The 72,089-nt window shown below is 30.9% G+C and overlaps 5 protein-coding genes and 1 non-coding gene across 7 annotated transcripts in view; 1 reads left to right on the top strand and 5 right to left on the bottom strand.

The window, feature by feature from the left end:
• Window positions 1–1,677, bottom strand: part of LOC137837670 (homeobox-leucine zipper protein ANTHOCYANINLESS 2-like) — a 4,780-nt gene extending 3,103 nt beyond the window's left edge. The window contains exons 1-3 of one of the 2 annotated variants that reach the window (XM_068646765.1): window positions 1,532–1,677; window positions 1,208–1,301; window positions 1–207 (exon numbers count right to left, since the gene is read on the bottom strand). The exon at window positions 1–207 is cut by the window's left edge and continues 17 nt beyond it. In XM_068646765.1, the coding sequence (XP_068502866.1) occupies window positions 1–198 (198 nt within the window). In that variant the 5' untranslated portion in view covers window positions 199–207; window positions 1,208–1,301; window positions 1,532–1,677. Of the gene's footprint in view, window positions 208–494; window positions 611–1,207; window positions 1,302–1,531 lie in introns of those variants that run through there. The other variant, XM_068646766.1, reaches the window with a different exon arrangement.
• A 25,868-nt stretch (window positions 1,678–27,545) lies between these two features.
• Window positions 27,546–30,510, top strand: LOC137837668 (RHOMBOID-like protein 2). The gene is made up of 5 exons (XM_068646762.1): window positions 27,546–28,129; window positions 28,865–29,028; window positions 29,198–29,361; window positions 29,648–29,898; window positions 30,233–30,510. The coding sequence occupies exons 1-5, from the start codon at window positions 27,840–27,842 to the stop codon at window positions 30,345–30,347; spliced, it is 984 nt and encodes a 327-aa protein (XP_068502863.1). The 5' UTR covers window positions 27,546–27,839; the 3' UTR covers window positions 30,348–30,510.
• Window positions 30,511–40,521: 10,011 nt separating this feature from the next.
• On the bottom strand, window positions 40,522–42,769 carry LOC137838828 (uncharacterized). Its single transcript, XM_068648050.1, has 5 exons — window positions 42,200–42,769; window positions 41,885–42,110; window positions 41,365–41,546; window positions 40,933–41,283; window positions 40,522–40,848 (listed from the first exon to the last, which is right to left on the bottom strand). The coding sequence occupies exons 1-5, from the start codon at window positions 42,767–42,769 to the stop codon at window positions 40,522–40,524; spliced, it is 1,656 nt and encodes a 551-aa protein (XP_068504151.1).
• Window positions 42,770–47,306: 4,537 nt separating this feature from the next.
• Window positions 47,307–51,243, bottom strand: LOC137837669 (ubiquitin-conjugating enzyme E2 2). The gene is made up of 6 exons (XM_068646764.1): window positions 51,039–51,243; window positions 50,377–50,510; window positions 50,210–50,235; window positions 49,618–49,707; window positions 49,450–49,538; window positions 47,307–47,743 (listed from the first exon to the last, which is right to left on the bottom strand). The coding sequence occupies exons 2-6, from the start codon at window positions 50,499–50,501 to the stop codon at window positions 47,615–47,617; spliced, it is 459 nt and encodes a 152-aa protein (XP_068502865.1). The 5' UTR covers window positions 50,502–50,510; window positions 51,039–51,243; the 3' UTR covers window positions 47,307–47,614.
• A 10,101-nt stretch (window positions 51,244–61,344) lies between these two features.
• On the bottom strand, window positions 61,345–61,418 carry TRNAV-AAC (transfer RNA valine (anticodon AAC)). Its single transcript has one exon. It is a non-coding gene; the product is annotated as a tRNA-Val (tRNA).
• Window positions 61,419–65,635: 4,217 nt separating this feature from the next.
• Window positions 65,636–70,244, bottom strand: LOC137837667 (protein IQ-DOMAIN 23-like). Its single transcript, XM_068646761.1, has 4 exons — window positions 69,740–70,244; window positions 67,186–67,383; window positions 66,719–66,784; window positions 65,636–66,618 (listed from the first exon to the last, which is right to left on the bottom strand). Exons 1-4 carry the CDS (start codon window positions 70,151–70,153, stop codon window positions 65,881–65,883), a joined length of 1,416 nt encoding a protein of 471 aa, XP_068502862.1. The 5' UTR covers window positions 70,154–70,244; the 3' UTR covers window positions 65,636–65,880.
• Window positions 70,245–72,089: the final 1,845 nt, after the last annotated feature.

Genomic DNA, 72,089 nt, shown 5'->3' with positions numbered 1-72,089 from the left:
TTGTTGAGGAGTGTGTCTATGGTATTTCTTCTTCTTTCTTTGTGGTTGATCATCGCCAACATCTTGATCATCACCAGATCCACCATCAAAATTATCACTTTCTGACCGACTTTCATAGTCATCATCCCTAAGCCTCCCCAGCAAATTACTCGTATCAAAACTCTCTCCAATTAGCCCCATTTCACTACGACCTTCCATTTTCCCTCACTGCAGTGGTAACAACAACAATGAGTTATAAAATGTACAAATCAAAATCATAATCCATACAGCATAAATAACAAAACAAGATGCATAGAGGGTTTCTAAACCAAATGGGAGATGAATCATAGTAGATAAATACAAGATTAAGGAGTTTTTCTTTAAAATGTTAATACATGAAGAAAGAAAGAAGTGAATCGACAACAAAAAACTGTTCATCAACTAACTCTATCAAAAACTATCACTCTTACCAACCATCAACCACAATTCACATTGTAGTTTGTTTCTAAACAAACCTTCAATCTCAAACCCTGTAAAAGGTCATGGATCATTTACTCTTTGCAAGTACTCTCTATATATTCTTCATTTCATCCTTCAACCATCGAGTTCTCTAGGCTCTATTCTAGAATTGTGTCTATCAGTTTTATCAAAACATCTTTTCACTTCTGGATTTTCAATCTATTTTTGACATAAACTAAAAGTGAGACAAATGTTCACAACAACATTAAATTTGTTTGGGTTAAAAATTGCAGACATGCAGAAAAGTAAAAAGTAAAAAGGTGTTCCCTTCTAATGCTTCATGCATGACTTTTAATCCATTCCTCTCTATAGAATTAACTTATGCCAGTAGCAAAATAACAATTCAATTTTCATAACCCACCAAAATAGAAAAATAAAAAGTCACGAGCACAAATAAATGCTCTTAATTGTTTTTCTTTGATGTGCCTCAGAAGTGACATGCCAAAATCCCTTGTTAATACTATTTCTTTTCCAAAACCCAAAAGGGTCTAAACACCAAAGTCGATGCAAACACAACAAAGTGATAAACTTTCTACCGAAAAGACAAAAACAAATTCAAGATTCACAAAGTGATTACTTTTCAAATGCATGGTGTCAAATCAAAGCAAAACAACCCCGTTCACTAATAAAAGTTTGGAAGAACCAAAGAAAAGCAAAAAAAAACATCAACTATAAAGAAATAAACATGGGTACAAAGTCAAAATTATACCTTTTAACTGAGCAGTCTCAAACAAAATGATAGTAAATTTTATTTTTCTTTTGTAATAACCTTCAGAACCTTCAACTCTTTTTCTCACTAGGATCTGTGGAAAAGAATAGAGAAAACATATTAGATGATATGTTATTATTACAATGACATTAACACATATGTAAAAATGAATAAATGAAAGAAAATATTTTTTATTCAACACTAACAACAAGTGAATAGACAGTGACAGAGTTGACATACATGGACTCAGGAAGAAGAAAAGTTAGTAATTTGTGTTTCTCAAACATATGTAATTCTCTTAAAGAAATTAATTAAAAAAATAACCTTTTGGATCAAAACTCAAAACCCAATTCCCATTTTGAAATCCAATGTTTTGATCCTCTCTTTCTTCACTGAATTGCATGCAGAGTTTTTCTCTGAAAAAAATCTTCTTAAATCTGACACTCTTTTTCTCTGTTCTCTCTCTCTATAAACTCTTCAGACATTTGACAAAATATATAACATCTAAGAGCCGTGTGGGCCCCACTGACACACAAAACAACAGTTTCTTATGTTTGTTTTGCTCTTTCTTTAGCGTGTGAAACCAAGGACACGTGGAAGTCTGTGATTCGACACTACTGATTTCTGTATTACCTTGTCTTTCCACAGCAACAGTGTAATGCATGCAATACCGCAACAGCCCCATGGGGCAATATGGTCATTCAAAACAGTGGGTTCGTGTTGAAAAACATGTGTGCCACGAGTCTATAATTGATAAAATCAAAATATTCAATTATAAAAAAATAACTTTATAAAAAGAAAATAAGAAAATAAAAAATAATTCCTTATTTTCATGCAAGTGCAAATTTGAATATTGTTTTATACTATATTTGAGGGCTAGATGGATAAAGAAAGAAAATCACAAAATCCCCTCTTTTATGTTTCAAATATTTTTTGCACTCTTTTCTAAGGTAAAAAATGAAAACTTTCTTAAACGGTCTACCACCTCTTAACATAATGGAATATTTATGATAAGACTACCCCTCCTACTTTTTTAATTTCTTTTCATTCAATTTTCTCTTAATACTAGCATAATACTTTTATGTAATACCATTTACTATTATGTTTATAAATCATTAAAAAATTACTTATTAAATGTTTACACATTTAAGACTTTTTAACAATATATTTAATATAATATAGTTAAATAATAATATAAAATGTTTAGCATTTAATATTGTCAAGAAATAAAATTAATTATTAAATGAAGGATTGTGTTTGATGTTGGCTTAGAATTCATGCCTCTTATGGTTTTACAAGAGGATTAGGCAATCTCTTTTCTAATAATTCAAAAAGTTTCAATTAAATCTGTATTGTTCTCTTACTTCCATTGTTAATGATTTATTCACAAAAAAAAAGTTTTCATGTTTTCTTTTCTTGATTATGAGTAAGAATATTTCTTAAAAGAAACTTAAAAATAAAATCCCCATCTTTCTCCAATTTTTCCTATTAAGAATTGACAAAGAAAGTTTCAAGGATTGATAAAATGTATACTTCCTAAATATTAAATAAAATAACAAAAAAAAAAGTCTGAATTTTGACAAAAATTTCAAACTAATATTACATCACTAATAAATTGTTCTACCATGCATTTCAAAACACTTCATTATTTTATTTTATTTTTTAGAATGAAATTTTCAATTATCTTTTAGTACTCTTTTATATTTACATATATGTATCATTATTTTCAATAATAATAAACAAAAGTAACACATTTTCATTTCAAATATCAAACAATAAAAAGAATACACAAAAAAATATATGTATTACCTTTTGTACTCTACCAAATTTGAATAATGTCTTCCTCTTCTAAAAAAATTCTATGAATCCCAATGTATGATTAAATTGAGTAATGAGAGTTGTTTTACCTTCAAAGGTATTAAGATGAAAATATGTGTTTGAGTGCTATCACGAGTACTTTATTTATATTATAAAAATGAAATCAATAAAATAGGGAAAAACGATTTGATATCTCTGAATAAAGATATGATATTAAAATGAATAATAACTTTTCTATTAACATATATACAATTTTGATATTCTAAGATTTGATATAATGTTATTATTCTTGATTACAATTATCTGCTCTTTATTTTTATAAAGAAAGATTGTAATTATAATTAATTAAGTAATTAAATCAAATAAACTAAAAATATATATAATTTTTTTTAAAGTATAAAAAAAATTTAGACCCTTTTAACTGAATCCTAAGTCATTGCACCTAATAACTTAGTTCAGAATGAGCATGCATATTGAATATGACCTTTACATACCTTACTGTTACTTTTTTTTTCATTTTTTGGTTATTTTCTTTCTCATTCCTCCACTACCTTCATATGTATATTTGTTTTATTCTCCTTTAAATATAATTAATACTTTGTATATTTATAATAGCTTATTAGCAACTAAATTTGAAAATAATTATTGAGGAACTATAATTAACTATTGGAAAGTCGTATATTTTTTCTTTATAGAGATATATTTTTAAGAAATTTAATTAACCAAATATACTAGAAGAAAACAAGAGGGGATAGGAAATATAAATAAATATTTTTTTATTAACAAAAATAATTAAATAAATATAGATCATTTAAGGAGTGATTCCTTTTACAAAATAAAAAATAAAAAAAAATTAAAATCACACATTTATATATGTTCCAAGCACCCAATAAAAGCAATTTGTTATAATTCGAGAATATTATACCAAAAACTCAAGACAACCTAATAAACCCACACATGACATAAGCTAAGAAAATATACATATCTCACATAAAAAAAACATAAACAATCATCATAATAACAAAACTTTTAAGAAATTCTTTACAAATAACTCCACATTTCACCACAAATTCACCACGTAAAAAAAACATAAACAAATATAGTATACTATAGTATAAATTACTTTACATATTTACAACCTATTACGAAGTTGACTTTAAGCCTAACTCAATCCCATAAAACCGGCTCATAAGGTCGAGGTTTGCACTCACTTATATACAATGAAAGACTCTAATCTCTAGTCGATGTAGAATCTCCAACACAACCATCCAAGTTGCATTAAGGGGAATTAACTGGTTTATTAGTTGCTACTAAGTTTTTAATTCTATATGATACATGTGTCTTAACTTTTTTTTTTAATTCAAAACTTTACTGTCCAATAACTTAAACTTAAATTGGGATAGCCATTCCCTACACCTTTATAAATCTAAAATTTGTTTTTAGTAGTTTTTAGTAAACATGTTCCTATGGATACATCTAATCCTGTGATTGCATGTTTTAGGTTGGCTTATATAGTTATTGTTGTTCGCTAGTTTAAAAGGATTAAATTAGGTCATAGATTTTATGTAGATTAAGAAAATATGCAATGACATTTTTATAATTATTTTTATATCGGATCCTAAGTATCTGATATAAATGTCTATATTTATGATGTACACTTATGTTAATAGACCTAAATATGGATATTTTATATTAGGGTTCAACGTAGAATTGTTTAAATTTTGTACCATGACTTTTCTTCTCGTATTGTTGGCATTGTGCAATTTATTCTCTCTTCTTTTTCGGGGGCTGGAGTGCCAAGGTGATTGTGAACCTGTTTGAAGCCATCTTAGGGTTTTGCTTTTTTATTTGTGACTCATTTGGATGGTGGAGGTTTCGATCCGATTGAATTTGAACATTTGTGGTGAAAATTCGTCATTGAGGTTAGTGTTCTAGATCTTTATTTTCTTCTTAAAATTGAAAGTATGATTGTTTTTGGGGATTTCAATCACCTTAAATTTTTAAATGTGTTATTTAAATGTTTAATTGAAATTAATTTAATACAAATTATTAATGTCATTAGATGTTTAAAATTGTAATTTATAATTTAGGAATATTAAATTATAAGACTAATTAATTATTCTAGTATTTAGGAGTGACTTAATTATTTAGTCATTAGTTTGTTTAAAATTTTAGAAGTTAAAATATAAGAAATTTATAAAATGTATTGTATGAAAATTAAAGGAAAAATGTAGTTATATATGTTTATAGGTGATATATTTTAATTTTGTTGTACTAATTTTATTTAAAACAATTATTGTATTCAAACCACATTAACCAACCCTATTTCTCGTTTAAGATTTAGTACAAGAGGTTTAACATTAGTCCTATATATTAAATCTCGAATGATTCGATTAGATAATTTCAGAATTTGTATTAAGTTATTAATACATACACATTGTAAGTTGAACTTTAAATTTTGTGAAATTTCGGTTGAAACAATTTTGTTTTGTTCTCCACTGTATATTTGATTGTGATGCTTTGTTACCACTTTTATTTTGTGTATTTCGGAGACCGATACAATGCTGCCGAAATTTTATCAAATTTAAGATAATAGACTTGTTTCATGTTAACAAATGATGAAAAATGTTTTCCTAAATGGGTAGGGTCTCACCTTCAATATAAAAAAAGTGAGAATCACATATTGCATGATTAATGATTACGGATTTTGTAACCTACATAATGATTGATCAAAGTTGGATTAGTGAATGTCGAGTTAGTGAAGAGTATGGAAAGAGAGTTAATAAGTTCTTGTAATTTGTTCGAAAAATGGTAAACCTATCAATGTGATATATTATTGTCCTTATGTTCATTGTCTTTGTCCGAATCAAATACTTCAAGATCTTGGGGAGATGAGTGATCACCAATTTATATTTGTTATAGTCAAGAGATATACAATATGGACATGATACAAAGAAATATTAAACATTCTTATTATGCCTACTATGTTAGGAACAACAGAAGATTTGAATAAGAGATGAAATATCATTTAGAGTTCATGATATATGTGTTGTTAATGAAGAAAAGTTTGGAATAGTTCATGTGTATGATTATTTGAAGTCTGATTTGAAACAACGATTGTACCTAGGATGTTGTAACTTTATATGATGGTCAACAATTTTTTAAAGATTGTTTAGTTTAAAAGAAAAAAATGGATAGACTGATAGAAATTTCACTAAATTGTTGAAGTTGTTGAACGAGATATTTCTAGAATTTAACATATTACCTAATCGTAACTATGAGGCGAGGAAGATACTATTTTTGATGGGTTTAAAGTACAAGAAGATACATGCATGTCTAATGATTGTATATTGTACAAAGAGAATTTGTTCATTGAGGGTGTGTCCAACATGTAGGTTATCACAATTTTAGAAGAAACCTGATGGAAGTAGTGGTGAGGAAGAACTAGAGGGTCCCCTTGCTAAGGTGTTCTGGTACTTGCCAATAATACATAGATTTAAATGATTGTTTGCCATCAAAGAGGATTTAAAGAATCTGATATGGCGTGTTATGTTGCGTATGTTTTTTATGTTATAATTTTACATCTAACTTATAATTCATTATACTATGTACATGGAAAAATTGAGTGTGGAGCAAGGCAAATAAAAAATATATGAATTTGTTGAGTTTCAATCTATCCAGAGATTTTGGAAGACAAAGTCCAGATCCAATCTATCCAGAAATTTAGGAAGACATGAGTCACATTAGTTTTCTAACTTGTATATTTTAAATTAACCTAATTATATGACTAATTGTTTGTCATTTATTTGTAGGTCCCATTGAAAGTTAATTATGATTGTGCTTATACTGTGAATTACAAAGTAATGTGATCTTGCTCTCCCTTCAAATGAAACCCAACTAATAAATGAAAAACTTATTAAAAGATAAATTTAATTTAACATTTTATATTGGTATAAGTGTATTCTGAGGAACATATGTCTTTATTGTAAGTTGTGGTTGACACAAATATTTTAGGTGAGTGAGGGAGCATAACAAGGTTCACTTCAATTCATGTACCTAAGGTTAGACAACTTTTAATACATACAATAATTATTTTATTTAAATTTTGTATGAAAATAAATTGTGTTATTTGTTTCTCATTCTAGTGCAATAGACAAGTAAATTTGTTCTAATGTGACTATTACATTATGTACTGGATTAGAATAATCACGAGATAATACATTTCAACATTTGCTAAAGTATATTTCATTCTAGGACTATTACATAATAACATGAGTCAAATGCTTCAAATCTTTCTCAATGATCCATCTTCATTGTCCCATGATGACATCCAATCAATAAGAGAATAATTAACAATTTTTTTTCTCCAATATACATAGTGTAATTAACTTCTTCTTTTTTATATTTTTTAGGTAATAGATTAGATATTTTTATTAAAGTTTTGGCTGAAATAATTTGTTTATATGTGAATTAATAATTTTTAACATTTTAGGTTTTGATTTTAAGTCAAAATCAATTAAATCTTTTATCTTAAATTTACGTGAATATTCATGTTGAACTCTTATGCTATGTAATTAGTTTAAGATATTAATGTATCAGTGGTTGTTAATAGTTAATAATAATCTTTCTTTTGGTTATCATGTTCTTAGCCATTGTAAATGATGGTTGAATATAATTATTTGTTTCTTGAATTTTTGGGTTCTTTAGACAATTTTTAATCTTTTTTTTTCAATTTTTTTTATATTTTTTGTTTTTTAGTTCTTATCATTAATTATAAATATTTTGACACTTAAAATATTTTTTTATAAATTTTGATTTTAGTCTTAATAATATATTTATTTATTTATTTTTATCTACATAAAATATAATTACTATTTTTAGTTATCATCATAAGATGTGTCAATTATCTACATAAAAAAATTATTATTATATTATTAGTATAAAAAAGTGGATACTTCAAAATATTTTTTTAATTTTCTTCCTCTCAAATTTATGGAATAATATAAATAATTTACAGAACCCAAAATACAAAATATTTATTTTACAAAAATTAAAAATATATATTTTAATTAAATGTTAAAATAAATAAAAAATATTACTTAAGATAATTAAGATATAGAAATATATTTAAAATTAAGATAATTAAATTATTTTTACATAATTCAATTTGTAAGTAATGTTGTGAACATGATCAAACAGAGACTATTAAAAAGCTAAATTATCCTAAATTATCTGTTTGTTAATTACTACTTCAGGTTGCATCGAAAATATAATATAACAATATGTGTAATCAATTATGAACTAGTTTTAGGCACAAAATGGATTATGAGAAAGGGTGAATGTGAAAGTCTAACAACCTTATTTATTGAACCCCATTCACTCACACAGTTGTTGATATGCTCAGTATTCAATGGTCAAGATGCCCTCTTCTCCTATGCATGCTGAATATTCAATGGTCAAGATGTCCTCTGCTCCTCTGCATGACACACTGTTTTTTTAGACAAAAATGAAAACCTAAAGTGAATTTGTTTCTGCAGCTGCTGTTGCTGATTTTGGCCTTGTGGTTGCATTTCCTTTTTCCTCTTCATTGCTTCTTCCACTTTAGAGACCATAATTTTTTCTTCAGTGATGTTAAAGCAAATTGAAATAGAAAATTAGGAGGCAAGAGAGAAAATATTGTGCATGAAGACAACCCTACATGCACCTCCCCTTTTATAGACTTTTCTGGAACCAAAACGCCCTTGGTAATAATACAATGTATATTTTCCATTTTTGACTTAGTTACTTCAAGTAGCAGCAACACCTCCACCAATGAGGGCAGTGAAGGTTACCGTTTGACCATTTTAAGTTAGATGACACATACTATCTTCTTTTTCACTAATATTTTTAATGAGTTCTACTAAAAGAATTTATAGAGATTTTTTTTTTCAGCGTTTGGAAAGAGTTCTAGATATCTTTATTTTTAGGAAGCTAAATGCAAAAAAAATAAAAATGTTTTGGGTTTGTTAGATTCCATAGAATGGAGGATGCACTCGCCTTAGAAAGACAGTTGGACTCCATTTGGATAGGAATCTGAAAATTGCAGGCAAACAAACCTAAGTATGTAGGCAAGTGATTGCAAAGAAAGATTGGACTTCCACGCAACGACATGTACAATTTCGGAAAGTCTAGAGTCAGAAGAATCAACAATGTTTGCTTAGGTTGTTAAGAGACGGGTAATGCCTTGAAGGAGACTGATAACATTACGTCCCATTTCAGGGTCGAGGTGGAGTCGTCCAAGTGACTGGAGAAGTGCTTCGTTGGAAGGTTGTCGAAGGCAGCGGATGTGAAGTCCGTCAATGAGAGCTTTTTTCTACGAGGATTTAATTTTGTGAGAAAAATATACCTTGGGGAGAAGTATGTGCTTCTATCTTACAAGGAAGAGGGCATAATTGAAGAGGCAATTGTTGAGAACAAAGTTTGGTTTGACGGTATTTTTGGATCAATAATTCCTGAAACGACTCTTTTTTGGTACCTAAGAAGTTTGTTCAGGTTCGCTGTAGAGGCATTTCATTGTCTTCAGTGCTTTGAACGAATCAGGGCTTTAGTCAGCACACTTGTATAGGTCAACGAGGCAACCGCTGCAAGAGAGGTGTTAGGGTTGCAAGGTTGCGCATCAAAATCTCGGTGAGAGTGGATCCAAAATTGGCAGAATCAGTAAGAACAAATGATATTCTATGTCAGGTGTCCCTTGAAGAAGAGATTTGTATTCCAAATAACTTGTTAAGGCCTTTCATTAATAAGTGGGGTGTGGTCAACGAGGATGGATCAAGCTTATTTGGATGCTAGTGTTGGTGGAAAAGATTTTTTTGAATCAGAGTGTTCCGATTACGAGGTAGGACTGGAGAGAAGGGAGATGAGGAGCAAATTGTTCAATTTTTGGCAGAGGAGGGAGAATCTCCAAAAGGTGGCGAATGCTTTAGTGATGGAGTTATTTCAATTGCAAAAAGTCAAAAAATTGTTTTGGAAATGAGGAAAGATGGTAAAGTTTTTATAGGAAACATGGTGGGGTATAAGTCGAACGGTCTCTTGGCTACGAATTATTGTTGAGCATTTCTGAAAGAGGCATGGTGTGATGATCTAATTTGTAGTGGACCTTTTCAAGCCCAATTGAGGGTTGAAAGCAGGATGGGGGAATCCATAGGGTTTGGGCCATTTGTTGACGTGGCTGAGTACTCAGGGCTTGCTACTCTTGGAGGAGACGGTGGAAGGGGATATGCTTGCGACGTTGCAAGTGGTTTGTGACGTGGAGAAGGAGCTCGACGGTGGCTCTGTTTCTTGCGCTTCCAAGGAGATATCGAAGGGTGGCAGCGCGGTGGGCGACAACGTTGTTGCAGGGCCTGACTCGAACGAGGGTGGGAATGAAAGTGTGGCTGCGTCTGATGCGGAGAATTTGAGCGACGAGGGGATTGCCCAGTGCAGAGATGACGTTGTCTTCTTTGTCGTTGCGGTGTCCCCTCTAAGGGTCAAAGCTTGCGGGTCAAAGCTCCTTTCTATCAGTTGCCCAGTTGTGAGGAAGTTGGCCAGTACTAGTGGAGGGGAAGGTTTTTTGTCTCTTCCAAAGAGAAGGAAACTCTACAGTGGTTGGAAGGGCATCTAAGTTTGTGTCTTCAAGGGAGTTGAGGTCAAAAAATTTCATCTCGGACAGTGCTATTAGAAATTGTAACAAACTGTTTTGGTTGAAAAATGACAATGGCAATGTTAGGAGAATGTGGAATATTGGCAAGGAGATGGATTTTTCTCTTTTAGGGGAAGAAGAAATCATTATAAACAGGTTGTGTTCTTTGGAAACCCGAGACAACAAAAGTAATCAGTTATAGTGCAGTGTTTCTGATGATGAATCTGATTAGTATGAATATAAGAGGGCTAGGAGGAAGAACTAAAAGAAAATACTTAAGAGACTTGATCCGCAATGAAGAGGTAGGAATGGTTTGCTTACAAGAGGCAAAATGTTATGGGTTTGGCAAGGATAGTTGTTTTCACTTGTGGGGCTCTAATGACATTGAGTGGGTTGAAAATAGTGTTATTAATAATGCACGAGGGATTATTACTATGCGCAGAAGAAATTGTTTCCATATGACAAGCTCTTTTAATGGGAGGAATTACTTTGTTATCAAATTGGTTAATCTTACAAAGATAGTATGGAAGGAAGATCATTTCATCATGTCTTACCAAGCAAAACAAGTTTTTTTATATGAAAGATCCTTCTAATGAAAGGTGGTTAGTTATCGTACTAGGGAGAATTGAACATGATGTTCATCCACATGATATGACTCTAGGGTCCAATTTGTAGACAAATTTTTATTCTCAAGACAAATACCTCATTTGAAAGACGAAAATGATTTAGATGAAGTACATGCTACACGACATAACCACAATGAAGGAATATGGGAGAATATTTTAACACTTCCACAATAGAAGTCAAGTTATGTTTTTATTTAATTTAAATATATATCTTAAATATGTTTTTATTTTTTTGTAGGTCGATCACATGGATATCTTAGCAAAGAAGACTAAGGAGCCTACATGACTAAGAAATCTTGTCATTAGGCATATGGGTAATAATAAAGTTCCAGTTCAAATAGATCATCAGACTAGCAGGGCATCAATCCCTAATCATGCTCAATTTGTAAGTTATTTGGGAGTCCTAACTCGATCTAAGGTGTCCATCTTGGTACCTGACTGGGACCACGTAACAGAAGCATAAAAGAATCTCATTTGGGAGGATATTTTATTATAATTTGTAGACAAATTTTGATTTAGAGACTTCGAATTTGGTTCAGAGCAAGATATTCTCTTCAGTAGCTACAAAATGGAGGCAATTCAAGACAAATTTGGCAGGTCATTATATCTTTGGGAAATACAAGGACAAGTGATATGATTCCAATAGCACAATATGAATGATTCTTGACATTCTTAGGAATCATTTTGAGTTGGATATGAGATAGGCACTTTAAGATAGAATTGGATCAAGGTTCTATGTTCAAGAACTCACCAAGACTAGTACCAAAACCCAAACTCATATGGAAGTTCCATGTATTGTCAAATTGAACCGAACAAATTGAGTGAAAAGGCAAAAGCACTGAACAAAATGCATAAAAACATAATTGCACCGAACAAATAAGCTAGAAAATGAATAAGAAACAAAGATGAATCGGCAGAAAGTAAAGGACCGAAGCAAATAGCAATAGAAGCTAGAAAACCGAACTGAAAAAGCAAAGGAAGCAAGCTAAGACATGAACATAAAAAGAGAAGGAAGGAAGGAGAAGAGAAAGTTCATGAAGATGGAGGAATGGTTGGATGATCACGCCACTTAGAGGATGGAGACTCCAAGATGAGTGTGCAAAGCCGCCACTTGAGGTAACCAAAGAACTCTCAAGATAAGACTTAGTGAGGAAGGCACGAAGCTCTCCAATTCTCTCTCAAATTGAGTAGAGTTTCACTAATACAAATTTCCAATCTGAATTTGAAGGACCTAAGCCCTCTTTATATAGGAGCAAGGGCTGGTCATGAAGCTTACAACATAAGCTAACCAAAAGACTCTTCATATGCTACTTACTAATAAAGCCTAAATGAAGCATGAAGAGTATTCTTCTAGAAAATTCTAAACTAATGCCTAAAGATGCTTTTACAAAAGAGGTATCTAAGGTTTCCCTCCAAGCACCTTTCCTAAAAACTATGTATTTAAACATTCTATATTATTTACAAATTTATAAAAGAAACTATAAAGAGAGATATTTAAATGAAGTCTATTCTTGAAAGCTTGTAGACTTCTTTGGCTTTAGGCTTTAATCCTCTCTTTATTTTATGTCTTCTTTTAATTTTGAGAAGATGATGTGAATGCAACAATAAGAATACATGATTCTTTGACATTCTTAGGAGCAACTTGAGTTGGTCTTGAAATGGCACTTTACTTAGAATTGGATCAATGTTCTAATTCAAGAACTCGCCAAGACTTTGCACCAAACCAAAGCTCATATGAAGGTCCATTAATTGTCAAATGGAATCAACAACAAAGAATGAAGAACAGAATTAAACAACCGAACAGAAATGAAAAGGAAAGGTACTGCACCGAACAAAAAAATGGAAACAAAGCTAGAAACACAATTGTAATCGGTACACATGAAAGGAAACACTAGAAACTAAGAAACTACCGAATGAAAATTGAAGAAATGAAAGAAGAACACTTATAGAAAGGAGCTTGCTGGATTTTGAGACTTGGAGAAGCAATTCACACCACTTGGAGCCTTGTTCCAAGATAAGTGAAGGAGTGCCGCCACTTGAAGCTCACCATTGCTCACAAGATAAGGCAAAGGAAGAAGAAGACTCAAGACTCACAATTTCTCTCTAAATTTGAGTATAGTCTCTCTACTTTAAATTCCAAATATGATTTGTACAAGGGCAGCACCTTTATTTATAGCCTATAAGGTGCTGAAATGCAAAGCCAAATGTGCCTCAAATGAGATTCAAATTCGGCGCCAACTAGTGCATGAAGGAAGTGTGACTTTCCTTCCTAGTTTGGCACCTCCTAACTCCTATCTACACTCCCCCCTAGCCTTCCTTACTACTTACACCTATTTATTACCTCCGCACCCCTATTCTATAAAAGAAATAAGAAGGGTCATCTTATTATACTCTTGTCCCAAAGCTCTTGCCATGCTCCTAGTGATTCGTTGGGCTTGGGCCCCTTGTTGGGCTTGGGCCCCTTGTTGGGCTTGGGCTTCATGGGCTTGAGCATCTTCTACTTGGTTTCCATCAGAAGACTAGAAGGAAGAACTTCAAATGTGAAGGTGAATGACCTCTTTCTTCATTAATAAAAGCCTCCTTTATTTGATTCTCATCAACAAGTCTCCTCGTGGGAAATATAGTATAGATGAAGAGACATGGTCTCAATTTGGTCATAGTTGAATGGATCCCTCATGGCAGTTTGTGAACATTTTTATTATATATGTTATTAAACCTTATCATGAAATTCATAATTTAAGTGTATGATGTACTTACAGGAAAAGAGGAAGAAAGTTCAAATCATTTCACGAAAGAATGTTACCACCCATAGACTATCTCGGGGAGGTTATGATTTGTTAGGAAAAAAATAATGAAAGAAAAGTTAAAGAGGCAACAAACAGAATCTGGTTCTGGTGAACTTATTGTTGATCAAGAGTGATCAAGAGCTTTGAAGAATCCAAATCCAAGGTGTTTGATGAAAGGTTGGTGTTGCTGTTGTGTGTGGGTGGGATCTGGGTAGAATAAAGTGTGATCCACTCTTTTGTTGAATCTAAAACTGATGTGAATTGAAACCTTTTTGAAATTAAACGTTTTTCCAACTAAGTGAAAAACAACATGTTGTTTTGTCGAATCAACCGGTTGTTTTGCTCTTAGAGGTTTTGAAAAAGGTTGAAAGTTGTTTGACTTGGTTGACTTAACTGTCAAACCAAATCAATCGGTTGTTTCGTGATTTCAACCGATTGTTTCTTTGAAAATCCTAACAAAATTCATTTTTGAATAGTGAATCTGTCTTAAATGATTTCTAACTGAATACGCTCCTTCATTAAATGTTTTAACCAATCTTTGGAGTATATAAATAGTTTGTTATATGTTTCTAAAAAAAAAAGAAACAGTTTTGAGAAATTCAATTTGACATATTTGATCTCAAGTTTTCAAGATTCACATCAAGCTTTGGATTTTCAAGTGAGGGTGGAATAGGATTGCAATTGTATTCTTTTCAGATTGTACTTTGATCAGGTGTAATCCTTTTCTCAATCTTCTGTATTTCTGTTGTTGTATTTTCAAGGAGTGTTGTGTGTTCTTGAGGTGTTCAAGATCAATACTCTTGGTGTGGTTTGCCAAAGGTAGTGTGTTTCTTGAGGGGTTCAAGGTCATTACTTTGGTGTGTGGTGTTTTGTAATCTGGTTTGATTGCTTAGTTACGCAGTGGTTTCTGGGAATTGGATGTAGCTCTTGTTGTAAGAGTGAACCAGTATAAACTGTTTGTGTGCATTTCTCTTTCTCTGAACTCCTTTAAATTCTGTTTTTCAGTTGTTTAAGTTTTAACTGGTATAAACAACCAATTGATTCGAAGAAACAACCGATTTTTTTTCTGTGTTTTACTTTAAAACAGTTTGTGTTCTTGGCTAACTTGATTCCCCTTCTGGATTTCTTCACAGAGTTTCATTAAACCTTTAAAAGTTTTCGAAAATATCTTATAAACAATTCACCCCCTCTTGTTTAAGGTCATATATGTCATATATTTTTAGTGTTACACCCTTATCATTACATATTATATTAACATATTGTATTATTCTTTATAGGAATCGCTAGTGGAGCAAAACTCACAGGGAAGTTTTGTTCCTAAAGGTCGAGATGACATCTTGACTATGGCCATTGGGACTGAAGAACACCCTGGTCGTCTACATACGACTGATTTTGGTGTTGGGGTCAGGCAATACTTTGGATCAGCTTCTTGACAAGACTTTTCTACTGCAAATGTCAATCAGAAGATGTTGAAGCAATTAGCTGCACAATTGATAGAGAGACTACTTCCACAACTATCTCAGAACATAAAAGAAAATGTTACTAAAGAATTAAGAGTTGAATTCGAACAACGATATAATCCAGTTAAACTAGTAAATGTAATTCTTCCTCGTGGTCAAGTTAGAACCAAAGGTAGCTTTGATGTGGAGGACTTAGAAGATGATGATACTTAATCCTCCTATCAGTGCATGTTGTTTGTTGAAGGAATACCTCCTCTGTCATGGCCATTGGGAGAGTGTATCCAAGAGGTTCAATCATGCACACCATGTCCATGCAGAGTGATTTCTCTAGAGTGGTGGTTGAAAAAGTTAGAGATGTGTTTGTTGTAGTTCTAGTTCCCACAACAGATGTTAATACAGAGGTTAATACAATGGGAGAGGCACTTGGAACACTTATTGCATGGCCTACACATTTGATTAAGGTCATTTCAAAAATTTATCAGGTATATTTCATTTAGGGCTATTAATGATTTTTTAGATTTATGATTTATATTTGTTATTATGTTTTACAAGACTCTGGTACGAGACAAAATGCCCCAATTGGTGGTGATTTAAGCCTCAACTGCAACAACAAATCCAACCATATGTGAATTCAATATAGGAGTTGGTTAGGGTTTCACATTAAATGTTTAAGGATTCTTGTGTGATTCCTTGGGATGCCACATTATTTGGTGTTGACAATGGTAGTATACCATTGTACATAATCATGCAAGATGTCTTTAAAATCATCCAGGGTAATCAATTGTTGAATATCGTAGTTATTCAACTACGGATGATGTAAGTACCCTTAATAATTACATGTTATTTAGTCGAATGATGTTTCATGAATCATGTCACTGATATTTATATTAACAATGTAGGTATATAAATAAGATAATTATCAACATGAGAAATGTTGATATTTATGGTTTCCTTGAACCACGATTCATATAAAAGTCCAAAAATAAAAATAATTGATTGTCAGACTTACATTTAAAGATGGATTCAGACATCCAAAAAGAGGATTTATATGGCTCCTTTTATAAATGGATAAGTAAAACTTGTTACATTTAGAGTTTACATAATTTTAAAAATGACTAATGAAATGTTTTATACCATGTCTCACTAGCAATTGATGCTTATTTGCCCCACAAACAATACTATTGTCTGGTTTTGTTCACTTCATAGAAAGCCAAGTCCAAATATGAAGACCATAGTACAAAGGTATGTTATTGTAAATTATATAATTTATTTTGAATTACTAATGATTTTTCTCTTTTTAGTGCAATTAATGTATGCGGTGTCTTAAAGGATAGATTCACTTCATCATCACAAACTCTATGTTAGATTTATCCTAGGGTATATATTTACCTCTTCATTGAAACTACTAAGTTTTCCTTTTTTTAGTTGTTCAATTAAATTAACTGTTACTTATATTTAATAATAGTGTAATAAGCAACAAGGAAACTATGAATGTGGTTATTATATAATGCATTGGATGTAGACCACAGTCTGTGTGAATATTATAGACTCTTGGGAGTAAGTATTATAAGATTTTAAATACTCTAACTTTTCATTATAAATTCATATTTGTTTGTGCAAACACTAATGTATACTATTATATTTCTCAGCTTTGTGCACAAACCGAGCCACTAAACACACGAACTCTTGAACAAATCCGTCAAAATTGGTCCAAATATTTTCTACAAATTAGGAATGAAAACATGTAATGATTTGTAACTTTCTACATATATATATACATTTTCATTAGATGTAATTATACTATTTTGATTAGTTTCAATTGAAAGTTTGTATATTTCTACATATAGAAATCAATATGGCTGGGGGAGTTTTTGGGATATCGCGTTTTAGAGGAGCAAACACATTTTAGACTTAGTTTTTTTTTTCTTTGTAATTCTTTTGTTTTGCCACGCATGAAAAGCTAAACCTTTTTGGTTGATTCCTTTGTAATTTCCTATTGAGTTCTGAGGTTTTGGTCAATAAAAGTTTCGTTTTTTAATTCTTTATAGCAATTGTTTAATATTTTAATCTCTTGGAAAACTGGTTTTTGTGAGAGGTTGTACTTGAACGCATGATTGAGAGTCTTCCTTATCTTAAACTTTGGTTTCTTAGTTAGTTCACATTGTTCTAATTAATTTCTTGGACGCATGATTCAAGAGAGAGAGAATAGTCATTCACATAGAGTATATGCATGGAACAAAGTGGATACTGATTAAACCAGTAAACGCACGCTTTACAAGTGAGTTTCAAGTTGAATCAAATTGATGCATGTTAAATCTGGTTTATCTCTATTTGAGAATTGAGAAAGAAATAATTTTTAGAGAACCTGTGAGGAATTCATTAGAGGAAGAACTTGGGAGTCAACTTGCATTTTTTACTGTTTTAAATCATCATTTATATTTTCTTGCTTAACAAAAAAAAAATCAATCTGGCTGGAATTCTAGTTTGATAAATGTTACAAGTTGGGAAAATCACATTTTAATAAATTTATAAAAAAAATGTCACATATTACACCAGTTGTGGTCTTAATCAATTGGAACTTTCAACTAGTGTAATAAGTGGTCCAAAATCACATACTCAGTGCACATATTACATTGATTGAGACTAACAATCAATGTAATTTGTCCCTTTTGGGTGTTATATTTTTGAATTATTTTATTCAAATTTTAATATGTATTACACTGATTTTTTACAACCGATATAATATGTGGTTGACATTTTACATTGTTAAAATTTATATAGGTAGTAGAACCACTAAAATATGTCTCTTAGTACCGGTATAATATGCATTATTAGTATGATGATAATATTAAAGAAGACACTTACGACAGAAGATGTGAATTGTGATTAATCTTTGATACATATTTAATATTCTTGGATTTAAAAAATAATTATCTTATTCTAAATTATATATTTATTTTTTTATGATAAATTTAAAATTTAGGATTTATGATTTATGATAGTACATTAACGTAGAACTTAATCCTACAAAGATAATAAATGATAGAATTTAATTGAACAATGAGAAAGCATGCATATAAATTAGACAATGCCAAATTAATCTGCCTTTAATCAAGCTTTCAAATTGAAAGAAACGTAAATTTTAATTGTAACTTAAATTTTCGACCTTTAAAATGAATATAAACATTGTTAGAAAGAATCAATTCTATAATTATATATATATATATATATATATTCTGAAATAATTTATAATCTACATATTTATCTTTTCATCTAACTAAAGTACTGTTACTATTTGTTATATATGTGCATTATTCTATTGAGATTAACGCTTTTAAAATATAGTAACGGGAACATATATATATATATATATATATATATATATATATATTATTTAAACTTTACAAAGTAGTCAATAAAACTAATTTTTACAATATTTTTTATTTGCAAGAAATATATGAAAATAAGGATGTAGACGAATTCTTTTTAAAAAGAAGGAAGATTGAATGTTGTATATCACAATTTTTTCTTAAGAATCTTCACATGTGAAACAAATAATAACGAATTGTTTTAGATTTTAGTTTATAAGAATAGGGAAAAAAATGTAACGTCTTGTTTTTCCTTATCATGTGATTTATTTTTTCTAACATAATCCTCAACCCAAATATTATTTTTTCTATTATTCTAAAATACAATAATTTTTAAAATTAATAAAAATTAAAATTATATTAATATTTAGATGATTTAATTTAAATTTTGTTCCGCTTAATTTTGGACAATTGTTGCCATCACTAACATTTAAGATTTGTACACCAAATTAATCAAATCGTCTTTTTAAATGTGACATTTATATTTTTAATCATTAAAATTATCAATATTTGATTATATTTAATTTTCATGTTTCCTAATTTTTTTTTTAATTAAATGCATAATTTAGAAAAACTTTAATTTTGGGGGACTTTTTCACCACAAACTTCTTTTCCATTTTAAGATAAGGTTTTTGTGTTAAATTAATAGAATTCTTTTAACATTAATATTTTACTATTTTGTGTTTATAATTTATTTATTTAATATACATTACCAAAATAACTTTAAGCTTTGGAATTTTTTTACCACAAACGTTCTTACTTTGTAACATGAGATACAACTCATATACAAAATATTTTAAAATTTCTGATTGAATATTACAAATAAATTTAAATATTAAAAAAATTATTAATGCCACAAAATATTACAAATAAAAATCATTAAATAGCAAAAAAATTTAGAGACAAAAAATAAGTATTCTCTATATCGACTAAATTAGATATATTTTAGAGACTAAAAAATTAGTGGTATCTAAAGTGGTTTGTATCACTAATAAAAATTTATAAAATGATTTCTTAATTAGTGTAAATTAGCTACCAAAGTTTTAGCTATTAATATTTTAAATTCTAAATTAGTCTCTACCAGACTAATTTAGAATATAAAATAATTAGTAGTTAAAACCTTGGTAGCTAATGTGTAGATACCAAAGTTAAAAACTATTTTATATAAATTTTTGTTAATAATAAAAACTACTTTAAATAACAATGTTAATAATAAAAACTACTTTAAATATCAATAAATTTTTAGTTTATAAGATAGTTTTTAATTTAGTCAATATAATAATTAATTATTTTAATCTTTAAAATTAGTTTTTATTTAATAATTTTTTTATATAATTGAAATTACTATCTCTCTTCATTATTACATGAACCAACCAGTTACCCCGGAGTAGAATATGTAATTATTTAAATGTTAATACTCAATGTATGACATTATTATATTACCACTATAAATCGACAAGTGATACACATATTTTATTTTATTTTTCCATTTTTGGTTTATCATTTATAATTTTACTTTTTATTTTATTTTTCAATAATTTTTAATTATCCTTAATTTATTGAATGTCAATTTTAGAAGTATTTTCAATCACTTTAAACTTAAAGTTGACAACAAGTTTTTGCAATTTTTTCTACTCTTGTAAAAAAAATTATAAAAAATAAAAAATATCATATATTTCTGGTACACTAACTACTAGTTTCATAGAGATAGACTTAAAGGCACATCTTTCACAAATTCTCTACAAAGATAGCTAATATTTAAGAGTGCATTCATCTCAATAGTTCGTTTAGTATTTAAGATAAAGGAATAAATTTATCTAATTTGGTCAAGTTCAAAAACACGAAAAGAGAATAAAAAAACATTCTTAAAGTCTACTTTGCTTTAAGTTATTTTATGACAAAAAGATAATAGTTTTGGCTATGAAAGCAATTCATGCATGTTCATGTTGTCAATATGTTTGTCCATGTTGTGGCTTTAAAACTACCTCCAAGTGGTTACGTTATAATGGAACATTTTGTTAAAGTCAAATCATAAATGCATATACAAAAAAACAGAATTTTGGTGGAAGTTTAGAGTTTAAAGATCCACCTAGGCCATTTGTTGAAACCATAATCTTAAAACAATTTAAAGATCTTGAAAATTCTTTTGAGAATGAAAAAGGGATAGATCACCATGGAAAAAGAAAACATCATCTTCAAATTGGCTTAATCCACATTGAAACAATGTTGGTGATAACATTGTTGGAACATTAATACAGTTAGAATTTAAATCAAAAGATAAGGCATGTTATGACCTTGTGGACATGAACTTAAGAACTTAATTGCATCCTAATATGTAGTAAAAAATATTTTCAAGAACTTGTTATCAAATGACATTGAAAGAGAAAAAAATTCAAAATAATAAATGTTTCAAATAAATATATCTATAATATTTCAAGGTGTGTAGAGGTGAATTAACAAATATTTAGTTTCAAAAGTTATGATGGTCATATTTTAATGCAAGAGCTTCTTCAACTGTAGTAACAAGTTTAATAATATACCGTCATTATTATATTATTAAATATTTTAAATATAGGTTATAGTAATATTATTTAAATTATACTAGCACATTATAAGTGTGACAAATTTATTCTCACAATTGAAAAAAAATTGTTAGTGTAAAATATAGTGACACGCACTAAATGTTGTTAAATGCTATTCAAAATTTATACCAATATCGTATGTGGATATATATATTAGTAAAAGTGATATACCCTCATATATAATATTTGTGACACTTTTTATATGGCACTAATTGTGAGATTTATTATAATGACATTTAAACAATAATACAGTTGAATATAGTACTAAGGTACAGTCATTTGATCTCATCACTACATTTTTAAATTATAGTGTATTTTTTAGTTAAAATTTAAAGGAGATTATTTTATCTTGAGAGACATACAACTTTAAAAATCAAATCTAGTCATTATGTTAATCTAAGTTAAAAATATTATACAAATAATTTTTTTTCTTAATTTATACAATATTTTTTTTAAAATAAAGATACATAAAATTTAAAAATAAACAAAGAATTTAAAATATTATATTACTTATAATATTTACTTTGGTTAACGTTTTTTTAATCCTTATATCTTTTTATTTTGTTACATTTAGTCTTAATCTTATATTTTATGTTTTTAAAAAAGTCATGTTGATGACATTTTAACTAAAATGTTAAATAGATTAATAAAATTGACTAACATTCAATGAGAGATTTTTAAAATCTAAATTTGGAATTTCATGTTTAAAAAATATCCATTTTAATATTTTTGTTATGTTTTTCAAAATGTTCATTTTAGTATTTTATGTTTTTTAAATGTTTATATTTACTTTTTTAAAATCAAAATGTAAAGTTGGTGTGACTTTATGACATATCATATAACTTATTTAATAATTCCAATAAAAATCTATAAATTATAATTAATTTATTAATGAGAGTACACATATTAAGATACCCAAGTCATCTAATTAGATATTGAGAATTCACATTTGACTAAGATATCCGACAAGTTATTATCATTTAACACTGCAAGAAAATCATTAAACAGTAACTAAATTTAGAGAAAAACAATTAATTATTATTTGATCAAACTAGAGACTATTTTATAAAATAAAATAAAAACTATTGATATTTAGAGTAGTTTCTATTATTAATAAAAATTTATAAAATAGTTTTTTTTAACGAGAATCTATATTTGTACTCAAATACCATTTATCACTTAATTAGAGTCCATATTTACATTGAAACAACTGACAAGTTATTGTTAAGTAATGAGAGTTCAAGTATGTACTAAGATACCCCACAAGTCATTTATCAATTAATGAGAATTCATATTTGTACTTAAATACCCTAGAAGTCATTATTACTCAATAAGTGTCCACATTTGTACTCAAATACTCAACAAATCATTGTTAATTAATGAGAGTTCACATTTGTAATGAGAAACTCGAAAAGTCATTATCAATTAATGATAAATCATATTTGTACTCAAAGTACCTTAGAAGTCATTATCACTTAACGAGAGCTCATATTTGTACTAAGATACTCAATAAGTCATTATTACTCAATAAGTGTCCACATTTGTATTCAGATACCCAACAAATCATTATGAATTAATGAGAGTTCACATTTGTAATGGGAAACTCGATAAGTCATTATCAATTAATGAGAAATCATATATGTACTCAAATACCTTAGAAGTCATTATCACTTAACAAGAGCTCATATTTATACTAAGATAGACAATAAGTCATTATTCATTAATGAGAGTTCACATTTGTAAGGAGACTTGATAAGTCATTATCAATTGATGAGAGCTCACATTTCTATTGAGATATTGCGACAAGTCATTATCAACAATGAGATCTTACATTTCTATTAAGATAGTGGGATATTGCAACAAGGCATCATCAATCCATTAATGAGAACCCACATTTGTTTTGAGATACTGGTCAAGTTAGTATCAATTAATAATATCTCACACTTTGTTCTCAGATAAGATGTACTCATAATAGGATGTACTCTCAATAAGCATCCATTATCAATAGAACATAAAATCACTAAAATATGATGAATCCATTGAACCACCATTTTTTGTGATAATGATGTAAAATAGTCAAATAAATCAACTAGTGTTAATAAGATAATGTGTAAGTATACAAATCAATTTATTTGTGAATTATTTAGTAAAGATTGAGATTATCTCCTACATGTATTTTTTTTAGAAGATTGATCAAAGATTTCAATTAGTAATGAAGCCAATTTAAAACTAAAAAGATAATGATGATAATATAATTTTATTGTAGGGTTTAATTTTTAATTTTTTTCATTCTTAAAAAAAATTAAACTAAACATTTTTAATTTATTATTTTTTTATTTTTATTTTGTAAAAACTTATTTCTTTATTCATTAATTATATTTCTAACTATTTTAAACATTAAAAATATTTATTTTTAATGTATTTAAAATTAAAATTAAAATTATCAAATTCTTTAAATTTATTAATTTTTTTTTTATTTTTTTACTTTTAAAATGGTGCTAAATAGAGAATTAAAAACAAAATAGTACTAAATAAGGAAATAAAAATAAAAGAGTACTAGATGGAAAAATAAAAATATAAACAGTGTTATATAAGGAATTGAATCAATTTTAGATATATTTTTGAATCACAGTAAAATAAAATTTTACAAGTTTTTACAAATGTTTTAATCTTGTAAAAAAATTTAGAAAATCACAAATATCATACATTTCTTTTTCCAACTCTCATGTCCAAAATAATAAGATGTTAGCAGTATTAAATTCAAAATTAAACAAATTTACTAAAAGTTAAGAAATGAAATTTATAAAAAAAAAATCACAGAAATAATAGTAAAAAATTTAAAATTAAAATTAAAATTACAATTAAAAATTTAAAGACTAAAGTTGTAGATTTTGTAAAATATAAGCAAAAAAATTTAATTAATAAAAAAACTCTTTACCTGAAACTATACCAACCCCACCGTGTGAAATACCGCGTGCCGCGGCGACAATCCACTGTTTTTGTTACGTATGCATACACCCAATTAAAAATTGACACGTCATAAAACTGGATCTGGTTTTCAAACCCACGTGTTGGTCACGTGACATCTTCACCCGACAAAGACAAGGACTAATCGGACCTTTCGCGTCGCTTCAAGCATTCTAAGAGTTCGACACCACCACACGCAAAATATTTATTTAAAGATTGTTTACCTGTGAATTTATTTTTTATCATTAAAAATAAAACAAAAATTAATCGGAATGCTAACTTAATAAAATTATCCCTCTATTTTTATTTTAAATTAATCAAGAAATATTCACATTATAAATTATACTTATAAAAAAAAGTCTTCTACAAATACATCACCGACTATTTTAATTCATTTTCAATAAAATCATAAATGTTTATTCTATGTTGTTAATTTAATGATTAATTTTCCCTAGAATAAAAAATAATGATGGTTCATTCGTTATGCTCGTCTTCTTTAAAAGCAATCCGTTTTTTTTTCTAAAATCATTTAATTAGGTATAAGTTTTATTTGTCTCAATTAATAGCATTTAAGTCTGCTGTGTTGTCTATTATAATACTTTTGGAAGTGTATTGATTTTTTTTTTGTAATTATATAACAGTGTAATAATTTGTAAAAGATAAAAAAAATAATTAATGATGGTATTTTATAATCTGAAAAGTCAATTCTTTTTAATAACATTTCTATTTTTCATTTATGAATCCAGCAATACTCTGTTTACATGCATAGAAAATCACAAATTATTAATTTTTGTTTTAACTGATTAGCAATGATAAGTTAGGAAAGCAAAGTGAATGAGTTGATCCAAATGTTGCTCCTAAACTAAACTAAGACGAAACAAAAGGAAAACTTTTAAATTATTATATTTTCATTCCTGCCTTATAACACAGTATAAAAATTGCAAATATATACATTTTTTTTTGGTCCAAATTATTTGTTACTGGCTATAATGATTTATAAATACATATTAATGATAATAATAAAAATAAATTTACATAAGAATCATACATAATAATAATAGAACAATTATAAAATAAAATATATTAAATTATTAATTATTATTATTATTATTATTATATATAAAATATAATCAATTATATATACATAAATTGATTATATGATATAAATAAAATAATATTAAATAAATTTATATAATAAAAATATTTAATAATATTATTAATATTAATAAAAATAATTAATATTAATAATAAATATAATATAATTAATCACAATAAAAATAAATTTATATAATAATATTATTATTTATAAAAAAATTAATATAAAAATTATTAAATTTAATATAAAAATTAAATTTTATATAATTATAAATATTTAAATATTATTTTATATTTATATTTTTAATAATTTTATATATTCATAATATTAAAATATTTGTATTTTTTTAAATGCGATACTTGATTTATAATTGTTATTATCTTAAGAATATTATATTAATATTATTTTTTATTTATATTATGGATTGTAGCGTAATTTGTGTAATATTTGTTACATATATATTTTATTGATTAACTTTATTTTAATGTATTAAAATTTATTGTATTTCTAAATTTGTTTATACAATATGAATATGAAAATTTTACTTTTAATTAAAAAGAAAAATTGATAAGTTTCATTTTGAGAATATTTTATATGATTTATATTTTATCAATGTAGGTTCTTAAATCGACAACAACAAACATCAAAGGAAATAATTATTTAACAGTAAAAAAATAATTTATAAAATTTTAATTAACTTAAAATTTATATAAAAATATTTATATTTCATTATTTAATTTTTTCAAAAATAATAATAAATTTATTAAAGTCATTATTTTAATTTTTTTAAAAATAATTAAAAAATTTCTCACAAAATCCTATCATTCATAAACTTCATTAACTAATATCCTCACAACTTTATTATAACATTCTCAAATCCAAACCATTTTTCTTTTTATATATTTTTCTCTCAAATACTTTTATATCTCCGTCCTAATTGAAACACTCTTTCCCAATCTAATCACCTTGTTAACTAAGAATAAATTTGTTTTCTAAAGTCACAATTCTATCTTGTATTCTAATATTAGCATAAGTCTTCTCCAACCACGCCAACCAATTAACTTCACAAATCAATCTTATTAAAACATAGGCACATCTTTTAAATACATTTTTTTTTCCATAAATTCAAATACTACATGATATCAACTAAATATGCATATCCATTAATATTATAAATACTAGTGTATCGATATTTTCTTTCTTCTATTCAACTTTTATGATAATAGAAATTTAACATACATATATATAAAAATAATTTTGGATGGGTCGAAATTGAAAAACAAAAAATAACATGTAAAAAAATGATAATTTGATTAATCAACCTTTTTTTCTTCTATGGTTTAAGTTTCTCTTCTTCAAATTTTTTCTTTTCTTTCCTTTGTGGTTTTAGAATAGTAGAAAACGATGATTTTCACGTTAAAGTAGATAAAAAAATGATGATTTTACTGAAGAATAAAATTGTTTGAAATGGAATGGAGAAAGTTATTGAAAATAAATGTTAAAGAAAATATGAGAAAAGTGAGAAACTAGTTTGCATCACATAACATTAATTTAAAAAATTAAAAAATAATTTAAAAAAATTAAAAAATAATTTTATTTTTAAATAATTCATGATAAAAAGTCCATTGTACTAATAAGATGAAATATATTAAATAAAGATAAATTAAAAAAAATTTATAAAAAAAACATGTATAATAATGGAAAATTTAGATTATTATAAATATATTAATAACTTAATTGACACATCCATTAACTTAATTACTTTTAAAAAATTGATTATATTTTGGTATGTATAAAACTCTTGTAGGATAATACCCGTCAAAAACAGAATTATTTATATACATTTATCACCATAGCGGTTGAAAGTTTTTATACTTCATAAACAAAATTCGGAAGAAACAATATCTTAAATATTTTGATTCTAATAGAATATTCTTAAAAGTTGTACTATTAATGTTCTACTTTGTTAATGTTTTTCTATTTACATAAGAAACCCTTCAAAGTGTATAAGTATAGTATGTTACAAGTTACAGTAGAGAAGAAGATTTGAAGAGAAATGAAGAAGAATGTGTTAGTTGGGAATCTGAGATGAAACGTATATATTTCCACTAATGGTTGATGCGTCCCTTCCACTCACTTTCCTTTCTCTTTTCTTCTCACTCTCAAATTTAAAGCTTCTCTGCACCCAAAGACTTGCCGTAGAAACATTCAGAATTTCAGAGTTTCAACATAAACGCGTCATTTCCTCAGTCAAGAATTGGAGACCAAAACGATGTCGTCTGCGAGGAGAGATCTAGAGGGTGGTGGAGGTGGCAGCAAGAACGCCACCAACTATTCAGCTGCTCCCACTAACTATGTTTTCGATCCCGAAGTTCACTGGACATCCTGGCTCGTGCCGCTTTTTGTGGCGGTTAACGTTGTTGTCTTCGTTGTGGCCATGTATGTCAACGATTGTCCCAGGAAAAATCTCGACTTTGAAGGGGACTGTGTCGCCACGTTTCTGGGTCGCTTCTCCTTCCAGCCCCTCAGGGAGAATCCCTTGTTTGGCCCTTCTTCATCTACGTAAGAGATCAATCATCCATTTTTTTTTTCGTTGGTTTAGCTTTATTTTTGCTTGTTGATGTTGAATTCGTTTCGGTTTGTTGGGTGCTGAAATTTGCTTGCTTTCATGAATTGGGTGTGGGGTTTTTGTGATCTACTTGTATTGTTGGCTTTGGGTTTGATTCCGCTGGCATGAACTTCGAACTGTTGTCTTCGTGGTCAATTTTGGTCTTACAGAAGTCAAATTTTCATTTTGATAAAGGAAATTCAGATAGGTTGAATGCGTTTTGGGTCCTCTTTGTTTTTCTCTCAAAATTGATCTTTGTTCTTGTTATAGGTGTAAGCATTGTATTCCTTTATAATTAGTGATTTTTTTACTCTTCGAAATCTAGATATTAGGGCGAGGGACGAAATTCATGCATTATCTGAAATAGTAGGACAAACATTAAGACCAATTTTGAAAAAAAAAACACTGAAGAATCACAAATTTTTATTTCTTATTTTTTACTTTTCTGGATGGTTGCTTTGCTAGTGGTAATCTAAATCACCCTTATCCTTCTACTTTTTTGCTCGAATTAAAGGTGGTAATTAATTTTGTCTTTGGTGTTAATGAAGCAATGACGTCTATTTTTTGGCCATGACCACTGGTTTTTTCATTTGTTTAAGTTGAAGTTTTTTGCCCCAACTCTTGGCAAGTATGGTGGTATAGAGATATGATGAAGATTTACTGATTTAATTTTTGGTTCATTTTTTAAGCTTAACTAAGATGGGAGCACTTCAGTGGAATGACGTTGTGAATCAACATGAAGGATGGAGGCTTTTCACTTGCATTTGGTTGCACGCAGGAATTGTTCATTTGGCGGCAAACATGTTGAGTCTGGTCTTCATTGGCATTCGCCTTGAACAACAATTTGGGTTTGGTATGTTTTTTTTTCCAGGTTATGAGTATGAATTATTCACAATTTTGAACAAACACATACAAAGTAGCAGTTTTATACCTTTAGAAATGGCCAGTGTTCATCTTCTTCTGTGTTCTTCAAATTTTACCTTGGAATGGTTATGGCCTCACATTTGTGAAAATGTTGGCAGTGAGGATAGGAATCATTTACTTATTGTCTGGATTCGGCGGGAGTGTCGTATCTTCTCTATTCATTAGAAACAACATATCTGTTGGTGCTTCTGGTGCTCTTTTTGGACTTCTTGGAGCAATGCTTTCAGAACTTATCACAAACTGGAGTATTTATACCAATAAGGTGAGTATTAGAGTCATCAGTTTCAATCCTATTTTTTTGTTCAGTACGCTTGTTATGGAAAGATTTTGACAACTTCCTGTATTCATCATCATGAATCATGATAGGTTAATTTTTTGCACCCTCTTTAAATCTGAATTCATGAATATCCCTTTTAGTTATGGTCTTCTGAGCATTTTATTTTTCTTTCCATCAGTTAGGCTTATTGACTTGCACATACGGGAAATACCTGGATAGTATATTTAACAGGACATTTCAAAGTTCCTAACCCTCTCTCTGCATTTTGCAGGCAGCTGCTCTGTTCACACTGGTGGCCATTATTGTCATCAATCTTGCCATTGGAATGTTGCCCCACGTTGATAACTTTGCTCATATTGGGGGATTCCTCACTGGATTTCTCCTTGGTTTTGTTTTGCTGCTCCGCCCTCAATTTGGGTGGTTAGAACAGCGGCGCCTCCCAGCCGGTGTTCGCCTCAAGTCAAAATATAAGGCTTTCCAATATGTTCTATGGATTGTCTCTCTTATTTTATTGATTGTTGGGTGAGGTTCTTTCTTAAATCCTCATAACTCAAATAAAATATTACTGTTATGAATCATAATTCAGCTGTTTTTGGTATATGAGAAGAAATTATTATTTTGCCACATGAAAATTCCATTAACTAAATCTTAATTTGATCTTTAGAGATGTCTGTTCTTGTGGCCTGTTAGGAAATGGAAAACTGGTTATTGTTTGCACAATCCACTCCACATCAACCAATACTGATTCTGTCATTTGCTATGCTTAGAGTATTTTAGTCTGTCTCAAACGCATTTCTATTGTTATCACAGCAATGTAGATGTTCTCTAATCTTTGAATTTATTTGTTGAATGATAGGTTATCTATTGCTCTGGTGATGCTATTTCGGGGTGAGAGTGGATATGATCACTGCCATTGGTGTCACTATCTAACTTGTGTTCCAACTTCTAAATGGAAATGCAATGATGATTAAACAAAAGGGCATGAGCTAGCCCTCGTTATATTTGTAGCTATAGCTCTTAAAATTGAGTTGTTATTTCTTTTTCTTGGTTATTTCCTGTCAAAAATCAGTTATTGATTTGACAATGGATTTATTTGTATTATAAATATATAAAGAAATTTATTTTTACATGAAATTCATTGGTCACTTTTCATTCATATTCTGCCTGACTTTTTCTATTGTTTAGTTCTTTCTGACTCTAAATTTATCCCTTCCCTATAATCTTTATAATCAGTAGTATAGACTCTGCAGTCTATTTTAATGATAGTTTGAATAAATGATTAAATTCTACCTTTCACCTTGATAATTTGTAATGGTGTGAAGATATATATATTAAGTATGGTTCTCAACTAACCACACATCAAGCGAATAAAACTCTCGGAATTAGACAATAATAAAAGGTATTAATAGTGCCCGTGAAAGGGTGGATAGAATGGTGGTTGTATGACTACTATAGAGTCAACCTGCAGGCAGAAGAGGAATATTCAAAGGGGATTACAGGAAGAAGGATTCAGAGGAAGAAGAAGAATATCAGAAAGAGGTCATACCCAAATCATGCCTGCCCCTTAGGTCATACTCTGTGAGCCTCTTATAGGTTGTACGTATTCTGCTGCTTCTTCTGATGCCCTCAGTGTGCGTGCCCTCATCCATGTGTAAACTTTTTCTAACTGTCTGGCCATTTACCAAAAACCCCTGCTCTTTAGTTCTTTTTCCTTTGCTGCCCTTTGTGCCCGTAACAATACCCTCCCCATTGGAAGCAACCTTGTCCTCAAGGTTGAATGATGGAAAGGCTTCTTCTATGTTTGAGACATCTTCCCAAGTAGCAGCATGAGTAGGAGTGTGTTGCCAATGGATTAGCACTTGAGGAATCTTCAATTGTCCTCTCAACAAGGTTCTTGATGCTAATACCTTCCATGGTAGCAATACTGGTCCTTGAGTCAGATTCCCGTTTTGGATAGGAATGTAAGGATCGGTATGCTGTCCTCTAAATTTTTTTAGCATAGAGGCATGGAAAACTGAGTGAATCTTAGCTTCATCAGGTAGTTGTAGCCTATAGGGGACTGCACCAACCTTAGCTAGTATTGGAAATGGCCCAAAGTATTTCAATCCCAGTTTCTGATTAAGTCTCTTAGCCACTGTTTGCTGCTTGTATGGTTGGAGCTTAACCAGGACTAAATCTCCCACTTGAAAGTCAACTGATCTTCTTTTCTTGTCAGCATATTGTTTCATATAATTCTGAGCTCTGAATAAGCTAAGCTTCACTTGTTCTATTATCTTGTCTCCCTGCAATAGATTAGCTTGGACAGTAGGTGAATCATGCTCATCCAACTGGTATTTAATCAGTGTAGGTGGATTCCGTCCATAAAGTGCTTTATAAGGAGGCATGCCAATGCTGCTGTGGTGACTGGTATTATACCAATATTGAGCCCAAGGAAGCAGCTTAGACCATTGGCTAGGATTGTTGAAGGAAAAACACCTAAGGTACATTTCTAAGGTTTTGTTCAGCACCTCAGTTTGGCCATCTGTTTGGGGATGATAAGCCGAGCTCATAGCCAAAGTAGTACCCTGTAATTTCTAGAGTTGTTTCCAGAAAGAGCTTATAAAAACCTTATCTTGGTCGGACACTATGGACTTTGGAATGCCATGCAATTTCACCACATTGTTGATAAATGCACCAGCCACTTGTTTGCTGTTAAAATCAGACCTCATTGGAATGAAGTGACCAAATTTGGATAACCTATCCACAATGACCATAATTGCAGTAAAACCTTGTGAAGGAGGAAGACCTATGATGAAATCCATAGCTATATCATCCCATACTTGGATAGGAATAGGGAGAGGTTGTAAAAATCCGGCAGGAAAAGCTGTTTCAGTTTTGGTTTGTTGACATATCTTACAGTTCTGTACGAACATTCGGATATCGTGATGCATATTCACCCAATAGAACTGAGAACATATTCTAGCAATTGTCTTGGCTCTACCAGCATGGCTTCCCACTAAGCTATTATGAAATTCTGTCATAATTTTCTGTTTTAATTCCTCATCATTAGGAAGAACTGTTCGCTTTTTCCAGAACAGAATGCCATTGTGAACAGCAAAGTGCTTTACTGTTTCTGGTTCCGATTCGAGTTTGGCCATTATGATTTGTAACTCAGGGTCCTCCTTTATCTTTGCTTGTATGTCTTGTAGCCATTGGTTGACAGGTTCAGATATAGCCATGGACATGCATCTGGACAATGCATCAGCTACCACATTTTCTTTTCCAGGCTTATATTGAATTGTGAAATCATATCCAAGAAATTTTTGTTCTGGGGTGTGCAGGGATTGATCAAGGAGTTCTTTCAAGCTTTTCTGATCTGTTTTGATGGTGAACTTATGGCCTAGCAAGTAGTGCCTAAATTTGGCAATTGCTTGAGTGATGGCGTATAACTCCCTAGCATAAGCAGATTGCTTCTGTTGTCGTGCAGATAATTTCTTAGAATAATAAGCCACAGGATGAGCTTGCTGCAGTAAGACAGCTCCAATTCCTATCCCTGATGCATCTGTTTCAAGAGTGAAAGGTTGAGTAAAGTTGGGTAGTGCTAATATCGGTGACGAGGTAAGAGCTTTTTTTAGTTTCACAAAAGCATCCTCTGCTGTCGTGGTCCACTTAAAATTATCTTTCTTGAGCATATCTGTTAGCGGGGTTGCCAAAGAGGCGTAATTCCTGATAAACCGTCTATAGTAGCCTGTGAGGCCTAAGAAGCCTCTCAATAACTTGAGAGATGTTGGTTTTGGCCAATCCTTCACAGCACGGATTTTATCTTCCTCCATTGCAATACCCGCATTGGATATAGTGTGACCAAGGTAGTCAATGTTGGTGGCACCAAAAGAACATTTGGACAGCTTGGCAAAGAGATGTTCCTTCTGTAAAACTTGCAAAACAGTCTCTAGATGTTGTAAGTGAGAAGACCAATCGGGACTATAAACCAATATGTCATCAAAGAATACTAACACAAATTTTCTCAGCCACCCTTGAAAAATGTGATTCATTAGACTCTGGAAAGTAGCAGGGGCATTAGTGAGGCCAAATGGCATGACTAGCCATTCATAATGGCCTTGATGAGTCCGAAATGCTGTTTTATACCTGTCTTCAGGTTTCACCAATATCTGATGATATCCGGACCTCAGGTCAAGTTTAGAGAAATGAGTGGCTCCATGTAGTTCATCAATTAACTCATCGACTGTTGGGATGGGAAAGCTATCATTGATGGTGATAGCATTAAGAGCCCTATAATCCGTACAAAATCGCCATGTTCCATCCTTTTTCTTCACAAGAATGATTGGTGATGAAAATGGACTCGTGCTTGGCTGGATTAGCCCTGCATTCAACATCTCTTGAATCATTTGCTCTATTTGAGCTTTTTGGCTGTGAGGATACCGGTAAGGCTTAACCTTGACTGGGTTGGATCCTTCCAATAAGGGAATAGAGTGGTCATGCAGTCTGGGAGGGGGTAAACCAATGGGAACATCAAACACTTGTCTATAAGTGTGCAATAAGGTTACAAGTGCAGGCTCCATTTGGTCTGGCAGCTGCCATTTGTTGTTATCTACTGCTGTTGCAACCTGAATGGCGTAGCACTCATGAATGGCATCCATGCTATAAAGCCTTCTGATATGATGGTATTGAGCAGCTTCAAGGTTTATCTGGTTGTACTTGTCCCCCTGTAGAGTAACCTGTTGTCCTTTATAATGGAATTGGATGTTGAGATCCCTATAATCATGGATGTGAGGGCCTATAGTTGAAAGCCAATTGGTACCAATAATCAAATCAGCCCCAGAAACAGGTAGTAAAAAGACAGGAAGATCAATTTGTGCCCCCTGCATATTGACAGAGATGTTTCGAATGTAGCCTTCAGTTTCCAATCTGTTTCCATTTCCCACCATTACTCTTAATTTTGGACTTTGTTCCACTTCAAGCTTCAGGAACTTAGCCAATCGTGGTTGAAGAAAGTTGTCGCTGCTACCTCCATCTATCATAACTTGAACGGCCATACCGTGCAGATCTGCTGCAAATCGGATAGTTCGGGCATGTCTAACATCTTCAAAAGCATCCAACGATAAGTGGAGGTCTTCAACAGGGAGTTCATTTGATGAATCTTCAATGTCTAGGGGTTCTGGTGGTTGCAGTACTATGTCTGTTTCACTGTCTTCCTCATCAGCTTGCAAAATCATCAAATGTCGGTTGGGACATTTATGGTTGAATGAGAATTTTTCATCACATGTATAGCATTGGCCCTTTTCTCTTCTAAGTTGCATCTCTGCAGTAGTGAGTTTTTTTATTTGGTTGGGATTGTATATTGGTTTGGTAGATGGTGTGGGAAGTAATGGGGGTAGAGGACTTTTAGAGGGTGCAGGGCAAGAATGATGGGTGTTATAGTAGGTGGGTTTGGGGTTGAAAATTCTGGCGATGGTAGTAGATGAGTGAGGCTTGGTATTAGTGTTATATCTGTCTTCATAAAGCTTAGCAAACGCCACAACTCTCAATAAGGAAGGTGGGGATTGGGCAATCACATCTCTTTGTAACTCCGTATGCAATCCACTAACAAAACAATTCAGCAATGCTTCTTGAGGTAAGCTACCGGAACGGTTAGCTAAGGACATAAATTGGAGATAATATTCAGAAACCGATCCTTTTTGTTGGAGTTTAAACAAAGCTGCTTGTGGACAATCAAATGGTGAAGGGCCAAATTCAGTTTCCAAGGCTGTGGTGAGAGCAGTCCATGACATAAATGGGTTGGTTCTTTGAATCATTTGGAACCAGGGGACGACATCTTCTTCCATATGAATTGCAGCAATAGTTAATCTATCCTCATCAGCAGTTCCATAATAGTCAAAAAATTGTTCAGCCTTGAAAATCCAAGCCATCACATCCGAGCCATTAAATTTAGGAAAATCTAATTTCACATTCCTAATTTGAAATGCTTGCCTAGGCTGAACTGTGTGGGTTTGCGTAGAGTTCATGCTAGATCCACCATGAAGCTGGGCTTGGTTTTGAAGCAGTGATTCCACCATTGATTGAATACGCTCCATGCGCGCGTTCGCTGCCGCCTCTACTTGTGCAGTGTGCACACGTTGTTCTTGGTCACGTAACTCCAAGAGATCCATTATGCGTTTTAGTTCAGCGTCGTGAGCTCGTATCTCCGCTGCCATGGTGGCCATTCTTGTGTTATCAGCCATGGTGGCTCAATGAAAGCACCTATGTAATGGTGTGAAGATATATATATTAAGTATGGTTCTCAACTAACCACACATCTAGCGAATAAAACTCTCAGAATTAGACAATAATAAAAGGTATTAACAGTGCCCGTGAAAGGGTGGATAGAATGGTGGCTGTATGACTGCTATAGAGTCAACCTGCAGGCAGAAGAGGAATATTCAAAGGGGATTACAGGAAGAAGGATTCAGAGGAAGAAGAAGAATATCATAAAGAGGTCATACCCAAATCATGCCTGCCCCTTAGGTCATACCCTGTGAGCCTCTTATTGGTTGTACGTATTCTGCTGCTTCTTCTGATGCCCTCAGTGTGCGTGCCCTCATCCATGTGTAAACTTTTTCTAACTGTCTGGCCATTTACCAAAAACCCCTGCTCTTTAGTTCTTTTTCCTTTGCTGCCCTTTGTGCCCGTAACATAATTTAAGTTTAAGAGTTCAGAAACATGGTTCAAAACTGTCTTCAAGATACCATTACCACAAGAGGGTCATCACTTAAACTTCACGTTCACACTATAACCATTTGGTATGTTGTTCGATCTAACCACAAGATATTACTATGTTATAGATAATTAACAAATTAACCTAACATCAATGGTGATTATTTGACTTTATTATTTAATTCATTCTTCTGTTTTGACTATTTTGCGATTTTGATCTATCAACAATGTTTTATACTTGGTTCCTTCAGTTTTAAATTATTCTAACAAGGTTTTCTCTTCAATTTTGTCATATACAACCGAACATGCTACTAGATTTTAGGTTGAAATGTCGATTTTGAAGATGATAAAATTTTGGATTTTGTAATTTTGGACTGGTGTTTTGATTGCTGTCTTCGTTCCTTCTTTCCTTCTCTCTTTTTTCTCAACTAAATCATCCATTTTAAGACAAACATCACCAAGTCTAAGGCTTTGTTTGGATTGGGGAGTGGAAAGTTAAGGGTGTGGGAGAGTGAGAGTGTGAGAAAAAAAGTGAAAAAAGTTAGTGTGTTTGAATTAGGATATGTTAGAATGGATGCGTGAAAAAAATTTATTAAGATATGTGAGTGATGTGATGGTTGTAAGAGTATTTTAAATTATTTTGAATAGTGTAAATTGTAAGATTACGAATTTATCCTTATATATAAAAAAATAATAAATAATTATTAATTTTGTGCATAGTTAATTAAAATAATTTAAAGTTTTAAAGTTTTATTTATAAATAAAAGAAAAAAAATGTAAAATTCAAAGAAATAATTAAATATAATTTTAAATGTAAGTATAATTTTATTATTTTTCATTTTATTAATTTTGTTACGTAAGTTATTTTATTTAGATAATTTTAATATTATTTATGATTCTTTAAATTATATTATGTTAGGTATATATATACACACACAAAATTAATAATAATAATAATTTCCATTATTAATATTATTGTATGAAGGACACCATGGTCTTTTCACCTCATTCCACTCTCCTTTCTCTTCAATTATGAGAAGATTCTAAATACCCTCAACTTTTCACTCATTCTTACCCTCAACCTCTCCCTCTCATAGAAACAAACAAGGGTGACACCCATTCACCCTCATCCTCAACCTCCATCATCCCCAAAAGCAAACACACCCTAATTGTTTGGATTAGAGGTTGTGGGTGAGTGGAAAGTTGAGGGTGTGGGTGAGTGGAAGTGTGGAGAAAGTTGATGGTGTTTGGATTGAGAGATGTTAGAGTGGATGTGTGAAAAAAGTTTATTGAAAAGTGTGAATGATGTGATAGTTGTGAGAGTATTTTAATATATTTTGAATAGTGTAAATTGTAAGATTACAAATTTACCCTTGTATATAAATAAATAGAAAAATGAAATATTAATTAGTTTAAAGGATATTTAAGTTAATTAAAATAATTAGTACTATATTATTTAATTTCTATTATATTATTATTATAGTATACTTTTGTCCATGTGTAAAAAAATAATAAAGAAATGATTATTACTTTTGTACATAATTTTCATAATTAAAATAATTGTAAGTTTCAATTATAACTTAAAAAATAATATAAAATTGAAATGAATTAAAAAAATAGAATATAGAAATGAAACATGAATTCTTTATTTATAATTTTATTAATTGAAAATTTTTGTATTAGTAAAATTTTTGTTTGTAGATAATTTTAATATTATTAATGGTTATTTAATAAATGTTATGTTATATAAATATATAATTATTATTAATTATGATTTTATTACTATTAATAATAACATGAATATAATTTAAGAAAAGATGTTATGAACATTAATTAGTTGCAAAAATATATAAAGTCATTACATTTGATGTAGAGAGAGATAAATATATGTTAATTTGAAATTACAGAAAACTTAAAAACATAATAATGTTAAGTAGAAAAAAAAAATGACATCCCAGTAATAACATTTTAACCCTTCTTGTGGAAACCTTCAAACGTGTTTCTAAAAGGCATATATTATTTCGTTGTCTGATAATGATTGCATCTTTGTCATCGACAACGTCTTCATTGTACCATTTGAAAAATTACAGTCTAGAACAATGCCACTTGTAATCTGTTTTGAGAAAAGAATAAAATTCAACAATGAAAAAATTTAAATAACCAAAGTTAAGTTTGCATGAAACTGAATTGAATTAAATTTACCTTGTACTTGGGACAACCCCAAAATCGTTTTCCAGCATTTTTTCAGTTGTTGTTGTTCTCAAAATAGCAAAGTGTCCACAATCACAAATAGAAGCAACGAACGCACTTGTGCTCCCAGCAACATGGGTAAAAGTACCACGTGATTTTGCACCACAACTAGTGCAACTAGAGGATGATGTCATGTCATGCGCAAACATTGAAGGCTACGTAATGAATGTTATTAATTTTCCAATTTAGATAATGGACCCGAAAGATTTACTTTAATCATAATAGAATTCAACTCTTAAAGAACTTGCATTTAAAATAAAAAGAAGCTTAATGTTAAATATGAATTTCTCAATGTTCAAGGTGAAATATAACAAAAACAACAAAAATAGAAATAATAATGTTCAACCCGAAAAATAGAAATAAAATAAAAGACAATAACATAATGCAAATAGACAATCAATGGCCTTGTTGACGATGAATCTGATTCAAAGTATCCTCCAATCTGTCCATCCTTTGATCATTTCGCTCCATCCTTTCGTCAAGCCTGTCAAAATGAATGTTAACGTTCCTCATGCTTTCTCTCATGTCTTGCATCCCCGTCCAAATTTGGGTTAACATTTCAGTTCGACTGAGGATTGCTGGTTGAGGTTGAGCACCTTAAAGATGTTATGGCAATTGATCCTCTTCATCATCTTCTTCGTTTGACTGTTGAGGCCTACCAAGTTGTCATGCGCCATTGACCTAGAATATATTCAATTTTGTCATACTCTTTTTCCCAAAGTAATTATTCCATCCTAGCATTATTTGTTGTTCATTCGTCAAGTCGAAGCCATACACCTGCAAGATCCTCGTTATCAAATTTGCATACAGGAGAGACATGTTGTTATCCCGACATTTGATAATGTGTTGCATGATGTAGTGAGGCCAATTAATCAGTACATTATTTTTTATTAACCACAACATCAGAATATATTCATTCAGTAGTTGTGCATAGTTGCTTCCACGAGGGCATAAGATATGCACCCATGTGTAATGCAATAGTCGGTCATTCATTTTCAGACTACCGACATTTCTGACATTTTCACCTTCAACATCTTCGCGGATCATGGACGATAATGTCAGTGCTCGATCAAAATTAAGCTCCTCAGGGATCGTCCCAGGGGTTAACTTAAGACCGTCATACCTGAGATGAGCAATGGTCATCCAATCCATTTCTTTAATGTGTATCATCCTTCCGCAAATCTCAATGGCAAGGTGACCAACAAGTGTGATCTTTGCATTTGTATAAAATACTCTTACCAAGTCCTCATAATACGGAAGATTAATTCAAAGGAAAGGTTGTAAACCTTGCCAATTCAGAAAATTTTGGAATTCAAATCCTGTAGCAGCAAAAAATGGAGTATGCATAACTTTTGGTGGTAATACTGGTCTTGCGTGATTTTTTTTTTTCAAAAAACAGCATTTGACGTCTTGTACTAAAGTATCTTGAATAATCAAGAACTTGTTCAATCCTCGTTCCAGGCTGAGGAGGAACGGAAACATCTTCTGCCGGAGCTTTACCCTTACGGGTTCTATTACGTTTCTGAGATGATGATGCCATGTTTAATGCAATTACTACAATAAATAACTAAACAAAAGTTAACATAATATCATAAACATAATGGTAGGTCTTATCAAACACAATAGTACAAGTTCACACAAAATAAAATTACAAGGCCAATGCAAATACAATACTATTAAAAGTTCTTATCCTAGTTGTCCAATAATAAACAAATTACAAAATAAGTTAAATGAAATAAAAGGACAACATGTAATTAAAAGACACGAAGGTAACGCCGACACAGAGATATGAAATCAACGCCTAGTCATAAATGCAAACAACTTTGTCATGCGACGCTCATATGGCATCCCAAATAGTTGCTTGACTCTTCCAGGATGGTCACATAAAAACTCGTAGCATTGATCCATGACCTGTTCATCCTGAATGTTAAGTTCCACGAGCATTGCCCAAATATCAGACTCTGAGTATTGGTATGAGGCATGGCGTCGATGGTGGTGTACATGCTCAGCATATAGGTCGTTTCGTCGTCTAATTTCGGCAGCTATTTCTTGAGCTGTCGTTGCCTGTGCACGAGCAATATCCACCAATTGAGAGGCATTTTCATTTCCATCCTTCATTGATGCCACACATTGTTGAAGATTAGTATTCAACATTGCAAAATATTCATCAATGTCGTCCATAGTAAGGCCTTTTCTCTTTGATCCTCAAGATAAGGATGTGCCCGCAGAGCCAGCTGACGGCATAGAAGGAGTGTTTGACGGCGTGTCTGAAGGAGTGTCACTAGATTGGAAGTGAGGAGCAGGTGATCGTGGGACGTAGTCATCTTCCTCCTCATAGTTGGGTTGCTCGGGGATATAATCCATATTATTGTCCCCAAGGTTCGCACTAAAATTGCTCATGTGAGGAGGTGAATTGATGTCACAGGCTGTCCTGACCCGACTTCCCGTGGCTCTATCATTAGACCACAACTCCTCCATGAGGTCATAATGGCAAATGGGATTGACACGCCATTTCGTCGCAGATGGTTTGGCCTACATACATTTCACATATTAGTATTTGATGCGAAATGTGAAGTGAAATGTAATTGTTACATAAAAAAGTACTTATCATTGTACCTTAATCAGCTCACTCCAAACTTCGTCCTCGGCTTCAAAATGTTTGGTGGTCTGGTTCCATGCGAAACCACTTAATCCACCAAACAAATCATGGACTTCCCTCCACCTGTCCTTCAGGCTTTTCTGGCGGTTCTTCACATTATTTTTCTTAAGACCCGATAAGTCAGCCTCATTTAAAGCCATAACTATGTTAGTGTATCCTTGAGTGGTCCAACTACCATCAATTCTACACCCTTTTCGTACCTCGTCAATCATTGCATTCAGCAAAATTAGGTTCATCTCCGCCGTCCACTTGGTGAACTCTCGATAAGAACCTGATGAATTTGAAGCAACATTTTTCCCGCGATCCATCTAATTAACTTAAATAAAGTTAGGATGACAAACATTGAAAAATGGTAGAAAATATATTATTTCATGAAATTAATTGTTTACATAATCTTGCCACATTTCATTTGTTATAGTGTCCCTAATATCACACCCTAGCCTATAATCATGTTCATGAGCATGGGTGGTGTTTGGTTGGACATCTTGTTCTAACAATTCATTATCTACTTCTTCAAGCAGAGACTCATCATTGTCGACCCCGCGTAGAAAGTTATGCACAATACAACAAGCTAAAACATTTTTTGTCATAGTATCCACATCATAATGTGGCTCAATCCCACTTACTATAATTGGAAAACTTTTTTTAAGCACCCCAAAGGTTCTCTTAATTACGTTCCTAAGTGATGAATGTCGATGATTAAACAATTCTTTTGCATTTTGTGGCCCTCTTCGCGAATATTCTTTCAAATGGTATCTCACCCCGCGATAAGGTGTTATTATATTTCGTTTTAACATAAAACCTGCATCACCAAGATAGTATTTTCCTACAAAGATTGTGGAAAGTTGGGTTAGTATATACTACTACAACCTTTTAATTCTTCTGCACACCCAATCCCCTATAACTAACCTTCTGGAATAACCAAAGGATCGTCTCGTACCAAAACATCTTTCAATATCCTTGAATCGGAGGCAGTTCCTTCCCAATCGGCTAAGACATATGTGAACTTCATGTCAAAGTCACAGGCTGCAAATATGTTTTGGGTTGGCCAATCTTTTCTCCCTCGAAAACGAGGTGCATCAGCATGTGCAACCTTAACACGTACATGACTCCCATCTATGGCCCCTAAACAATCCTAATGTAAACAAAAATTCATAACTTTAATTGAACACAAACTAAAGAAGACATTACACATAATTTCAAGTAATGTTATCATCAACAAACCTTAAAGTAGGGGAAAAATCGACTGTTGTTAAGGATGTGTGGTTCTACAACCGTTCCATTTGGTTGAATTAAGAATTCCCCCTCTAACCTTAAAATTGCACTAAAAACATTATGAAAGTGACGGGAAACTATTTCTCCAGACCGATGGAAAAAGAATGGCACACTTCGATTCTTCACATTATGCCCAATAATGTGCATAAATTTCGCTACTTGTTCTTCAACGGTTGATCGATATGCATCTTTAACAAGTCCAATTCCCCGTATTCGTTCACATAATTTAATGAAAGCTTCCAGTCCCATGCAAATAATGTGACGAGATTCTTCAGTGTGAACCAAGTACTCCATCAATTCTTGTCTGCGATGCTCTTTTTGAGGTTGGGACTCACTGATACAGTTGCTTCTAGTAGGCACCGTGCGTAACAAATTCAATCCAAAAGAAATCATACAAAGAATCATGACTGATGCACCTTCATTATTTTTTTTTATTTGTTCTTCGATTTGTGAAATTAAATTCATGTTCGCCGCAACAAGATCGTCATAAATTGCAACTGTTTCCTCAAAGTGTACCATCTATGCCTCGTCATAATTTCTTTCCAAATTCATACCGAACGCGATTACCGTTTCGGTGTAAAAGTACACCAATACAGTTACCCTAAAATGTACTTTTAATTAATTTTAATAAAAAATTTATTATAAATAATTATATCATTCGATAACATAATTTAATCAAACAACAAATAAATATAAACAAAAAAAATAAACAAAAACCTAAAATTAATCAACTATCATAACAAATAGAACTATATACAAATATTCAAATTTCAGAAATTTATGTCAAATGTATAAAAAAAAAACCTAAATATTTAAATATTCTATTTTATTTATGTAAAAAAATTTACTATTTTTTAATTATATCATTTTGTATAATGTTTTTAATTATAACATTAACAATTTATATCAGATTTCTTCTATTTATGTAACATATAAAAAAAAACCCTACAAATTACAAATTTCTATTTCTACTTGTAAAAATATTCATTTTAAATACATAATTTTTTTTTTAATGATAACATTAATAATTTATGTTCAATCTAAAAAAGTATTAACTAAACATTATCAAATATTATTTCGATTCTGTAAAAATATTATTTACAAATAAAAAACTATTTCTTATAAACAATTTAATTTTTAAATACTAATAACTATCTACAATTATTATTACAAATACAAATTTCTTCTCTAAATTTTTTTCTGCCTTTTTAAATTACTATAAATTTTTTTATAACATTTAATTCCAACACCAATAATTTATGTGAAATAAAATTAAAAAACCCTAAACATTACAATTTTTTTATTCCATTCTGTCAAAATTTTATTTATAAATACTAATTTTTTTTAAAAAAAAATATACAAATTTAAAAAAATTAAGTCAAAATCATATTTCTACTCTAAACTTTTACTGCTTTTTTTAATTAACTACAACATTTTTATAATGTTTTTAATTATAACATTAATAAATTATGTTAAATCTACAAAAATGAAAACCCTAAACATTATAAATTTTGAATTCCATTCTGTCAAAATTAAATTTTTTAAATTTTTTTATAAACAATTCAATTTTAAATAAATAATTACTTTCTACATTTATTATTAAAATATCATATTTCTTCTCAAAAATTTTACTGATTTTTTAATTAATAAAACATTTTTTATAAAGTTTTTAATTATAACATTAACAATTTATGTAATATATAAAAAAAATCCTACAAATTACAAATTTCTATTTTCACTTGTAAAAATATTCATTTTAAATACATAAATTTTTTTCTTATAAATAATTAAATCTTATAACAAAAATTACAAAAAAAAATTTAATGTTTTTAATGATAACATTAATAATTTATGTCCAATCTAAAAAATATTAACCATACAAAATACAAATATTCATTTAAAATAAATAAATCTATTCTCTTATAAACAATTAAATGTTAAAAAAAATAATTATGTATATTTATTATTAAAATATAAACAATATTTATCTAAACTTTTTAAGTTTTCTTTAATCACTACAATGTTTTTTTTTATTTGTTTTAATCATAACATTAATAATTTATGTTTAATATAAAAAAAAACCTAAACTTTACATATTTCTGTTTTATTAAGTAAATCATTCATTTCATACAAATAAATATTTCTCTTAAATGTTAAAAAAATAATAACTATCTACAAAAATTAAAACAATAAATCAAATAAAGGAATTACAAACAACATTAATTTACTAACTCGTTAACATAATTAACTAAACTAAACCGTAAACAAATTATATTACAAAACCATAATCATCCAAACATAAATATAAAACAAAAATTAAAAATAAAAAGTTAACATAAAAAAATTAAAAAACCTGAAGAACAACACAATAGGAATCACAATAGGATGAAGAACACACCACGAATGCCAATAGGAATCACAATAGGACGAAGAACACACCACGAGTGCCAATAGGAATCACAATAGGATGAAGAACACACAACGAGTGCCTGAAAACCACATAAAACAAATTAAGAAACACACAGAATTTCACAAAAGTTAGAACATAATTGATTATCCCATCAGTTATATACACAGGATAATCGATTATCCACGTATAATCGATTATGTTAGTAGGCAAAAAACAACCCTAATCGATTATGACAATACATAATCGATTAAGACCCTTTTTGCACCCTTCAGATAATCGATTATGGCTTGAAATTTTTACATATAATTGGTTACTGCCTTTGCGTAATCGATTATCTACACCATAATCGATTCTATGACCAATGCTAGTTCAACCATAATCGATTAAGCACCATTGAGCGAAAGACATGCTCTCACCTGAGATGAACCCAACACCTGAGATGAAACAACCTATACATAACTCAAGCCCCTACCACACACTCTGATACCTTACCAATCTCTCCAACCCCAGTACACACTCTAATGGCTTCGCTTTCTTTGATTATTTGTGAATGGGTGAACCAGCTTCATGCATCGTTTTATATAGCATTTAACCAAGTTCCACACCTACCTCACCCACTACATTCACTCACAGCTTTCACACTTTCACACGCTCAAACGATTCCTGAGCCAAGTCAGGAATCTGATGCTTTCATGTGACATGCATGCAGGGGGTAGTGTTGTCTTGGATTCCAGCACAAAAGCAAGGGCAACAACGTAATTTCGTAACGTTGACATGGCACTCGCTCTCATCATCTTAACTTTCTCTTCATCTTCAAGGAGAACCAAAATTCACTCCCCTTTCTCTTTCCTTCCTCCCTCACCCGCAACCATACATGGAAACAAACAGGGTGGTGTTGTGACTTCTGTCGTCGACAAGCGTACCACCCCTGGAAGCAAACCAGGCCTAAAGGCTTGGAACGATGGAAAGGCAAGAAAAATATGTGGAAAAAAATATATGTAATTTAGATACTGTATTGCAAGTTAGGATTAGTTCCTTTTAAATCTTTGTAATTTCAACCGTACCACCCCTGGAAGCAAACAAGGCCTAAAGGCTTGGAACGATGGAAAGGCAAGAAAAATATTTGGAAAAAAAGATATGTAATTTAGATACTTTATTGCAAGTTAGGATTAGTTCCTTTTAAATCTTTGTAATTTCAACCATACCACCCCTGGAAGCAAACAAGGCCTAAAGGCTTGGAACGATGGAAAGGCAAGAAAAATATGTGAAAAAAAAGATATGTAATTTAAATACTGTATTGCAAGTTAGGATTAGTTCTTTTAAATCTTTGTAATTTCTTATCCATCCAGATTAATCTGATCCAACAGACTGGAAAAAAACTCCTAAAAAGTCATTTATTTAGCTATCATAATTACTAGGCACATTCTCCCTGCACCCAACACATTCTAACTGGCACCCAATCACTTAATAGTAAAAGACGAATATACCCTTAATGAAATTCTGAAAACTATAATTGTGATATGCACCCAATCACCTGCACCAACCCTATTCTTATGTTCTTCCATTCCATTGTGCCTGCCGCAGCCACCGAGCCACCGTAAGCCACTGTGTTGTGCAGCCACCGTGAGCAAGCTTGTTGTCCAACCACCGTGAGCGACATTCTTCTCCATTCTTCTGCACCCACCGTGACCTCCATTGTCGCAGGCAGAGCACCAAATTCGAAGGTACGTCATGCTTCCGGATATTTTTATCCATAAGTGAGTGAGAGTTGTGGATATTTTTATCCGCAAGTGACTTTTGAGAGGTGCGGATATTTTTATCCGTAAGGGAGTTTGGGGTCTGGATATTTTTATCCATAAGTTTGTTTTGACTTACGGATATTTTTATCCGGAATATAGTTGGATCCGGATATTTTTATCCGTAGGCACAACTGTGGCTGGCTTCCGGATATTTTTATCCGTAGGCACAACTGTGGCTTCCAGATATTTTTATCCGTAAGCAACGATCAGTTCCGGATATTTTTATCCATAAGCAACGAGCAATTCCGGATATTTTTATCCGTAAATGAAGAAGACAAGGGCATTTTAGGATTTTTAAAAGTGTGTCAGGTGCCAGTCACAATTGATCGGGTGCAGGAAGCAATTGCCTAATTACTAAACATGACCAGAAGAACCAAACCAATAAAGATTATTCAATATATATATATATATATATATATATATATATTACATGTTTAAAAAAGGCAAAATTTTAAATAAGCATCTCATTTTATTGTATTATATATACATCATAATACAAAATTATATATAATACATATATTACATAGTAATATAAAAATATATAATTACTAACACTTATTTAGGTCAGTAAAACAATAATCTAGGAATCTTTTAAACCTTGTGACAAGAACTCGTCAAGCTAAACTTAAATGCAGCAGGCCAAATTTATATAAAAAAAAAGTCATTGGAAAAGTAAATACGCCAAACACTATCTTTTTAATATAGGTCAAGTTTAAACCTACCATAAGCCGGTCTACCACCTTATTTTCAGCTCTAGTATTATAATCAATCAACTCATTCGCAGAAAGAAAACGTTAACTTCAAGGTCTCAAAGGAAGGTTGAAAGCAAAATCCAACACATACAATGTGACAAGAAAATCAAACAAACTGAAGCTACTTTAATAAGGAATTGGAATCATAACCAATTCAGAAAACTACAAACTTATACATTCAACTGTGTTGACAATAATCCGATGCAAATTGATAGAATTCTACAATACAAAAACTGACATGGACAATGCATAAACTACAATTGATTAAGATAAGATGATCCTAACATCCAAAACAGAAAGGAATACGACATAGAATTCAGTAAGTTGGCACATTGTATTTCTTATAGGTAGAAGTGCAAACTAATTCATATCTTCAAAGGTCCACAAGCATATGAAGGTCAGCTTAGTCAGCTGTCCAACTTTGCTCCACAATTTCTCTCACTCTTCTATTGTACTCACGCTTGTTCTCACTAAACATTCGAGCTGCTTCTGAGTTTGCAGGAGAATTTGGGTTGGGATCACAAAGCAATGACTGCCACAGTAATAATTACCTTTCAGAAAATAATTATAAACATGCTGAAGATAGCAATTTAGTCATGCAAAATTACTTCTCAACCACCCTGGGTATAAGATATCACAGCTAGATTATATCAGAAGGAAAACAATAATTTACAACATTATCTCATCCTTAAATAGTTTTTGTATATGCAGTGTGAAGAATATGTGTTTTGTACGGGCTTCACCTACAGACTTTGTCTAGGCCTTGATCTTTATGTTTTCAGAAGGGACCCTAAATCTATTAATAAAATACACTTGCTGGGTGATAATAATAATAATAATAATAATAATAATAATAATAATAATAATAATGATGATGATGATGATGATGACAAATGATGTGTACGTAGCAACAAGAGCATACTGATACCATGATTTCTTACAAACCCAGAAAAATAATAGAATAGAATTGAAGATAATAAATGTTAATAGAAAATTAAATCTGCACAGAAAAAGGAGAGGAATATACTTTCAAAGGTTTTCCCATGTCAAAGAGTTGCCCCTTTCACAACAGAGCTAAAGCTCTGTTTTATCAGACTATAATCAATTAACTAACTGATACCCACAATCTTCCACCAACCCCCACTGTTTAAGCAGTCTGCATAATTAATGATGTCACTAACTCTATAGCAACTTTTCCTCAATAACTGTAATTAGTTGGCACTGATGGGCCTTATTTCCTAATACTCCTCTGATCATGATCTAACAGAGAGAAACATTGGAGCATGGTGCGTACCAAAGATATTTAATATGCTATATTTTTAAAAAAAATTACAAGTACAACAACTGATACATGTGCCGACAATGATCCTGCAGAATAGTGATAATAGCAGCACTCAATTTACCGGGAGGCACCCACACCAGGTTCAATTCCCATTGTCAAAAGGAACCCCACTCCCCCAAAACAAAACAAAACAAAATATCTAAAATATGACAAAAAAAATATTGCAAGCTTCTATTTATGTTTGGTTCTGCAATTTTTATTACCAACAGAATCCATTAAGATAAGTCCAGCACAAACAGAAGGATCCGAAATCCTTCTAAATAAAATATGCATGAAAGAAAAAAAAAGGTGAAAAATACAGCATATCAGAACAAAATGCAGTTTCTTAGCAGGTCAGACTTAAAAAAAATTCTTACAAGCCCCTCATCACCACAAACAAGAAAACTAAGAAAACAAAACTGTTCTAATAAAGAGTTTTGCACATTCAAGGCATAAAATTCTGGAATTACACTACAAGTGACAGTCAATGACATCAACTATTGAGCAGAGATATGAAAGAACTGGCAGACACTATAAGAATCTTTAAAAATTGAGAGCTAGTAACTCAACAAAGAGCCTTGAGATTTGTAAATGAAAATCTTTTTGAAATATTCATCATGTCCAGAATAGCAACTCATTTTTTGAACTAACAAGGGACATTTTACAACAAAAAAGTAATGCCTAGTAGATAGCCCTTTAATAAAGGAAAAGCCATAAGTAATTTTGAAGAGCCACAGAATCTTGCATTCATTTGTGCAAAATGTTGGTGTGGCAATACACAAGTCGAGGCAAACAAGACCAAATCTCAAGTGTAGAGTTAAATTGTGTAAAAAATATATGTGCTTGCTATCTTTGTTCACTAACAATGAAATGAAAAAAAATATGAAGAATTGTTACTATATTATACAAGATAATACCTGGATAGAAGTGAGTATAGCAGCCACATCGTATATGGGACTCCATTGATTTTGTAATATATCCAAACAAATACTTCCATCGGCATAAACTTTCCAGAGAAGAAGAAATGACATCAGCATCTAGATACATAATTTATGGAAGAAGAATCTTATCAACTTAAAACTTACTGTTTGGATGAAACATTCGAGACACAAATCTTACAGTTGGTGGCTTGTTAGGATAATCCTCAGTAAACTGGAGAGTCAACTTAAACGTGCCTGAATAACTCAAAAATATGTAGACATTATTGTGATAAAGTTAAGATTATCTGGCTATGAGCACCCAATTTCCATTTAATTTTTCCAAACCATAATACAGCTTCACGAGGAAAAAATGATTTAGTTCAATGGTCTAAAAAAATATCTCTCCCTTGCAAATGTAATGCAATCTCTAACATTAACAATAACAACAAAAGTCTTATTCCAATATGTCATCACCTCTGGCAGAAACATAAGCCAATATAAAAAAAATACAGTGTTAAAGCTAATAGAGACAATATAATAGAAAGAAATTATAATTGATACTACCGTATCAGAGACCAAAAAGAAAAAATGTAACAACAAAATTGTTCCAAGACAGGAGGCATGGTAAAAGCAACCTCATCTAACATTACAGAATCATTAACGCCGCATGCAAATGTATAAGATGGCTAAATAACTGAGTTGACACATGTATCAAGATTGTTCCAAGATAGGAGCCATGGTAAAAGAACAGACTCACCTCCATCCCATGGAGTATCATCAGGACTGCAATCCAAAGCAGACAAGAAAGCAGAAAGTTCTTATCCATCCATACTTAAACAAAGTGGAGGAAAAAATAAAATAAAACAAAGTGACTATATCAGACAAGTAAACAGCACAGAGCATCTTTTATCCAATTCAACTCACCCAAATATGACAGCATTCCACAACATTATGTTGTTATCCTGAGGAGCACCACTGATTCCTGCAGGTGGGTCTTGCTGCAGCCTCTTGAAATCCCTCATGAGCCTCTTCCTCGCAGGAGTCGACATTGCTACCACCTAAAACAAACAGCCACAAGGAGAAAACAAAAAAGACTTCAATTTTCTTTTCAACAACAACAAAAACAGAGGCAAAACCTAGTTCACCACTATACTCATACGAGACACAAGCAACAAGCCAATTCAGATTCCAACACATCCAAACAACTGGAAAGTGAAGGGTAACAAACACATGAATACATAATTCGAGAGTATAACAAAAAAATCACAATCATCCTAGGGCAACACCTCACCCCAAGAACAGGAAAAAAAAAAAGCAATTAGATTTTCACTAATCTCATACTAAAGCTTCATCAGAAACAGAACAACAAACCCCAAATGAAAATACCAGTGAGAATTCCCAATAAACGTTAAAAAAAAAGGGGCTTTGATGTAGATCCACCCTCTATACCAATCATCCAGCGTTAAGGCAATAAAACCAGCAAATTGGAACAAACAAGAGAACGAAATTGAAAAAAAACAACGATTGAAACGAAATTGAATTGGAAAAAAAATAGGAAAAATAAGAAGAAAATGATGAGCCCTTACGCTTATGTGTTGGAAGTATGTTGTGAATAAAACGCAAGATCATTCAAGGGATGGATCGAGAGAAAAAGGCTATTGCTTGAATCTTACGATATTCATTCTCTTTTCTCAGAATTTAGAAGAAGGGTCTGTATTTGTATGGATCTAATTTTCCCTTCCCTTTTAAATATTCTATGTATTTGGTCCAATGTTTTCTTCCTAAATGTTTAACCATTTTTTTATTTATTTCCTAATTATATTCAATTTTCTTTACTTAAAATCAATTTGTTTTTGTAGATATTTCATAGCCATTCATGAAACTTAAGATTTTAATAGTTCCACAACTACAAATATATCTTATTTTACTTAGATCAATTGCGTTTTCATTGCTTATTAAAATAAATAAATTAAAAATACCCCGTATGTTTAAGATGAATAAAAAGGATTTATTGTAGAGACTTTGTAAATTAAAAGTCAAAGTTTTTACTTATCTATAATAAGAATCTTCTGACATATTTATCTCCACAGCTTTGGCTTTGAGAGAAGACACTTGTAATCTTAATTAATGGGATTATAAACCAAAGTTTGCATTTTGTTTTTTAAAAAAAAAAAATAGAATGTCTCACAATACGCTTTTGAAAGTGAAAATCTTAAGTCACTAAGAGAGCATGAATAATAAAATTATATTTTATTTTATGGAAATGTTATTTTATAGACTTTTGAATATTGACAAATAAAATAAATAATAATATAAAACAATTATTAATTATAGTTGAATTATTATTTAAAATTGTTTTATTAAAAATTGTCTTGGACTGTAATTGTCATTTTAGGAATTTAATCCTTTAAATATTATTTGAGATATTTTGTTCATGTTATCATACGACCTATAAAAATTGTTCTTCTAAAAATCAAACTTGTACTTTGAATTTGATACCGATTGTTTAAAGTGTAACTTTTTATATTTAAAAACATGTCAACTAAAATATCATGATCTGACTCATCTAACCTATAGGATAATTGATGTATCTTGAAACATATATGACTAAGAAATAAATACATTCTCCATAGTTTTATTGAATTATGCAAGATACAATTTTAATTAATAAAAAAAATTATTTTAAATTTGGGCTTAGGAATTGTCTCATTAATTGTTTGAAAAATGATGAAAAAATAATTGTAATGCTCACCTTTTTATTTGATATTGATGTTCTATTAATTATAGTGTTGATCTTTTTTCTTACTTTATAGGAAAGAATTTAATTATAAGAAGTTAAGGAATATGGTTTGTATATCAACTTTGAAGAAATATATATTGATCGATCTTCAAAAGAGAATAAGACAAATCACTTGCAGTCTACCAACATGCTGAGGTTGGAGTTTCAGGATCAATTATCTTAACCTCTCTCCAACCTCAACAAGACATTGCGTAAGTGAGTGTTGAATAAATTCAAAACCTTGCAGTTACTTCTCTAACTTCGAAAGCAATCATTGTTCAAGAGTCTCCTTATCAACAAAAAAAAGGATATCAAATGTTCCTCTATGAAATAAGGATGGCCTACTAACTCGAATGAACCATATCTCCACTACCACACTTGAGGTAAACTCATTTTTACACATCAATAGGACAACCAACTAAGTGAAGGTTGTTGGAGTATTCTCATGCAATCTATTATCAGCAAATGACAATATTCCTTTTGAACATGCTTTATTGAGATTGGTTTAATTTTTACACACCCTCCACTTTCCATTCAACTTCCTTAACATGATTACGTTAGTGACCAATATGGTGTAGGTGACTTCTTTTTAAGAAGTTGGTTTTTAGAAGCTTTCTAACCTCTTGATTGACTACATGCTAATGTTTCTTCCCTAAGTTTTCTTTTAATTTGGATTGTTGGCTTATCCTAAGGTAAGGTAGACTTGAACTAAGAAAATAAAGAATTATTATATTGATAATAATTAAACCAATTGCATTCCCATCACCTCTATTTGTAGTAATAATTTTCTATAAAATAAAAAAATAAAAATATGTTGAAAATAATAGGAATATTTTAAAGATGTTTTCCTAATAACTGGTATTGAGGATATTTTTATTTAATGGTATGTTATTTACAACACTTTCTCAAATTAGTAAATGAATATCAATCATTCTCAAATTACATGTAAAATCCAAGATGTCCTAAGCAAGTCTTTTAATATAATGTTTGTTGTCCTAAGCAAGTCTTTTAATATAATGTTTGTTATCTTAAGTGTTGTAAGGACATGGTTATAACCATAAACATTTGTCAAGATTAACTTTGATGAAGTGCTTCTCAATTTCAATATGATTAGTTGAATCATGTTGTACTATATTATAGGTAATACTCATGATTGACTTGTTATCATATTACAATTGTAGAGGGATGTTAATCTTTAATTTAGGTCATTTAATGTGATTTTCATCTAGAATATTTCACACACACCTTGATCAAGGACTCAAAATTCAACTTTTGCACTAAAAAGAGATACTTTATCCTATTTTTACTTCTCCAAGTTACCAAAATTTATCGAAGGAACATGCCAAAGGTAGATTTTTTTTGTTTATAACATAACTTGTTTCATTTGACTCAATACATATGTTTAAAGTCAAAGTGTCTTTTTTTTCCTAAACCCCTTTCGTAAACTTGACTTCAAATACTGGAGAATTTAGTCAACTGTTAAACAATGTGTCTTTCTTTTGGTTTATGCAAAAATTGACTTACCACACTAACTGTATAAAAAATATTTGATCTTGTATGTGATATAAATAAGTTTTTCTATCAATCTTTGATGTTGAGTCTTTTCTATAAGATGACTCTCTTCCCTTTCAATTTTATGATTTTGTTCAAATAGGAACTCCTGAAGTTATACATTTAAACTTACATTTTTTTTAAGTGATCACATACATATTTTCTTTAGAATATGAAAATATCCCTTTTGGAATAAGAAACTTCTATTTAGGGAAATACTTGAGCTTTTACAAGTCTTTTATTTCAAATTAGGTCGTCCATTCTTTCTTTAAAGTCATTTTCTTTGTTTCATTATTTGTTACAATAATTTGGCATCCACAAAGACAAATAATATAATGAGTTTACCTCCAATTGAGTGTTTTTTTATGTCTTCATCAGCAATGTTATTCAAGGAAGAGATCTTGGTGGAAATAAATCCACAACATGTTGAATACTACAAAGTTGTATTATTCAAGTTGAATTGGAACTTCCTCCTTCAATCAAACCTCCAACAATAGTATGCATCATTCTTAAACATTTTGGGTATTATGATATTGAGCTTATTCTTAATATTTTAATTGCTCATCATTCTGATTTTTCTCTTGGTGAGGGACTTTGGTTTGACCCATTTCCATTTTGTTGATTACGCCATCCTCAACCTCGATATCCTTCTTGGTCAGCATGACCTCATTTTCAATAATTACTTCATCTTGACACTATCTTAACATAGTTGTTTTATACAAAGAAGGCAAAGGGTTTAGACCATATGAGGTCCTTAATGATATACTTTACCCAGGTAGATTATTTAATTATATGATCGATGTTTTGTTGGTACTAACAATGCTTAGTTTGGTTAACATTCGTTGGTTAAGGCAATGGTGGTAGTCTAGAAAATAATTAAAGACGAAAGGCTTCTTAAATTATTATCTCTCGATTAATATATTGTAGTATGTAGTCATACCTAATCATTCTAAAACGCTTAAAGTCTGGACTTATGCTCATTAGTGACAAATTAACCTCGTTTCTCCTTGTTTTTTTTTCTACCTCAATGTTTATTATTTTCAACATAATGTACTTTGAGGCTTTTTCTCACAATTCTTTTATCTCTTCAAGACCATTGACGTATAGGTTATCCAAAAATCCTTGGATTGTGAGGAACACCACTTTAATCCTTTCCATAAATTTACAAGAGGGTTCATTATCCCGTTGTCTTATGTTCTCAAGGGTCATCAAAGTTGAATCATTTAAAATTAGGCCATAATTTTTGTAGATAAGGTTTGAATTAAGTCAATTAAGTTGGGTGATAAATCATAGTATCATTGTAATGTTGTTCCCTTAAGTCTCATTAGGAAGATCCTGAAAAGAATAACAATATAGTTAGAAAATAGATTCACATGGGTTTTGAAAGCCTTCGCGTGTTTGTTTGGGTTAGTTGATCCACTATATATTTTTGTATTGGTATATGTCCATTTGGAAGATATTTTTGAGACCCTGGACGATTTGCATAAAAAGGTTTGTTAAACCTCTAAATGATCTATTGAGACACTAGACGATCTGATGACCAAAAAATCATATGTGGAGTTTATGTTTTTATGTTTTGATGATAACAAAAATTAACTATATGGTTTACTTGTATTATGATTGTTCTAACAATGTTTGTAAAACTGTAGATTTTTGTAGACCCTCTAAGCATTTAAAGCATATATTCATGATCGCGGTCTAATAACACTGGTTGATTGCACAACAAAATTTAGATTAAATGTCTTATTTGTGATTTAAATTATATGTTTTATCAGTGATTTAAATAATCTAACAATGGTTAGTGAAAGTTGCAATATATTGTGGACCCTCTGAGCGCCTACAATTTTTTTCTTATTAGACAGTCTGATGAACGCGTTGAAAGTGTAACAAGTTTGTTTAAAACAATTAATTATAAAAAATGAAATCTTCTGCATATATATATGCTAAAAGTGCGTTCAATCAAAGAGAAATTGTATATGAAAATAAGAAGATTTTATCTTCAAGTTTTGTGTAACAAAAATATATTAATAACGTGTTTTTCGGAAACAAATATATCTTTATAATCTCTTTCATAATTATCTTACTTAAATAGATTCGAAGCAAAAACAAATCGAAAGATTGTGAATCCAAGTTTTTTATTTTGAACGCCTATCACCAAAAAGATGAAGATATTGCAAAATCCAAAATTAACCAATTCAAGTATCAAAGGACATATTCAAAAAGCTATATAAATAAATTGAATGTGAAGAATGTAAGTAGGGCAAGCCAAACAATTCAGTTATTCAAGTGTTCTTACTTTGTTATAGTGAGCGTTATAGTGAGCGTTTAGTTAAGTTGTTAGAACACTTAGTCTTTTAGGTTGAGTGTTAAATCATTGTAATTCTTCACTTTGTGAAGTTATACCTATGTGAGATCTTTGTGCTCTCCTATAGAGTGTTCTTTGTTTTCTTAAGAGTTCCTAATCTCTATAGGGGGTTAAGAATGTGTAAATTGGAGAGGTGTGGATATTTATTGTAACCTATAAAGGGTAGAATATTCATTGTAATATGGAAATGTAAGAATACTCATTGTAATATAGAGAGGTAAAAATACTCATTGTAACCAAGTGTGTTGGTTGGTGGAAGCTCTTAAACAGTTACTTAAGAGAAATGGATATAGTCCTGGATAATTGGTTAGTAAGACCTGAAGCTCGATTTGATGTTGTTATCAGACGAGTTCTAGATCATTGACCTATTGTGCTTAAATGTTATCAACATTTTTTATTATATAGTTGTTAGTGTAGCTTGCATTATCTTATCATTATTTTGGAGCAATTCTTTCGTATGTATCTTGAGGATATTAATTATGAAAGAAAGGTTCATCTCATCATTTGATGAAGAAGAGAACAAGATGATTCTTTGACTTCTAGTAAGAAATATAAATTGAGGTGGTTTGGAAAATATGAAACCAAATTTATTACCACAAAACAAAATGTCTTCAGATAAACTATTAGAAAAGTGAAATTCTTTGTCGAACTATAAACCATTAGAATATAGGTTCTAAGAGATATCATCTAGACACTAAATATGAATACTAGATAAAAATATATTAAAGAAGATTTTCAACACTCAAATCGATTAAATAATACTAATAATAATATAATAAAGAATAACATAAGTAATGAAATGATATTTATTCGCACTACTATAAAAATGTACATTAACAACGATTAGAAAGGTCATATAAAGACGATTTCCAACCGTCATTATTCTGGGTGTTGTTATAAATAATTTATTTATAACAACGATTCCTAAATCGTCATTACAAATGAATAATAACGACTTGTGTAACCAATTATCGTTATTTTTGGCTAGTAAATAACGAAAAAAATTTAAAAAAATATTTTTAAGACGGTTCATGGAACCGTCATTATAAGTGTGTTCATGTGCTTTAATTTAAAAAAAAACATTTGTAACGATTACATATGGAAGCGTCGTTATATGTCAATTTTTTAAAAATGTTTTATTTTATATATATACACTTCAAACGTGTATAAAATATCCAATTTTCAAAAAATAAAAACATTTAATATTATAATTTAAATATAAAAAATACATATAACAAATTCAGTATATATAACATTATACAAAAAGTTTTGTTAATATATGAAAAAGTTTTATGTCATTCTAATAATTTATCTATCCTAAGGTGTTATACATGGTTACAAAATATTTTGACTATGTTGTCGTCACATACTCCAATGCTTCTGAATCTAGCAGTTGTGGGTCATTGAAAAACTGTGACATTTGAATTTTTTTTGAATTAGTGCATGAAAAATAAACCTCAATTTTTAAATTGTTTTTGTATTGAGGTATTACCTGATTCCAACCTCTATCAATACCCAACTTGCACAATAGTTGACGTCCACTACATAACATAATAATCACACTCATAAATTCCAGATTACCTATTGCACTGCATGTCAAAATAAATGTTATTAAATGAATGAATGAGACACATTAAAGTGAGTAAAAAAAATATATTTTAAATACCTTAAGGTGCATTCAAGTGAGCCTTTTTGCATTTGCACTTCCCTTCCCACTCAACATGTTATATCCAGAGTAAGCACTAAAATAATAAGATTTCATTTTAGAACATATAACATTATATAACATATAAGTAATAATAAATGTTAAATGAAATTGTCGTACCTATCTATAATGTGTTTAAAATAGTTAGGGGATTTCTTATGCAAGGAGCAAAACCATGCAGCGATATGATCTTGAACAGATATGATCAATAGTTGCAAATTCTTCTCGTATATTCATCTCATCAAATCCAGACGTGCATTCACACCATCATTTGTTGTCTTTAATGTTCAGAAGTGTTCCTATTAGACTGTCACGCACATTCTTTTTTATGTGTTTTACATCTATACAATGTCTAACTTCTAACTTACACCAATACAAAAGATAAAAAAAGATTGATCTCTTCTTCCATATTTCACCACAGTTTGCTTCTTCTTCATTTTTCCAAAAGTACATTAACATTTTTTATCTTTTCATAAATTTGAAAGCCACTTAAGGGACTGGGACAAATGTCATGTTCTAGGTATCCGTTAAAAGCTTTTTTCAATCTACGATATGGATGGTATTTCTTTAGAAATTTGTGATGCCCAAGATACACGTTTTTCTTTCGTGTTTCAATTGCTCGTATGATGTCTTCTCTTCACATATTGGACATGCTTTATGGCCTTTCACACTCTAACCTGACAAGTTCCCCTATGTAGGGAACTCATTGATAGTACAAAATAACATCGCATGCAATCGGAAAGATTCATTCTTAAACGCATCAAACACATCAACCCTTTCATTCCACAATAATATCAAATCTTCAATAAATGAATTAAGATAAACATCTATGTCATTTCTAGGTTGTTTTGGACCAGAGATCATCATAAATAACATCATGTATTTGCGTTTCATACACAAAGCGAGAGGTAAGTTCTAAATCACTAACAAAATGGGCCATGAACTATGATTACTACTTAAAGTTTCCAAAGGGATTCATTCCATCAGTTGCCAATCCAAGTCATAAGTTTCTGGATTATTTTCAAATTCAGGAAATTTTTTATCAATATTCTTCCACTGCAAAGAATCAGCTGGATGACGAAGTAGTCCATCGCATTTTTTATTATCTGCATGCCACCTAAGTTTTTAGCGTCATCTGTATTTGGAAACAAACGCTTAAGCCTTGGAATTATTGGCAGAAACCAAACAACCTTAGCAGAAGGACCTTCCTTTGTGAATTCATCAATGTCATCATTCTGACCAACTTTAACCTTATAACATGACAAACCACACATAGGACATGTTCCTAAATCTTCATACTCATTTTTGTATAAAATACAATCGTTAGGACATGAATGTATTTTTTTATATTCCATACCCATCAGACAAAGAATTTTTGTTGCCTCGTAATTTCGATAGGGTAATGTATTTCCTTAAGCAATTGGAGTAATTGTGTAAAGTTTTTGTCAGTCCATACATTCATTGCCTTCAAATTCATCAACCTTAACACTGTTGATAATCGTGTGAAGTTAGTTGAACCAGGATACAAAGAAGTCTCTGCATCATTAGACATATTTTCGAAAACTGCATTAGCAAAAGATTTTGCTCCCACATCACGAATCATGTCTTCTAATCTATCATCCATTGAGAAATCAACTTCCTCCAAAGCTACGCGCACATTTTGCAAGTCTAAAAATTCACCATGTCACGTCCATGTTGTATAATTTTTAAAAAATCCATCACACAAAAGATGTTCTCTTATTTCGGAAACACTCAATATCTTTCCATTCAAACAATTGACACAAGGACACCTTATTCTTACTCCATTATTACTACTAATGGCATTATGTTCTGCAAACTGTATGAATTCTTCCACCCCTCTTTCATAAGCATCACTTATTTGTGGTGTATTAATCCAACTTCGATCCATAAAACTGGTAAACTAAGAAAATCTAAATTAAAATTGGCGAAAGTCGAACACCCCCGTACTCAGAATCAACATGTTCCATATAATCAAATGTACTATCTAATTCATTATAAAAGTAAATCAAAATCATTGAATGTCGGACACCTCCGGACTCATACTCAGTATGTTCAATATGTAAAAAAATATCTAATTATTATAAACTAAGTCAAAATTGTTGAAGGTCGGACTCCTCCAGACTCAAAATTAGGACGTTCAATATGTAAAAAAAAATATTTAATCATTAAAAACTAAATTCAAATTGTTGAAGGTTGGACACCCCCGAACTTAGAATCAGTGTGTTCAATATATTAAAACAATATATAAGTATTAAAAACTAAATCAAAACTGAAGGTCGATCACCACCAGACTCAGAACAAACACGTTCAAAATATAGTAAATAAAATTTAATATATTATTAAATAATAAATAAAAACATACTAACCTGAAAAGTGGAGCAAAGCTGAAATGATGGAGAACTTTGTTAGGAAGCGGGGCAACAGGGAAGATATTTTAGTGGTGAGTGAGAGCACCGATGAAGGTCTTTGGAACGAGAAAATGCACGGTAGGAGGCGCGACACAGTGGAAGGTGCGGTGCTCGTGCGGAGCGGTGGTCGTGGCGACGTGGTTCGAGGCAGTTAGCTCACAAAGAAGTGAAGGTTGTGGTGGCACTGGCTCACGGAGAAGCAGAGGTCGCGGTGGCGCAACACGCAAAGAAGTGGAGGTCGCCGTGGCGTAACTCGTGGAGAAGCAGAATGGTGCGGCAACATGTTAGTGGCAATAGTAAGTGAGGAGGGCGGCGGTGGGTATGGATGAGGAGTGAAGTGGGAGGGAAAGAGAGAGTGCAGTGGTGAAGAGTTGAGAACCCAAAAATGAGTGAGTGAAAATGAGTGAAGGAAAGAGAAAGTGTGTTCGGCGGGAGTGTTTTTTTTTGCAGGAAATGTTTCCATTAACGACGATTCTATAAAGAACCATCTTTATTCTCACTCAATCTCCAAATTAATGACAATTTCCACCTGAATCATCGTTAAAAATACTAAAATTTTTGAAAAAAATTATAAAACTATCACCATCTCTTTTATTACAACTGTTTATTAATAACGTCTTTATAAAGAGTCGTAAATTATGCATTTTATACTCGGCAAAAGATGTCATTCTATAAACTTTTGAAAAATAATTACACTTAAAATATTATAATAATAATAATAATATTAATAACAGTAGTATTTTATTATTGTTATTCATTACTAATTTATTAAAAAATATCGGTAAAATGATTAATTAACTTTAGTTTATTATTGATATGTGAATAATTTTTAAGATAATTGAGTATGTATGAATAAATACATATTTTAACATAGAACTTTAGTCTTTAATTAAATATATAATTATTCTTAATCAAAATTGAAATACTAGAAGGATAATAAACATATTAGAATAATATAATATATAAGTGTGACAGGTAATTAATTATTTATGCAAGATGATATTTTAATAAATAATTTTTTTTAAATATAATTTGGGCGGCTTAAAAAGGTTCAAAACAAAAATGGCGTCGCCCGGACTCGAACCGGAGACCTTCAGTGTGTTAGACTGACGTGATAACCAACTACACCACGACACCTCATTGATACAATTTTACTATGTTTCTTATTAATATTAATAAATAAATGTTATAGTTTCAAACAAATAGTGAGATCTCTTAAGTTGGTTTTCATAATTATAAAATCAAACAAAGAAGTAGAAACACTGAAATAAAATTATAAAATTTAATGATTTCAAATATTTAATTAAGGATAAAGTAAGTACACTATAAAATTTACCATATTGATTATATGAAAGACTTGTGGATTCTTGCTTAATTAATTGTCTTGCCGGGTGTTATATTTGATCCTCATTGAAATCAAATAAATTAAGACAATATTTACTTTTTAAGATATGTTGATATATCTAATTAAATTAATAATAGTTATGTTCCATTACACTCATGGTGTTATTTTGTAATTCATAGAGTATCTGAAAGAATAAATATGTTTTTTTGTGATTTGAAGCAAGTCATTTTCTTACGATTTAAAAAATTGGATTCATTTTTCAATTCTTTCTTAAGTGTCTATAATTACGTAAAACGATATTTAAATGCCACAGACATTTTTATAAAATGTTGTAATTTCATTGGAAATTACTGAAATAGATTTTTTTTTAAATACATGACTTTATTATACATAAACTGTTATTGCAAGCATGATTTTAATTTTTTATTTTTTAAAATTTAAAATAAATTCATTATGCAAATATGATGTTTGTGTTTTTATTATATATTATGCCTATATAAAGAAGATTCTTCATTATAATTTTTTCTTTTACATAAATTTTTTTTATTCTATCCTTATTTAATATATCTCATTTTATTAATACAATGAAGTATTTGTCATTTCATATACATTATTTAAAAAAAAAATTAAATTAATATTAATGTACAGTTTTTATATGACTTTCTCACTCTTCTCTTAATTCCTTATTTTAAGGCAACAAACACGAAGAAAGAGAAAGCATAATCTCACATATTTCTACACTAAATCTCACATATAAAATAAAATAACTTCATTTTTCAATCACTCTTTGCACTCCATTTTTTACTTTTCAATTTTAACTCATCCAAAATTATTTATGTATGTATGATACATTCCTATCATTGTGAGTAAAAGAGGAAACACTAGTGACAGTGATAGATAAAGAAAATATCTCATGTTAATATACATATTTAATATTTTAATTTAATTTATAATTGGCATTGTTATTTATCTTTCTCAGTCTTGTTTACATTTTTTAAATCACTCATATTCTCTATATCAAAATACACACACAAACTACTAATTATATATTACCACCATTATTACCTTTTTCTTAACTTAAACAAAATATCAATGCATCTATTCCTCTTTTTCACAGGTTTATTATAATAGAAGTCAAATGTTTTAAAGAAATATGACTTCAACTTTTTTAATAAAAATGTTTTTATTACTGTAATTATAAAAACAAAGTGATGTAACTTATAGTTGCTATTATTATTATTATTAGGATAATATTATTAATGTTAAACATAATAGTTAACCAATAGATAACCATTTTTTATAATCACTCTGAACTAAAATGGTGTCACGTTCCCAACTTTAAAAAGTGATCTCATTTTAGTAATAAAGGATTACCCCAACTTTGTAAAAAAAAACCAATCAGTGCACTGTTATGCCACAGCTTCATATTAATTATGTTTGGTGGTTGTTGGATCCGTAAACTATGTTCTTACCCATCCTTCAATGTCTCTGTCTTATTCTTTTGATGAGGTTTTCCCATTAATTAATCAAATTTCTAATCATGATGCCATGAAACTTTCCAAATCATTCTACCTTTTTTATTTGTTTAGGTACATGTGTATGTCACACCATTAATGTACTATATTATATGATTCACGTGTCCCCTTAATTCGTTGAATCTACACTGCCCTTTGTCCTGTACCACATGTTTCACCAAAGGTGAAAAACATATAAACTAGTTCATGATTATATGACCCCTCTTCTACTGTTAGTTTATGTGTTGATTTGTACTTTTCAACTCACTGAATTATGATTATGCTGAGAGAAGATCTGGTTTTTGACACCTTCTCTGGTTGTTACACTATTAGTTTAACAGTTGATATCATAATGATTCAAATGACAGGTTATTGATCTTTGATATGATTGATAAAAGCAAATGATTTTGGCATAATGAAAGCAGTGGCAGAAAGGTGTATTTTTCTTCCGTTGCCATTTGTTAAAGTGTGTCAGGGTTGGATTGCTGTGGTCCGAAACTAGATCACAGATACTACCAACAAGATCCAGCACAAATGAAAGATACATGTGTTTTTTTTAAGCATGTTCACATCTTAGTGATTCAATTTGTAATAATATGAATGAAAGAGATCTTAAGAGGGACAAAATTTATTCCAGTGATTTCTATATCTTGAAAGAAATTAGTGTGATTTTTACACATTTTTTCACTTTTCAAGACCATTTTATGTGACTAAGCCAAATTTTCAAGGGAGGCTGGTAAAAAGAAATAGATAAGAGTGAGAGAACCAGATCTAATGAGAGAGCAACTGCTGTTTCTACATTATTCTCATTATCAATTGTCTTCAATTGCATGGCCTACTGTGAGCATCCAAGGCTGCAGTTCCCTTTCATAGTTACATACAACAGAGACAAAAATCACAACAAAACAAAGCAAAATGGAACAGAACAAAAAAAAAGGAAGGAGAGGAGTCATGTCATGCTGTCTCATATGCCACTTCATATGTGCAATCTTTTGTCCTTTTGTGTTGGTGTCCATATCTGTGAAATGGTCCACCGAAAGCCAGAACTATAAAGAAAGCTAAGGCGTAGTTTTCCTGGATTCATGTGGAACAAATATAACTGGGAAGAATTCACATTGGATAGATAAAAGAATAGGAATTTTTTTCCAGATAAAGAAATACAAATAAGAATTCTAACCAAAACATGTCATATCATCTTTATTTACTAATTAGTAATAATATTTCTTAATCCACTCATCTCTACCTAAGAAGTTAAAAACTATTTGTTTCCTGAAACTCGTGTATTGAGAAACCAACTAGTCTCAAGATATTTTTTATATACATTTACTCAAAGATCAAACTTATAGTCATTTGTGACAATATCTTCACACAAGATTTTATGTTCAAAACAAAAATACTTTTTTCTGCTCCAAATGTTGCTTATTCTGATACAAACATGTGCATTTAATGCCAATGAGAAATCAAAGTGGAGAAATTGCTGCAGCTATTTGAGAAAAATTCTGTGCAACCCTTTTTGCAATTCATTTGGAAAGAAGAGGAGAATCCAATCTTAAAAACTAGTGGTGAGTGTCTTAATTAAGACTTTAATACCATATTAAGTAACTCATTTTAATCAACCTGAGACTCCTGATATTAAGATTACAAGTTGACATAGCCTAATGAAGAAACCATCAAAGCCAAAAAACAAGAAACCGTTTTACAATATTGGACTCCACTAGTGAATAAGACTTTTCCTTTTGAAAGATGAAAGATTCATCAATATGGTCTTGTCTCTTTCCTCATTCAAGAAGATTGTTCTCACAAGAAAATTATCAGGATATGAGCACAAGATATAAATTCTGGATTTGGTAGTTCATATCTGTCCAAAAGTAAAGGGCTGTTTAAGCATCATAGTATCATGAATACGATAGGTTCCTATTGCAGAAGATTCCATCACAAACAACCACCTTGTCATTTTGGTAAGTGATAGAGATATTAGTAGATTACCAGAGATCTGCAACAAACTACAGGTAAAGGTGATGGTGTCTATTCTATACTTATTATATTTATTAAAACGCATGTTCACAAGGAATTTGATATGACCCTGAAAAGTTTTGCTAACTTGCAGTTCTTCAACACATTGATTGAATTAATGCTAACATGCTAAACGATGAAAGTAGTGCTTGAATCATGCGTAGTTTTATGAAGTTTGATGTAGAAAAGATGTACACAGTAGTTAGTTTCTATTTTAGTTATTAAAAAATCGAAGTTTTGTAATATAAATATCACGCATACGTATAAAAGCTCTTTTAACTATACACATCATTGTTCATGTTTCACTGTGTCTTATTTTAAAATTGTGTTCCAATAACATTATCCTTATTTTATAATCACTGGTATTTTCGTGGAAGGGAAGGGACTGGTTTAGTGTTACGTAGCTACTGATGAATCACAATCATAACCAGCATTGGATTAATGAGAGCAATCAAAACATGTTATATTTCAACATAACAAAATTCAGTAAAAACATTAAAGAACATGTATTTCAACATAATAAAATTCAGTAAAACTCAATCATGAGTCAACAAAGGTGGCCTTTGATGGTGTGGGCCCAAAGACTATAGGAGAACAGGTCAAATACTTACATCCTAAAACTGTTGTCATACACAGAAAACCCAAGCAAAATAATGTCTTCTATTTTTGGTTTTTCTGGGGGAAAAAGAGAGGGGACCTCAATGTGTTCATCGACAAAACTGTGATGTCACCTTAAATTGGTACTCCCAATTCTGTTCAAGCTGCTGTTTGTGGTAGAATAGGCCTTGCTTCTAAAATCAGAATCCCTGTCTGAACTAGGTCCTGCATCATAATAACCCTGAAGAGACCTTCTTGAGGAACCGTATCTCTCAAACTCAATTCTTTGCCTTGGAGCACTATGTGATCTAACCTTGGCTCTTGAAGATTCAGTATTTGACATGTAATTGGGATGACCAGAATAGCCACTGAAGACACTCCATGCACACTCACTCTTAGTTGGTGTGAATGGACCTCTCCTTGCACCACTTCCAAGTCCAGAGGAAGCAGAGAATGCTTGAGGACTATCCTCAACATTTCTCAAAGATGCTTCTTCTTTTCCTTTGTGAAGTTTCAGAGAGCCAAAGGGTAGAGCCTCCCTCGAAGAGAGACTTGGATAAAGAGTTTTTGAAGAACGTTTCGACGGTGACTCATATGCCACAAAATTCTCATTGTTGTAATCAGAAGACAAATAATGATGTGCTGGCTGAAATGAGCTGCCACTACTATGGTGTGAGTTCAAATGTGGCTTCCAAGTATCCACTTCAAGAATCTTGTCACTCTTCTCATCATCAAGGTGCCCATTTTTCAATGAACCATCTCTAGTTTGGCTCCAAGAATTTTCTTCCATCCAATTGTCTAGCCAATGGGAACCAAACCGGGCTTTCTCCAAGTCAACGTCTCTAAAATTTGCGTTGGAACTACATCTCTGCAAGATGAAAATGGAGAATGCATTTAAAAGGGGAAATCATATTAATAGGTTCACCATCTAAATACTCATAAAAGCTTGTAGGAAGAACAACGTGTACCTTGAGAATAGATCCATCAAATTTTGTACTATAGCCATAAAGTGAGTGCTGATAATCTTCAGGCACCTTCAATTATTAAAAATGAAATAAAAAAACTCAGAAAAAAGATTAATGGTTATCATGATCCATTTTTCACAGTAATTAACCACAGAACAATCCCCAATCTTATAGGCACGATATTTGATGAGTCATATCTTAATGGTTACATTACCACAATGGCACTACCCAACCTAAGGATTATCTAAAGAAGCATGGTGTAGCACCAGTTTAATTTGCACCATGTTGCTTTGTACAGGGTAAAAATCTATTATAGCAAAAAGAAAAATAGAGAAAGAAAAGTATATTTAATAAAGATAACAAGTTTGAAGAAAGTCACAAAGCCTCCCAAACAAGTTATTAAGATAAAGATCATCATGCCATGCCAACAATCAAAAGAACAAAAAAGTTATATGTTTGACTTTGCTTACAGGGTAATGAGAAAGTGAAGACTTGAAAGAATGCATATTATCAGACAAGTTCCCACGTGTGGCACGCGCCCGAGACTGCAGTCGCACCAAAGTCTGCATGCGCCTGAGCATATCTGTAGTTTGCTTTCTCACAATGTGGCCTCTCACCAATGCTTGCAACTTCACCAATGCTTTAAGTGCTCTCAAAGCCCTCCTTGCCTTCCAAATCCATACCAAGAATATCAGTAAAAGTTAAAACGTCCATCAGAAAATTTAAGAGATTCAAAGAAGACAAAAACACAATCAAAAGTATAACAGCATAATTACATAGTTATAAAAGAATTTAGATAGAACAAGTTAACATGTAAAGCATTTGATCATACATACTTATGCTACTTAGTTAAAAATTAAGCTCACAATAAAATAAGCATTACCCTCAAAAGATGGGCATGGAATGTGAGAAAGTTGAAGAATATTAAAATGAAAAAGACATGAGAAAGTGGGGGAGGAGGCTGAGGTTGATGGTTGTAATCATTATAAACATAAATTACACAGTGGAAAGTCATGCATTATTGATGCTTCTGTATGTTAATTGAAGCTTCCAATGTCGCATGCCCCACCATGGTAGAAAGGGCAGAAGGTAAAAATTCAAGTTCATCGAATGTTGTAGCTTTAATGTGTTACTTTCAATTTCTTTTACAAACAAAACAAAACATCACAGCCTAACTGTTGGTCCGTGTGTCCTAAAAAAGAGTAGCTTCCTCTCACGTGAAGGTTAAAAATAAGGTGTAAAAAATCACTTTCCACTTTAACCTTGTTAAAAGCATGGCTTTTCACTTTCGGCTTCTCATTTGTCAACCCCAAGAAACACAAGTTTCACACATAGTACCTTTCTTTCATTATGTGAAATATTTCTATATAGAAAAAGAAAATCAGACCTTGAAAACCAACCCACAATATTTCAATCAATGCAGACCATACCATACCAAGCCAATAAAAAAACAGTACTTTGCAACTTGGCAGTGACCCTCCAGCACTCAGGTCCATGACCTACGAAATGGGTTGAAGCAGGGCCACTTCAACATTTGGTGTTAATTTTTGGGTACAAAGGGTCATTCTATAATAGCTCACCAGAATGTGGGGCTCACTCATATACTAAATCCCACAAATTACCCATTTGTCCATTTCTCAAAACTTTCTTGGTCCCTTGATCCTTGTGTTGTCACAGAATACAGTCCCAAAACAAGGTCACTTTGATCTGAATGCAGGATCCTCACAGCACCAGATACCACTCTAGACTCACACCAACATCTTCTCAAGGACCCAAATCATACATAAGCATTACCACACAAACCAAGTACACGACAGGACGCAGAACAAAACACACCCCACATCACAAAAGTGACGCAACACATTAAAATTGCAGCGACCACGTGATGATGCGAAAACATGTGGCAGTCAACAGCCATAACATTGAAAACCAAATCAAATATGCTTTAGGCCTAAAAGATTTGGAATTCAATACCATCCAAAACCAAAAATCCTTATTTTCTTCTAAAAATATGACAAACTCAATTTTTCTAAGGAATTTATAAATTATCGATATTTTATATCTCTGGACAAAAATTTTAAAAATAAAATTTCACACTCTTAAAAATTAATAAGCACCCAAGTGGGATTTTATTTTCCTATCCTATAATGCAGACATTTACAAGTGGGTTTCTGTAGATTTGTCGGCGGAACCCAAAATTCCTCTTAAAATGGAATTTTTTAACAGGACTTTTATATCTTAAGCTTTCTGTGCATAATTATCAACCACAGTGGGATTTTATTAAAAAATATTTAAAAAATTATTGTGGGAGGGAACAAGTTTCTTTGGATAGGTGAAAAGTGTGGAGAAAAGAAACATTGTTGAAAATGAAGCAATATTTGACCAGTGTTTGTTTCCCGAGAAACAGAATATGGAGGGAAATCCCACATCGCCCAGAAAAATTAATTGAGAAAAAAGCACTGGGAATCAGAGTCAGAGAGTCAACAAATTTGAAATTTGCTGACACGCTGTAAACGTGGTAGAAAATTTAAAAACTAAATTCACAATTCTTTTCACAGGAATCAAATATTTTTCAATAATAGTCAATTCAATAGTGAAAAAAAGTGTACTATTACTATTTTTAAATAACTGGGCATAAAAAATCTCTGAAATACTCATATGCTAGATTCCTACTTTCAACTCTTTATGAATATAAAACAATTTCATTCAATTTTTCAACATTTAAAACCTTGAACAAAGGAACGTGGCTATTTCACTTCCCAAACATATAATTAAAGAAGAATAAGAATTTAATTTAATTTAAATTCCGTGAATATTCCACCACAGATGGTGTGATTCATAAAATTAACAAAACTGGTAACTTTTGTTATTATTAACTTGAAATAATTTAAATTAAATGATAGTAAAAATTAATTAAATTAAAGAGGAATAAATTACATTAGTGTTATTTTTTCTTAAACAAAACGTTTTTTACTACGAAAAAATAACCAACAAAAAAACGAGACTTTCAGTTTTTTCACATACCAAGTATCCTCGGAACGCCGACTGAATCCTCACGGCGGCGGAGGTATCCTCAGCCGTCTGCCGGGGATGAGACGCCGTGGTGGGTCTTCCGGCGGCAGGCCCATTGCCGCTGGTCAGCCTCACGACCTCGGCTGCTGCGTGGGCGGCGGCGAGAGCGGCCTCTGCGACGGCGGCGGTAGCCGCCGCGACGGCGATGGCATGCTTGTTGGCGTCCAAGGAGTCGGAGAAAGGAGCAGAGGAAGTGGAAGGGTCAAAATTGTTTTTGTTAAGTGAGAGCAACGTGGTGGACTTGTACCTCGTACTCTGCTTTACGAAGTTCCACGTTTTCTTGTCCTTGACGGGTTTGGGAGGTGCGCCGTCGGAGGGTGGCGGATTGTGTTTCTTGGCGCCGAAGAGTCGCCGGAGAAAGCCCATGAGGGAATTCAATGCATTGAGAAGAAATGAGAGAAAGAGAGAGAAGAAGATAAGAGTGTGGAAGGAAAGTGGTTGAAGAGAATGAGAAGGAAGAGAACACTTAAATGGACCAGTTTGGAACATTGCACATTTGGAAATAATTTTTTTTATATAAATAAACTTGGAATAAATTATATCTATATATAAAAATTTATTTTTAAATTAAAATATTTAAATTCTAGGAATTAAAATACAATACACGAGGTGAGTAACAGTATATATTCTTTAAGAAAATGTTGAAATTTGATATGAAATAAAGAAAAAATAAATAAAAGAGATAAACTGGTATCAAAATCAAATAAAGATAAAAGGATACTGATTGTTAGAGCAACTGTTAAATCAAAATAAATTTAAAAATAAGGATTAATTCTTTTTAGGGTTTTATAGTTATATATGAATTGTGTATCTTCCCATCTCTACGCTTAAAAATCATTTTTTTTTAATTTTACAACAACAATTTATTCTTTAAAATTTTCATATCTTTGGGGTCAAAATTTGTAGAAACAAAAAAAATTAAAATAATGCGTATAGAAACTAAAAAAAGTGATATGTAAGTATTGAAATTAAAAATAAAACTAATGATCAAGTGTAAAACTAAATTAAAAAACTATTTTTGTAAGGTTGTTAAGAAATATATTTCAACTGATAAAAAATTAAAAATGTAGGATTATTCACTCAAATTATATGGAATTAAGATGGGACATATAGTTCTATAAGACAGTGGTTATAATTGTTTTTAAGAAAAATTAAAATTATCTTTAAAAACAATTATTTGTCTCGCATAAAGATTCAGATTTATACTATAAAACGTCTTTTTCAGTGGACCAGTAAAATGAAAGTCTGATTTTGATATAAAATTATATTAACATCACCTAAAATTGTGTAATTTTCTAGTTAAAGCACATGAAACCTATTTTTTTAATTTTTTTATTTTAATAAATTAAATTTGATGTGACTAAAATTTTAAATTTTATATGGGGCTTTCAGTTATTTAACTGTGAATGTAAGACTCATAGTACATAAAATTTAATTTCCATACATTATAAACTTTTTTTTACATTTATCAATTAATTAAAAACATCTTTAAATATTTTAAATGTGATTTTTTATAAAAAAATAATGTTATTTAGTACGAGAAGGTTTAAAGTGAAGAAAATACAAAATGATTTTCGTAGTTACAAAATTTACGTTATTAAAAATGTAAAATCCCTCATTTTTATCATATATAATAAAATAAAATTTAAACAAATATTATCTACTTAACATATGCATATATACAACTATCTCATAGTTGTATCTAAAAAAAATATCCTTCTTCATAGAAATTTTAATATATACATCAAAAGTTTTAAAAACAAATAGAGCATTCAAATTAAAATTATCACATCCGACAACTACTCACTTAGGAGTTTTATTACTTGCAATCTCATTTGTTCCCGTGTACAACACGATCATCACAATAAAGAAACAAGCACAAACAAATAACAAGGTAAGCTAACTATATAAAAATTTCTATATAATTTCAATTTCAAATTAATACACAAAATTCATCAAGTCTCATACAATTTCTCAAACATTTCACATAACCATCAAGTGTCTATCCAAAAATTTCACAACTCATCTTTCTCATGTCAAACTTCTACTGACCCACAACACATAGACACTTAACTCTACTTCCAAAAGACTCGTGTATTGAAATTAGAATCCTGAGACTTGCACATGTCATACTAGTCGTTGTGAATCCACACAGCCATGCACATAAACATCTCAATATCTCATAATCTCGTATGACATGGTAAATTCATATGACTTGAAAGATCAAATTATATTTCAAACCGCAGACAAAGTCATATGAACCTCCATCAACTCTCACCAACTGAATAACTTCATCTATGTG

Source organism: Phaseolus vulgaris, chromosome 4 (assembly GCF_000499845.2).
Source record: "Phaseolus vulgaris cultivar G19833 chromosome 4, P. vulgaris v2.0, whole genome shotgun sequence".
Taxonomy (NCBI): domain Eukaryota; kingdom Viridiplantae; phylum Streptophyta; class Magnoliopsida; order Fabales; family Fabaceae; genus Phaseolus; species Phaseolus vulgaris.
The sequence above is the reverse complement of the archived record's forward strand: the minus strand, read 5'-3'. Positions and strand labels throughout refer to the sequence as shown.

Bases quoted from the DNA above. Each gene is read 5' to 3' on its own strand.
- LOC137837669 (XM_068646764.1), bottom strand. From the start codon at position 50,501: ATGTCGACTCCTGCGAGGAAGAGGCTCATGAGGGATTTCAAGAGGCTG. The intron at 49,708-50,209 runs GTGAGTCTGTTC...TGAGTTATTCAG, and splicing joins TGATACTCCATGGGATGGAG to GCACGTTTAAGTTGACTCTC. The intron at 47,744-49,449 runs GTATTATCTTGT...TTACTGTGGCAG, and splicing joins CTATACTCACTTCTATCCAG to TCATTGCTTTGTGATCCCAA.
- LOC137838828 (XM_068648050.1), bottom strand. From the start codon at position 42,769: ATGGTACACTTTGAGGAAACAGTTGCAATTTATGACGATCTTGTTGCG. The intron at 41,284-41,364 runs GTAAACAATTAA...TAAGTTAATTAG, and splicing joins ATGAAATGTGGCAAGATTAT to ATGGATCGCGGGAAAAATGT. The intron at 40,849-40,932 runs GTACAATGATAA...AAATGTATGTAG, and splicing joins TTTGGAGTGAGCTGATTAAG to GCCAAACCATCTGCGACGAA.
- LOC137837668 (XM_068646762.1), top strand. From the start codon at position 27,840: ATGTCGTCTGCGAGGAGAGATCTAGAGGGTGGTGGAGGTGGCAGCAAG. The intron at 28,130-28,864 runs GTAAGAGATCAA...TCATTTTTTAAG, and splicing joins TTTGGCCCTTCTTCATCTAC to CTTAACTAAGATGGGAGCAC. The intron at 29,362-29,647 runs GTGAGTATTAGA...TGCATTTTGCAG, and splicing joins GGAGTATTTATACCAATAAG to GCAGCTGCTCTGTTCACACT.
- LOC137837667 (XM_068646761.1), bottom strand. From the start codon at position 70,153: ATGGGCTTTCTCCGGCGACTCTTCGGCGCCAAGAAACACAATCCGCCA. The intron at 67,384-69,739 runs GTATGTGAAAAA...TGGATTTGGAAG, and splicing joins CGGCGTTCCGAGGATACTTG to GCAAGGAGGGCTTTGAGAGC. The intron at 66,619-66,718 runs GTACACGTTGTT...TTCATCTTGCAG, and splicing joins TTGATGGATCTATTCTCAAG to AGATGTAGTTCCAACGCAAA.